Consider the following 72,089-nt stretch of genomic DNA (forward strand, 5'->3'; position numbering starts at 1 on the left):
TTCCCTCTCACCTCTGTTTGGCGCCCTCTAGCTGTTTCTCTTTCCCCTTCTGCCGTCTCCTCCCCCTTGTCTCAGTCTGTGGCAGGTTCTCCCCTGGCATTGGGGTGCTCATCTCCTGTGGCAAATTCGGACAAGCTCGCTGAATGTTGAGCCAGGCTTCGGGGCATGATCTATCAGCATGGCCTGACTTCATGCACAGGTTACAGTTTATTGCCTGGACTCATTCTTTGCTCGGGTGCCCAGTCTCCCCACACAAAGCACATTTCTGTATGTTACATTTCATGGCATAATGCCTGTTGGACCCACATTTATAGCATAGTCTGGGCTGATCCACATAGAAGCAGACACCCCTTGTTTTCCCAATGAAAAAAGAATTTGGGAGGTGTCTCTGAACATTATGCTCTACATGCAGTTTAACTTGGACTTTATATCCCCCAACTCAGAAAACTTCCTCATCAAACAGTCACACCAGGGGGGGATAAACAGTGCACTGGCGCCTGAGCCATATGAGGAAATCCTGCTCATGCACCGTCTCATTCTTCATCATTATAGTCACAACTTTAGTTTCAGGTTTGGAGACAGGTATTACCCTAAACCTCATTCACACCTTGGCCTCTTTCTTCAGATGATAACTGTGGTATTTACAAAAATGGCCTGTAGATGTCACTGTGCTCAGACTTATACTGTGCATACTTCCTGACAGCTTAAAAGTGAAAGCTACTGTTGTGTAATGGCTTCATGAGAGCCTGCTAATAAAGCACTGTTATACTCTACTCATCTTTGTCTACCCAAAACAACAGATTGGCGACAGGATGGCTCCTCTACCTCTGCAGCAGCCTGCACCTTTTCTTCCACACCCTGGTGAGCCTACCATAGCTTTTACTGCTTGGATCCGTATGTTTGAAAATTACATTATTGCTGCTGACCAAGGGGAGATTTCTGTTGCTAGAAAGCGTGCTTTACTTATTCACTGCCTGGGAGCAGAGGGACAGCGTATATTCTATACATTACCATTACCTGATGATACTTATGAAACTGCTCTTACTGCTATAAAGAACCTTTTCATGCCAAGAGTAAATGTGGTTGCTGAAAGATATAACTTAATGGCGAATCCACAGAACAATTTGTAGCAGCTTTGAGAGAGCTGGTTGTTACCTGAGCGTTTTGGAATCTAACAGATGAAATGCTACGAGACCAAATAGTGGAAAAAACAAACTCACCTTGCATTAGAGAGAGACTGCTCCTAGAGCAGGATTTAACCCTTGCAAAGGATACTACAATTGCTAGCCAAATTGAAACAGCAGTAGCAGAGGCATAGGGGCAAATTCACTAAGAATCGAAGTTGCGCCAGGCGCAACTTCGCTGCTCTTCGCCGCACTTCGCCGCACTTTGCCAGGCGAATTTTCGCCAGCGCTCCGCAAATTCACTAAAATGCGAAGTTGCGCACAGGGGTAGCGAAAGGTTGCGGAGTTGCGCTAGCGTTGTTTCGCTATATAAAGCGAAGTTGCGCTAGCGAAGGCTAATTTGCATACGGCGCGAAATTCAAATTTCAATGGAGGAACACGTATCTGCACTACAAATGCCTAGAAAACCTTCAAATCTGCAAATAAAAATTTTATTTTGCCCTACACATGTGCCCACTGTCTAAGTAAGTTGCCATGAGTCAGGAAAAGTAGGGGGGAGAAAGGGGAGCCCCAAAAAATTTTCGATCTTTTTCAGCCTATCAGCCATCATGTAGAAAACACGCCAGCGTTTTTTGGGACTTAGAAAAATTTTTGACTTTTTTTGAAACAATCCCTATCTACTCTATTGCGCTTCGCCAGGTCTGAGGTGGCGAAGGAAGTCTAGCGTAAAAGGTAGCGTTCAGTACACTGCGCAAGTTAGTGAATTTGCGTAGTTTCGTCGCTAGCGAAGATTCGCCTGGCGTAAGGTTGCGAAGTAACACTAGCGAAACTACGCCAGCGTAGTAGCGAAAATGCCAAACGCTAGCGAATTAACGCTAGCGTTCGGCGCTTCGCGCCTTAGTGAATTTGCCCCTAAAACTCTCAGTCAGGGAACTGCTGGGAATGTACAGATTGTGAATTCAGCACTGTGGCCTAATAATGCACAGTCATAGACAAAATACAGTGCTAAGGAAAGGGATTGCGAATCATGTTACATGTCCTGCAAAAGCAGTACGGTGCCGCAACTGCACAAAAGTAGGACATTTTGCTAAGATCTGCCGTAGTTCTGCTAACGATGTTCATGAAGTCACTACTACAAATGTTACAGTATTAAGTGTGGATAAAGCTGGTACATTTATTCCAGACAAGTTTATATGCACAGTGTCAGTACTGCTTCTGCTGACACGGGACACTCTAATAACCTGATGCTTGATACTGGTTCAGCTGTTTCTATACTACCAAAGGACAGGGCCGGGCCAGGCCAGGTGGGCGCTCTAGGCAACCCGGCCTGGCAACCCCCCCCACGCATGTGCTTTCCTGTCCAGGTGCGACAGAGAGGTGAGAGCGAACAGGGAGCAGGGAGGGAGCAGGCCGGCGTGACTACAAGATAAGGGGAGGGAACTGAGAGCAGACAGGGAGCCGGCCGGCGCGACTGACAGGAGAGAGTGAACAGAGAGCAGGGGGGAAACGTCCGGCACGACTCCAAGATGAGGGGAGGGAACAGAGAGGGAGCCGGCTGGCGTGACTGACAGAAGAGGGAGGGAACTAAGAGGAGGGAGGGAGCCGGCCGGTGCAACTCAGAGATGAGGGGAGGGAACAGAAAGGAGGGAGTTGGCCAGCATGACTGACAGAGGAAAGAGCAAACAGAGATCAGGGAGTGAGCCAGCAAGTGCAACTCAAAATGAGGGGAGGGAACAGAAAGCAGGGAGGGAGCCAGCCTGACTGAGAGAGAAGAGAGGGGAGGGGTCACTGAGGGAGGGAACAGCGATGGAGAGGAAGTTCACAGGAGGGAAGGAAGACTGAGGAGTGCGGACTAGGGGTAGGCAAAGGACAATTTATAGAGGCAGCTGCCCAGCGCCCCCCTATCACTGCGCCATAGGCAGCTGCCTCTTCTGCCTACCCCTAGTTCCGGCCCTGCCAAAAGATATTTTCTTGAAATACTTTGCAAAAGATCCGCTTGTTGCACCTGCCCTGAAACTGGTCAGTTACTTAAAGGATCCAATCCCTGTGCTTGGTTGCTTGCCAGTGATGTACAATTTGAATCAAATACTGCAAAATGTGACTACATTGTGAATAAGGGTACTGCTATACTTGGAAGGGATCTCTTTGCTGCATTAAACCTACAATTAATTGATGGTCTTATTACTACAGCATCAGTGCCTGCCACACAGCCAGTGTCTAAAATTTCACCACAAAGCAACACTTCACTGGGCTGTGCAAAGAACTTTGTACACAAAGTTAAGTTGAGACCAGATGTAAAACCAATATAATTTCCTGATTCAGCATGGGAAAAACGTATTGATATTGTCAGTCCTTTTACAAATTTGCTATAACCTTGATAGACTACTACAGTAAATGGCCTGAAATTGCATTTGTTTCTCAAATAACATCAGCTACAGGAATAAAATTTCTGTCTACAGTCTTCAGCAGAGAAGGTAATCCAAAGGAGTTAATATCAGACAACGGACCACAGTTTGTCTCATATGAGTTTGAATCCTTTCTGAGAGAGAGGAATATTGTGCAAAGGAAATCTTCAGTGTATTACCCACAAAGCAAATGGAGAAACCAAGCGATTCAACAGAAGTCTGAAAGAAGCACTACAGACAGCAAATCTTACTGGGAAATCTTGTAAAGTATTTACAACAGAGTTCCTACATAACTGCAGAGCAACGTGCCATGAAACACCCCAATCATCTCCTGCTGAATTATTACATGGTGGACAGATGCGCACTAAGTTACAGGTTGCAGACATCAAACTTCCACAAAATACTTTGCCTACAAAATCATCTACTGCTGACATTGTGAAACGTCAACAAGCCAAATGCAAGGCTTATACTGATAGAAAACGTGGTGCAAGAGAAGTGCACTTTCAGCCTGGATCTTTAGTCAGAATTAAGAAACCAGGAATACTGAAACAAGGACAATCTAAATTTACTACACCACTTGAAGTGAGACGCCAGCGAGGACCATACACATATGAACTGTCTGATGGACGCATATGGAATGCAAGTCGTCTTGCTCCTGTTAGATATGACTTTGGAGAAGCTCCATTTAATGAAGGACATTTTCCTACTCCTGATGTCAGGCCTGAAGAAAGTGAACCTATAAGGCGTACTGAGAGAATCTGCATGGACCCAGGACTATGTGATGTGAATAATGTATATTATTGCTTTAAGATGCATTGTTGTTGTTTATTACATTTGCCCAAATGCTTTCCTACTATGGGGGAATATGTGGTGTTTATACAAATGGCCTGTAGATGTCACTGTGCTCAGACTTATACTGTGCATACTTCCTGATGGCTTAAAAGTGAAAGTTACTGTTGTGTAATGGCTGCATGAGAGCCTGCTTATAAAGCACTGTTATACTCTACTCATCCTCGGCTCCCAAAACATAACAATACCTCCTCCAAAATTCCTCTAACCCTTGGGATAATTTAAAACGGACTTCAAATTCAGTTAGAGCATAAATATCTGGGGTGGGGTGAAATCCAACAACTGTTGGAGAAATCCTCTCTCTCATTCACTCACGTAATTTTAACTACATTTATTCTCTTATCGATCAGATCATTAGAGTCATCATGATGCACTTTCTGCAACCTCTAAGGCCACACTGCTCCCAGGCTCCTTGCTGTCTGTAGCCATCTCCTGGCTGGTCAGAGCACTTTCTGCAACCTCCAGGGCCACACTGCTCCCATGCTCCGCACTGTCTACAGCCATCTTGCAGCCATCAGACTCCACTCTCTCCTCCTGGCTTGCCTCTGTTGTAGCTCCGCAGCTCCCTGCATTCACTCCAACACCAGCCTCCAGTTCGATAGACTCAGAATCACTCTCCTGCCGCTTCTGGAACAGCTTTTACTTTTCTTTTTCTTACCTTTAATGGAGCAGGAAACATTGCCCTTTGCTGTGCGGTCCACGGTCACCACTATATTAGGACCAGTAGCCCTCCTGCTGCCGCCCAAACGGGTCTTTACTGCACGACTTGCAGGCATAAATACATTCTTCCCCATGGAGTGGGGAAAGGCAACAAAGATAAAGAAAACGTGTCCACAACACTAACCCCCAGATCCAGCCGGGCCTGGGAGAAAGTCACAACTCCACAGAGCTCTCCAAACACATCCTCGCAGTAGTGATTAGAAAATGGCCTCTGGGAAGGGGGTGTGGCTGTGGGATAGAAGGTATAGTAGGGAGAGACGGTGCCTATAGTAACAGTAGTGTGGCTGTGGGATAGCAGGTATAGTAGGGAGAAATGGTGCCTATAGTAACAGTGGGATAGTAGTCTCCGGGAAGGGACTGTGAGATAGCAGGTACAGTAGGGAAAGATGGTGCCTATAGTAACAGTATGATAATAGTCTCTGGGAAGGAACTGTGGCTGTGGGATAGCAGGTATAGTAGGGAGAGAGGGTGCCTATAGTAACAGTAGTGTCGCTGTGGGATAGTAGGTATAGTAGGGAGAGATGGAGCCTATAGTAACGGCGATAATAGTCTCTGGGAAGGGAGTGTGGCTGTGGGATAGCAGGTATAGTAGTGAGCGATGGAGCCTATAGTAACAATGGGATAATAGTCTCTGGGAGGGGGGTGTGACTGTGGTATAGCAGGTATAGTAGGGAGAGATGGTGCCTATAGTAACAGTGGGATAATAGTCTCTGGGAAGGGACTGTAAGATAGAAGGTATAGTAGGGAGAGATGGTGCCTATAGTAACAATGGGATAATAGCAAGCATGGAGTTACGGAAAGGCCACCTAGGCTTAGGGCAGCAGGATTTTAGGGGGGCGGCATGCTGCCCAACCACACCCACATTGGTCCAGATGATGAAAATTTGCACAAAAAAAGGGGAGGGGACAGGGGCGACAAACGGCAGTGGGTCTAGGGGCACCCACTATGTAAATCCAGCCCTGAATAATAGTATCTAGGAAGGGAGTGTGGCTGTGGGACAGCAGGTATAGTAGGGAGAGATGGTGCCTGTAGTAACAGTGGGATAATAGTCTCTAGGAAGGGACTGTGGGATAGCAGGTATACTAGGGAGAGATGGTGCCTATGGTAACAGTGGGATAATAGTCTCTGGGAAGGGAGTGTGGCTGCAGGACAGCAGGTATAGTAGTGAGAGATGGTGCCTATAGTAACAGGAGGATAATAGTCTCTGGGAAGGGAGAGTGGCTGTGGGACCCAAGGTATAGTAGGGAGAGATGGTGCCTGTAGTAACAGTGGGATAATAATCTCTGGGAAAGGAGTGCGACTGTGGGATAGCAGGTATATTAGGGAGAGAGAGGGTGCCTATAGTAACAGTGGTGTGGCTGTGGGATAGCAGGTATAGTAGGGAGAGATGGAGCCTATAGTAACAGGGGGATAATAGTCTCTGGGAAGGCAGTGTGGCTGTGGGATAGCAGTTATAGTAGGGAGAGATGGAGCCTATAGTAACAGTGGGATAATAGTCTCTGGGAAGGGAGTGTGACTGTGGGACAGCAGGTATAGTAGGGAGAGATAGTGTCTGTAGTAACAGCAGGATAATAGTCTCTGGGAAGGGACTGTGGGATAGCAGGTATAGTAGGGATAGATGGTGCCCAGTAACAGATGAAAAAGCTTGAAACAGATCCTAGGAATAGTTCTTTGACAACTAAAGTATTTGTCCTAATTTATATAAATAAAACGTCCATGCCATCGGTAAATTTGATTATCCCACAACCCTGCCACCCATAAAAACTTCCCTGCAAGGTCTGCACAATGCATTCTTTCTCAATATAAGCAAGTTTTGGAAGGAATGCTACTACTAAATTGCATGATGAAAGAAAGAGGTCATAACCCAATGGGGGCTGCATACAGTATATCTGCAACAGTGCATGACTGTCTGGGAATATTAACTGACTTGCCTTATAACTGATTCTGTTCAGATGGAGGAGGTCATGAGGATATTAGGGGTGATGTACCACTACTGACCTGGGTCTGCAGAGAAACAATTTTGGAGGCTGTGTTGTGTTACTGGAGTCTGCAGCAGCGTGGTGCTGGTAAATGGCGCGATTGGCACAGGATGGCTAGCCTGGAAAAGGTCCCATGTTGTGTTGCTTCATCAATATCCAAACTGGACAGTCCAAAACCCAGCCATGGGTATATATGTGCTCTGGCTTGATCAGTCCATGTAAAAAAAATAAATGGGGGTGTTAGCTCACACAGCTTTCACTCAAGGAGGGTTCCTGCTTCCAGCAAGACGGCGGGGCCCCCATTGGCTCCCTGTCCTGCTCGGCCCAGTCAGCCCTCCTTTGTAGACAGAGCTAAAAAAAAAAAATCTCAGTCCGGCCCGGGGAAAACAGCTCCGGTATTCAAAAATCTGAATACTGAATAAAAAAGTAGTGGGGTGCCACCCTGCTCAATTCCAGCACTGGGTGTATCACATGATTTGGTGTTGATGATTCATCCTTGTGTAACACCCCTATCTAAAGCAAGAAATATGAACAAGTGCTGCATAGACAGTCTACAGGACTACATATCCCAGCATGCCTCAGAGCTGAGGACCTGGCTGGGGCTTTAATCCACCAATGATAAGAAAGGGCGCAAAATGCTTTGAGGACCACACTGCTGGACTATAAAAAAAGGGAGAGAAGTGTGTGCCTGCAGGCAGAAAAACTGCTGACTGCTGACTGCTGCCTACCTGCTGTACCTGCTCTGCGTGGGAGAGCTGCCAGAGGGGAGAGACATCTGCAGGGATCCTGCCCCAGGGGAAGCTGCTACTGGGAGAAGCTGACCCTGCTATCCCAGTCCTAGACTAGCACCTGTAAAAGAGCTATCAGTGCTAGCCAGAAAGGGAACAGGGGGAAACGGACTGCGGTTGGTGGGAGAGTCCTAGGCTGACATGCTGCAAAGAGGCCCAGGTGATTTCAGCTGCTAGAGAACAGAGCTGCCTGCATCCCATCTGAGGTCTGTTACTAAAGGTGATACAGAGTTTGGAGCACAGACTGTGAGTAACCTACAACACCACACACTATTGGGGAACTGTGTATTATCAAACCATAGGAGCTAATCCATCTGTTGCTGAACTATACACTCTGCCAAGTCATTTCTCACCTGGGAGGAAAGTGTTTCTTCACTAAGTTTATAGAGTTATACTGCTAACCGACAGAGGAAAGGATCAGTGCTATTGGCCAATAAGCTAAACTCAATAAGGGCCCCAACGTGCACAAATCATCTGGGACTGTGACAGGGAAATTAAGTTACAACATTTAGCACATATATTTTCTGCATACTTTGTATTAGCAATTTAAATGGTGTCATTGTTGGTTGGTGTATTGTTATACATATATATCTTGCTTTATTATTTTAAATCATAGTCGGATCCCTGCTGATTATTTGTTACGCTTAATAAAGAAAAGGGATATCACTGTTTATCATTATTGTGGTCCGTTCAATGGGGTGTCACTGAGCGTGCTGGAGTTACCCATATATATATTAGTCTCACTCAAGGGTGTGCTACATTTGGGGGCTCGTCCGGGATTATCTCCACCCACGTCACTGACTCCGCCCCTTTTCACCAGTTGTATAGCATCCTGCCATAAGAAGCGAAGATGGAGCCGCAAGCCGTGCTAGAGTGGTGTCAGGACCGTCAGGCAAACCCCACATATTGCCTAGCTCTGATAATAGCAGAGGCAAACTTAAATTCAAGGCAGATTTACCAGTTAATGGATGAAATGTCACCTTTTGGCCGCTGCCTAATAGTTGATAGGAAAACAGATAACAAGGATGTAAAGACATGCGTTTTGCTGCAAATGGAGGATCCTATAAATCCTGATGATGTCCCATTCATGATGACATTCGGCAGTGAGAAATATCAGTGTAACTTGGTTTTACCTGCTTCACCAGTTTCAGTTATCACATCAGACGGAGATGTTGAACATCCAGCAGCCGGAAACAAAGAAGTTAACAACCCATCCCTCGTAGCAAATCCATGTGGGCCCTCTGCTGCCATCAGGGCAGATATCCTTACTGCACTAGGAAACTTAGTAGAGAAGTGTGTTCGGCCTATACAGCCTCACAGCGGGTTTGGATACAGAAAACTACACTTTTTCTCAGGAAAACAACCCACGCCAGAAGGGGAAGATGACTTTGAAGCCTGGATGGATCAAGCCACCCAAGCCCTGGAAGAATGGGATGTTCCAGAGTCACAGAAGAAACAGAGAATCACCGAGAGTTTGATGGGTCCAGCTGCGGATGTAATTCGGGCCCTGAAGCAGAGCAAAAGGGATTGTTGTGCCACTGATTACTTGCAAGCTTTGCATGATGTGTATGGCCGAACTGAGAATGTGGCTGAGCTCATGTATCAGTTTGAACACACCTACCAAGAGAAAGATGAAAGGATGTCCGATTATATCCCACGGCTAGAGAAGATACTCCACCACATGATATTAAAGAAAGGAATGGATCCCTATATGGCTGACCAGCTAAGAGTAAAGCAAATCTTGAAAGGAGCTCAACCGAATGATCCCATCATGTGGAAACTAAGGATACCAAAGGAAGACCGTGCAGTCCCCACTTACCCCCAACTAATCAAACAAGTACGGGAGGAAGAGGCCCTTATGGAAGCCAAGTTACTGCCTACCAGTAAAAGCATGACTTCAAATAATGTGAAACCAGGAGGGGAAGCCACCCGAATTGTTCAAGCGAGTACTGGAGTTATAGCCCCAGAGCAAAGTGAGATTCACAACCGGTTGGATGCTCTGAGCGAGATGGTTGAAAGGATAGCCAAAATTCAACTGGCTGCATTAGAAAAGGACACTAAGTGCAGGTCAGATATTGTATGCTGTGAGAAGCCTACCTCTAGCCAGGCTCAAGATTTCCATCTTACATATGAGAATACCCCAGCACCTGGGCCCCCTCAACTAAATAGGACAAAAGGAGTACTGGGGTTCTGTCATCGGTGTGGTGAAGATGGCCATTACAAGAGGCAGTGCCGAAATGCTGAGAATGCCCAGAAGGTAGTAGCAAAACTTCTGGCTAAAGAGAGAGGGAAGGCTCAGGGAAACTTCAGAGGGCCCCAGTGAAGGAGCAAACTGGAAGCCCGCCTAAGAGAAGCTCCAATAGATTTAAACAATGGGTAGACAATGGCGAGGAGGCCTCCAAAACCCAAGCAAGACAGGTGCCAACTGAAGGTGCACTATACCATACCAGTATGGAAAAGTTCAAAGGACGATTTCCTCCCCGTACCCAGAAAGGTGTTAGAGAAGCTTGCACATGGTGGGGACCCGAATTGCCTAAAGGGTTGGCCGATCCATCTCCAGTTGTTCCAGTCCAGATTGAAGGAATCTACGGAGATGCTCTATTAGACAGCGGGGCTCAAGTGACTATACTATTTCAGGATTTTTACAAGAAATACCTGAGCTACATCCCTTTGGAAAAAATAGAAAACCTTGAATCATGGGGCTTAGGTGATACAAAGTTCCCTTATGATGGCTATATTAATATCAAGTTGGAATTTCCGCCTTCAGTGACCGGATCTAAAGAGGCTGTTGAAGCATTGGCTTTAGTGTGCCCTAGACCAGGAGGATCTAAGACTTCCATAGTGGTAGGCACCAACACTGATCTGATAAGGCGAATGCTTGCTGGCCTGTTGGACTCAAGACAAAGACTGGATTTTAAGAAAGTTAACATTCACCCCATGCTGCAGTCCGTACTGGTCTCCAGGCACAAACAGAAGCGGGAACCAAAAGAATGTGTGGGAAATGTATGGTTTATACAGAGAAGAGAGCAAGTAATACCCCCTGGGCAAATAAAATGTTTGAATGCTCGGGTAAAGATGCGCTGGGAGGACTCAGTCCCTGACCTCATGATTGAAGGGGAACAAGGTGCTGACTTGCCTCTTGGAGTTGAACTTATTTCAGAAGCTTTGCCGGCGGAATGCTTAAGGCGAAAAAAGGGAAACATAAGAGTAGGCCTCAAGAATACGACCAGTGTACCAGCTATACTACGTCCCCATGCCCTGCTGGGTAGAGTCCATTCAGTTTGCCCTATCACTGACACTGACCTAACTTCAGATGCCTGGGAGTTAAAGCCAGAAGATTTCAAATTTGGTGACTCACCTATCCCAGAAGATTGGAGAAACCGATTGCAGATTCAGCTGCTTAAAAAAAGTCAAGTGTTCTCCAGAAGTGACCTGGATATGGGCTGCTCTAATAGCACTCAACACAGGATTCGTCTCAAGGAAGATAGACCCTTCAGAGAGAGGTCTCGGCGCATAGCTCCAGGTGACCTAGAAGATTTAAGGAAACATCTAGAAGAGCTGAAGACAGCAGGGATCATCAAGGCATCAAGAAGCCCATATGCTTCTCCGATCATGGTGGTGCGTAAAAAGAATGGGTCCATTCGAATGTGTATGGATTACCGAACTCTGAATCGGCGCACCATACAGGACCAATACACTACCCCTCAGATAGAGGAGGTCCTGAATTGTCTTGTAGGAAGCAAGTGGTTTAGTGTATTGGACCTTAGAAGTGGATATTACCAAATACCAATGCATCCAGATGATAAAGAGAAAACTGCTTTTATATGCCCTCTTGGATTCTATGAATTTGAACGGATGCCGCAAGGTATCTGTGGGGCACCCGCCACCTTCCAAAGGCTTATGGAACGTACTGTGGGAGACATGCACCTACTAGAAGTGTTAGTGTACCTGGATGATTTAATTGTATTTGGAAGAACTTTGGAAGAACATGAAGAAAGGTTGATGAAAGTTCTTGATCGGCTCCAGAAGGAAGGCCTGAAGCTATCACTTGATAAATGTCAATTTTGTCAACCTTCCGTGACCTACATAGGACATGTGGTGTCTGCAGCTGGAATTTCTACTGATCCCAGTAAAATAGAGGCTGTGTCCACCTGGCCAGAACCCAGAACCTCCACTGAGTTACGTTCTTTTCTTGGATTCTGTGGATATTACAGACGATTTGTAGAAGGGTTCTTCAGAGTGGCTAAACCTCTCAATCAGCTCCTGCAGATCGACACAGATCAAGAGAGTGAAGACAAACCCAGGTCGATAAGAAAATCAACCACTCCGGGGTGGACCAAGGAATCCATAGAGGACAAGTGGACAGAAGAATGTGACCGAGCATTTAATCAGTTAAAATATTGCCTCACTCATGCCCCAGTTCTGGCTTATGCTGATCCCAGTAAGCCATATACCCTTCACATCGATGCCAGTAGAGACGGCTTAGGAGGTGTGTTATACCAAGAGCATGAAAAATTGTTGAGACCAGTTGCATTTATCAGCAGAAGCTTATCCCCCGCAGAAAAGAATTATCCTGCGCATAAGCTAGAGTTCCTTGCATTAAAATGGGCAGTGGTTGATAAACTCCATGACTACTTGTATGGCACTGAATTTGAGGTCCAAACAGACAACAACCCTCTAACGTATATCTTAACAACGGCTAAACTGGATGCAACAGGGCACAGATGGCTAGCTGCCTTAGCTAATTATACATTTAGCCTACGCTACCGTCCAGGTCGCAGTAACGGAGATGCTGACGGGTTGTCCAGACGACCCCATGAGACCCTGCACCCTGATGATGAATGGGTTGAAATTCCAGCTCCAGGTGTAAAGACTGTGTGTTCAGCAGTGTCCTATGAATGTCGAACAGGTAGCATGGCTGAGAACATAGGCCTCAAGCTGGAGGGAGTTCCGTTACTCTACTGCAATATTACCTCTATTCAGGCTACCTCACTACCACCTCTCTCTAAAGAAGATATAATGAGGGATCAAAGAGATGACCTTCTTTGTAAAGTAGCCATGGAAGCTCTTAAAAAGAGACAAGTAGAAGTACTTAAAGCTGACTCTCATCCCCTTGCTAAACTTTTGATAAAGGAATGGGAAAAACTAACATTGAGAGATGGAATGGTCTATAGAAGGGCTCCCAATAAACAAAACCAAGAGAAATGGCAGTTACTGCTTCCACAAAAACATAGAGAAAGTGTCCTTGTGTCATTACATGATGAACATGGTCATTTGGGCTATGAAAAGACTTTAGGACTAGTAAGAGACCGTTTCTACTGGCCTTGCATGAAGCAAGATGTGGAAGATTACTGCAGGTCCTGTTTGCGGTGTATACAGAGAAAGACTTTACCAACCCGGAATGCCCCTATGGGTCACATTGAAAGTCAAGGGCCCATGGACCTTGTGTGTATTGACTTTTTATCACTTGAACCAGATAAAGGTGGCATCAGCAACATCCTAGTAATCACAGATCATTTCACTAGGTATGCTCAAGCATTTCCAACTAAAGATCAACGGGCTATCACAGTAGCTAAAGTGCTCGTTGAAAAATTCTTTGTTCATTATGGGCTACCACATAGAATACATTCGGATCAAGGCAGAGACTTTGAAAGTAAACTTGTCCATGAACTGTTACTGCTACTGGGAGTGCATAAATCCAGAACAACTCCGTACCACCCACAGGGGGACCCACAGCCTGAAAGGTTTAACAGAACTTTGTTAGATATGCTGGGTACCCTAACTTCAGAACAGAAAACACATTGGAGCCATCATGTGGCCACCCTAGTACATGCATACAATAGCACTAAGCATGATGCCACAGGCTACTCACCTTACTTCTTAATGTTTGGACGTGAAGCTAGACTTCCTATAGATATGGCCTTTGGAGTTACTGCGGATGATACCCCTGTTAAATCACACCAAAGTTATGTGGAGAGACTAAAAAGAAACTTGCAACAGGCCTTTGAGAAGGCTCAAGTAGCATCAGGGAATAGAAATCAGCAGAATAAAGCCCGGTATGACCAGAAAGTGAAATTCCATGATTTACAGCCTGGAGACAGAGTTCTCCTAAGAAATCTGGGGCTACCAGGAAAACACAAACTAGCTGACAGATGGGGATCGCAACCTTATATAATTTGTTCTCAACTTCCAAACATTCCGGTATATCAGATCAGGCCTGAAGGAAAGAATCATCCTATTAAAACATGGCATAGGAACCATCTACTTCCTATTGGCCCAACTGTAAGAGAGCCTAGATCCGTAGATGATACACCTCCCAAAAACACCAGACCCAGAAGGTCAAAGAGAATTCAGAGTCAAACTCCTACTGTACCTAGGGCTGACTGTCGCATCTACTCAAGTGAAAATGAATCTGAAGAAGAGGTATGGGGTTTAAACTATTTCTTCTATGAAACAGACTCAGAGAGACCTGCTTTAAATAGTGAGGATTCCACTACAGAATTAAATGTAAATGCTCCAGAGTTTATTCCAGAAAATCCTGAGTTAATTGAAAATATAGATGATGTACCTTCCCAGGTGTCGGAGGTTGCTCCTGACACATCTATCACAAATGGAAACGAATCTGTACATGAACTGTCAGACAACCTACTGCCTACACTAGAGACTGATACTGATGTTGGCTCCAGAGTTGACTGTGATGAAGAACATACATATAGAGTCAAGAGTGTTTAACACTAGAGAACCCAGAGTAATCAGACCACCTCAAAGGCTTACTTATGATTCTCTGGGCAATAGTACAGAAAAGACTGTGATTGTGGCCCATAGAAATGCCTACGCCCATGTTCCCTCTACTGCACACTCTTCAGGTGACATCCCAACTCAGTGTAGATCTGTGGTGTATTTTCAATGTCCTTACTTGGTAGATATACAAATTTGAGTTATGTTACTTATACATGTATGTACCTGTCATATATTATGCATTGCTAATTATGCTCAGAGGTTGCACTTGAGAGGACTCAAGATTTGTGGTGGGGGGAGAGTGTAACACCCCTATCTAAAGCAAGAAACATGAACAAGTGCTGCATAGACAGTCTACAGGACTACATATCCCAGCATGCCTCAGAGCTGAGGACCTGGCTGGGGCTTTAATCCACCAATGATAAGAAAGGGCGCAAAATGCTTTGAGGACCACACTGCTGGACTATAAAAAAAGGGAGAGAAGTGTGTGCCTGCAGGCAGAAAAACTGCTGACTGCTGACTGCTGCCTACCTGCTGTACCTGCTCTGCGTGGGAGAGCTGCCAGAGGGGAGAGACATCTGCAGGGATCCTGCCCCAGGGGAAGCTGCTACTGGGAGAAGCTGACCCTGCTATCCCAGTCCTAGACTAGCACCTGTAAAAGAGCTATCAGTGCTAGCCAGAAAGGGAACAGGGGGAAACGGACTGCGGTTGGTGGGAGAGTCCTAGGCTGACATGCTGCAAAGAGGCCCAGGTGATTTCAGCTGCTAGAGAACAGAGCTGCCTGCATCCCATCTGAGGTCTGTTACTAAAGGTGATACAGAGTTTGGAGCACAGACTGTGAGTAACCTACAACACCACACACTATTGGGGAACTGTGTATTATCAAACCATAGGAGCTAATCCATCTGTTGCTGAACTATACACTCTGCCAAGTCATTTCTCACCTGGGAGGAAAGTGTTTCTTCACTAAGTTTATAGAGTTATACTGCTAACCGACAGAGGAAAGGATCAGTGCTATTGGCCAATAAGCTAAACTCAATAAGGGCCCCAACGTGCACAAATCATCTGGGACTGTGACAGGGAAATTAAGTTACAACATTTAGCACATATATTTTCTGCATACTTTGTATTAGCAATTTAAATGGTGTCATTGTTGGTTGGTGTATTGTTATACATATATATCTTGCTTTAATATTTTAAATCATAGTCGGATCCCTGCTGATTATTTGTTACGCTTAATAAAGAAAAGGGATATCACTGTTTATCATTATTGTGGTCCGTTCAATGGGGTGTCACTGAGCGTGCTGGAGTTACCCATATATATATTAGTCTCACTCAAGGGTGTGCTACACTTGTGTGTAATTTTTGTCCTGTTTCGCCGATGTATATGCCTCCTGTAGAGCACCTAGTACATGTAATCATGTATACCACATTGGATGAAGCACACGAATAGTAGTCCAGAATCTTTGCACTTAATGTATTTGCAGGTTTCACATCTGTTGCAGGGAAATGTACCTGCTTTAGTTGTTTCAGGAAGAGCACTTCTGACAATCATTTTTCTCAGATTAGGTGGTTGTCTATAAGATGAGAGGTAGTTCCGGGAATATTTCTTTTAGTCTGGTATCTGTATGGAGCATGGGTTGCAGGTCTCTGGCTATTTTTCTAATAATGTTCAGTTGTGGGTTGTAGGTAACTACAATAGGTACCCTGGTGTTTTCTGTTTTTTCTTTGTATTCCAAGAGTGTGTCTCTGGGTATTTGAGTTGCTCTGTGGACTTGATCATTAATAAACTGCGGATGGTATCCCTGATTAACAAAACTGTCCTAGCTATGATATGCATGACGGCCTGTTGGTTTTTGGTATAGAGATTTTTTTAAGTAGATGGTTGTATCCAGGAAGTTGATGTATGAGTAAGAGTGGTTAAGAGTAAGGTTGATAATGGGCTGTATTTGGTTAAATCTTTGGTGGAATGCCAATAGTTCTTTTTCTGATGCTGTCCATATGATAAGTATGTTATCTATATACAGTAAATGGGCCTGGTGTTGCAGGAAGCCTGGAAATTTTCCTCTAACTGGGCCATAAACAGATTGGCATACTGGGGTGCCATTTTTCGCTTTCCATAGCACTTCCCAAAAGTTGAAGGTATATGGCATCCCCTAATGAGTTGTAGTAGTATGTGTGTCAGGGAGCCTATCGGTTCTCAGTGGGAGAAGTCCTGATCAAGGAGGAAGCTTCGGGTAAAAGTCCAAGTTCGCTGTATCAAAAGGGGTCAAGAGTAAACATAGTCAATATGCAGGCAAAAGTTCAATAGGCAGGCAGAATAGAAGCAAAGTCACAGGTTCAGGCAAGGTCAAAAGTCTAGGAAATATATTAATATAAGTTTAGGAACACCCAGGAAAACTCTCAGTAAATCCTATATTTGGGCATTGAACCCGTGACCCCTGAGTCTTATTTTGAATTTTTGCGCCCGATGGATGGCGTCATCTCGCCGGCGACGAGAGATGGGAGCGCCATCTGGCATTCCTGACACTACCCCCTCCCTCAGGGGGGCCTCTGGACCACCATATCGTGGTTTCTTTGGAAACTGCATGTAGAATTCCTGCACCAAATGGGGAGCGTGGACGTCAGTTTGCTTTACCCAGGAACACTCTTCGGGACCGAATCCTTTCCACTGGATCAAGAACTGAAGGGACCCTCTGGAGATTCTTGAGTCCAAAATCTTCTCTTCTTCATATTCCTGTTGACCGTCCATGGCGGAAGAAGAGGGAGGAGATTGTTCTGAAGAGAAGTGGTTAGCTATAGCTGGTTTCAACAAAGAGACATGAAATATATTAGGGATTCGCATCTCAGGAGGGAGTTGAAGTCGGACAGCCACAGGATTAAAAATCTCTTCAGTGCGAAATGGACCAACAAATTTTGGACCCAACTTTGGGGAAGGAACCTTGAGATGAATGTTCCTCGTTGAGAGCCACACTTTGTCTCCAACCTTATATAAAGGAGAAGATTTCCTTCTGTGATTAGCATAGTTCTTGTGGGACGGGGAACTCTAATCCAAATTAAATTTGGTAGCAGACCAAATGGCAGACATGTGGGCTACATGATCATCAGACAAGAGGAAGTCTTGAGGGAAGGCTTGTGGATGCTGCCCATACACAGTCAAGAAGGGCGATCTACCGTGGAGGCATGACAAGCGTTGTTATGAGAGAACTCCGCCCAGGGAAGTAGATTTGCTCATTCATCCTGACAGAGGGATACATGACTTCCAGTGCTTGGTTTACCCTCTCCGCTGCCCCATTGGATTGAGGGTGATAGGCAGAGGAGAATTGGAGAGAGATACCCAGATTCTTAAACGATCGCTAAAACATGGACACAAACTGGGATCCTCTGTCAGATACAATCTCCACTGGCAATCCATAAAGTTGAAAGATATATTGAATGATCAACTGAGAAAGTTCAATGGCAGAGGGAAGTTTACGAAGAGGGATATAATGTGCCATTTTACTGAAGCGGTTAATAACTACCCATATTACCGTGTTCCCCTTGGAAGGTGCTAATTTGATAATAAAGTCCATAGCTAAATGAGTCCAAGGATGGTTAGAGGTTGCAATAGCCTGCTAGGGTGAGAATGACTAGATTTAGAAGAAGCACAAAGTAGGAGGGGGGCAGGCATTAGGTTATCCTCCATTATGAATGAGAGCAAAGACAGGTGCAATACGGGAAGAGAACCCCTTGATAAATTGTCGGTAGTAATTAGTGAACCCAACTAATCTTTATATAGCCTTGGTACTTGTGGGAAGTGGCCAGTCTTGGATTGCCTTGATTTTAGAAGGATCCATCTCGAATCCCTCACTAGAGATACCAGGTACTCATAATGCTCATCTCTGGTGTTGAATGCCGTCTTCCATTCATCGCCCTCTCAGATGCGAATGAGGTTGCAAGCTCCTTGAAGATCCAACTTAGTGAAGATCTTAGCACCTCTGCGTTACATAGTTACATAGTTACATAGTTAAATCTGGTTGAAAAAAGACAAAGTCCATTATATATAACCATACCTATACTAACTATAGATTTTAGTATCACAATAGCCTTTGATATTCTGTCTGTCTGTCCAAAAAATCATCCAAGCCATTCTTAAAGGCATTAACTGAATCAGCCATCACAACATCACCTGGCAGTGCTTTCCACAACCTCACTGACCTGTGAAGAACCCCCTACGTTGCTTCTAGTCTGAAGGGGTGGCCTCTGGTACGGTGATCCTCTTTATGGGTAAAAAGGTCCCCTGCTATTTGTCTATAATGTCCTTTAATGTACTTGTAAAGTGTAATCATGTCCCCTCGCAAGTGCCTTTTTTCCAGAGAAAACAACCCCAACCTTGACAGTCTACCCTCATAATTTAAGTCTTCCACACCTCTCACCAGTTTAGTTGCACATCTCTGCACTCTCTCCAGCTCATTTATATCCCTCTTAAGGACTGGAGTCCAAGACTGCACTGCATACTCCAGATGAGGCCTTACTAGGGACCTATAAAGAGGCATAATTATGTTTTCATTCCTTGAGTTAATGCCCTTTTTTATTCAAGACAGAACTTTATTTGCTTTAGTAGCCACAGATTGACACTGCACAGAATTAGACAACTTGTTATCTACAAAAACCCCTAGATCCTTCTCATTTAAGTAAACTCCCAACACACTGCCATTTAGTGTATAACTTGCATTTATATTATTTTGCCAAAGTGCATAACCTTGCACTTATCAACATTGAACCTCATTTTCCAGTTTGCTGCCCAGTTTTCCAACTTAGACAAATCACTCTGCAAAGTGGCAGCATCCTGCATGGAACCTATAGTTCTGCACAATTTATTATCATCTGCAAACATAGAAACAGTACTTTTAATGCCCACCTCCAGGTCATTAATAAACAAATCAAAAAGCAAGGGATCTAGTACAGAGCCCTATGGTACTCCACTGACAACACTGGTCCAATTAGAAAATGTTCCATTTACCACCACTCTTTGTAGTCTATCTTTTAGCCAGTTGTCTATCCAGGTATATATACTATGTTCCAGGCCAACATTCCTTCATTTAACCAGTAACCTTTTGTGTGCCACTGTATCAAATGCTTTAGCCATTGAGGTCCCTGCTTCTCATAAAAAGAAGTTAAGTTAGTCTGGCAAGATCTATTACCCATAAAACCATGCTGGCATACACTCATAGTATTATGATTTGCTATAAAGTCCAGTATCTAATTCTTTAATAACACTTCAAAAAGCTTTCCTACTACTGACATCAGACTAACTGGCCTATAATTTTGAGGCTAAAAACGGGATCCTTTTTCCAGACCTCAATGAATCCTGAAAAATTTAAGTAAAGAGGTTTGGCAATCACAGAGCTAAGCATGCTAAGTTCCCTGGGATGAATACCATCTGGCCCCAGACCTTTGTTTATCCTAACATGTTCTAGTCTCTTTTGAATTTCCTCATGTGTGAACCATGCATCATTAGTAGTATTACTAGAATTGGGACTATTAAGAAGGAAACCTTGAATAACCGGTTCCTCATTTGTGTAGACAGATGAAAAATATGAATTCAGAATCTGCGCTTTTAATTTGTTTTCATCAACCAGCTGACCCCCCTCTGAAACTAAAGCTTCCCACCCCTTCCTGCTTCATTTTTTTACTATTAACATATTTAAAAAATAGTTTTGGATTCTTTTTACTGCTTGCTGCAATATCCTTTTCCATATCAATTTTAGTTTGCCTTATAGCTTCTTTGCATGATTTATTGGCCTCCTTGTACCTTATAAATGAATCGGCTGTCCCAGTTAACTTGAAAGCCTTAAAAGCACGCTTTTCTTACCCACCTCAACACCAACACTTCTATTGAACCTAAAAGGTTTTGCTTTGCAACGTCGTTCTTTGCTTACAAGGGGAATATACGGACATGTATATTTATTAAGCAGCATTTTAAAGACTTCCCGTTTTTGTTCTGTGTTTAACCCTGTGAAAAGCATTTCCCACTTAATATGTTGCGGAGATGCCCTTATACTGTCAAAGTTTGCATGTCTGAAATTTAGTGTTTTAGTTACTCCCTTATAGATTTGCTTCTGCAACAGAATCTCAAAGTAGGCAATGTTACGATCACTATTTCCTAAATGCTCACCCACTTCTTTCTTGTTCAGGGAGACGCATCTGACCGATCTGCATAGGTTCCTCCGAGGGAGAGACAGAAGGAGGTGTAACAATATTAGGGAGGAGGCGTGGTGCCAGAACAGGCAGGAATCTTTTGCTCTTGGGAATAGGCGTTAGCAACACCACCAGGGGCATCAAAAACAGTACGGAAGGTTTGGATTAAGGCTTTGGCATCGAAGGTCAGAGGAGAATTCTTCTCTCAAAATGGTGTTGCCCATTCTAGTGGTTTTCCCTCCAAAGGGACATCACATACCCCACCGTGGCTCATTCACTGGAGTACTGCAAGGGTTGAAACTCGAACTGGATCAGACACTAAGTAACGAAACCTCTGCAGGCTTGAGGATCCCCATTATAGCGGAGTGGAGAAGGAATGCTGGGCTCATCCGCCGATGAGGCTGCAGAAAAAGGAGCAACTGCAGCGGGAGGATTTCCTGAGACCGAAGAGGAGGATGGCATCCGAGAAAGGACAGTATCAAGGACTTGCCCAATGCGGACCTGCTGCGCTTCATAAGCTTCCATGCGGGACTCCAATCCCTGGGGAGCTCTTCCGATTTAGGCGTTGCTTCCTCAGTGGGGTCCATGGCCAGAATATACTGTCAGGGGGCATATTGGAGAAGTCTGAACCAAGGAGGAAGCTTTGGGTAAAAGTCCAAGTTCGCTGTACCAAAAGGGGTCAAGGGTAAACGTAGTCAATATCCAGGCAAAATTTCAATAGGCAGGCAAAATAGAAGCAAAGTCACAGGTTCAGGCAAGGTCAAAAGTCCAGGAAATAAGTTAATATAAATTTATGAACACCCAGGAAAACTCTCAGTAAATCCTATTTTTGGGTATTGAACACGTGACCTCCGTCTTTTTATTTTGAATTTTCAAGCAGGATGAATGGTGTCATGGCGCCAGCGATGAGATGCCACGCGGCGGCCATGTGGAAGCAGTGCTGACAGAGACAGGAGCGCCATCAGGCGCTCCTGACATAAAGCTGGTACTGTGGGCATATATTTTTTTTTCTAGGAAGTGCTGGTAGCCTGCAATACCATCTTCATGTGGGATGTTGGTATACAGAGACTCCACACTCATGGTAGCTAGGATGGTGCCCTCTGGAAGTAGACCTACAGATGAAGCCACTTGGATTTGTGAGATAAATGCGTCATGACTCATGGTTAATTGAAGAAACTGCGTTATCTAAAGTCATCTTAACTCATTTAATGCATTTAACCTTTCCATTAGCATACCAAAGCACCATTGTGAACAATGGTGAATGCTTTAATTAGATGGGATGTTGTGACGCAGTTTTCTGTGTTAAATGAGATAAATGGGATATCTGTGTTTAGTTATTCTGTGTCAAACAGACAAACCAAAGTGGCTGCATCTGTATATTGGCCAGTTTGTTTAAATGGTCAGTGCTGTCTTGTATGAAGCTGGGTGTTTTTCTTACAATTAGCTTCAGGATGTTTATTACCGATCCAGATATGCCCTCGGTTAATGTTCCAATACCAGAGATGATGGGTCGCCCTGGGTTTCTTTCCTTGTGTACTTTGGGTAACATGTAAAAGGTACCAATTCTGGGGTTCACTGGTATCAAGTCTATTAAGTGTGTCTGTGGGAAGAAAGAGAGCACTGATAACTTGTTTTAATTCGTTTGTATATTAGTATGTATATATGTATTGGGTCCTCTTCCTGCCTTTTATAATATGTGGTGTTAGACAGTTGTCTATTGGCTTCTTTTTACATTAAAGGAACAGTTCAGGGTAAAAATAAAAACTGGGTAACTAAAAATGTAATTTATTTTTCTAATACAGTTAGGCAAAAATGTAATGTATAAAGGCTGGAGTGACTGGATGTGTGACATAATAGCCAGAACACTACTTCCTGTTTTCAGCTCTCTAGTCTGAGTTAGTCAGTGACTATAAGGGGGGCCACATGGGACATAACTGTTCAGTGAGTTTGCAATTGATCCTCAGCATTCAGCTCAGATTCAAAAGCAACAGATATGACCCATGTGGCCTCCCCTCAAGTCACTGATTGGTTACTGCCTGGTACCTATCAGTGGAAACCAAGTAGTGTTCTGGCTATTATGTTACACATCCAGTCACTCCAGTCTTTATACATTACATTTTTGCATAACTAACTATATTAGAAACATTTTTTATTTTGCACAGCCTATTTATTTACCCAGTTTTTATTTTTACACTGAACTGTTCCTTTAAGAAAGGACCTTAATTTAGGGTCAGGTTTCATGTAACACTATGTGACCTCACTGAATCCAGACTCCTGGACTATTGACAACCGACTGCTGAACTCCAATTAACTCAGATTAATCCAAATGGGAAAATTTCACCCATGGTTAGGCTCTGCAGACTCACAAGCTGTTTCACTGCTTTTGACGAAGCTTCCATAGTGATGAAATGGGAGTTATGTAGTAGTTAAACTACAGCTAACTATGTGACTAAGAAACTCCTTATAAAGCCTACACATCATACTGTAGACTGTGTCCCCAGTGTCTGTCGCCATACAGGGCTGATAAAAGTTGCCAAAGCTCAGTTCAGCCCAACATCACACACTTAGGGGCAAATTCACTAACCTTTGAAAATTCACCAGCGACGGCTTTGCTCACAGCGCAACACTTCACCAGGCGTAGATTCACCAGGACAAAGCTAATTCACTAAAATCCGAAGTTGCGTCCAGGGCCCGAATGCTGGCTTAGTTGCACTAGCGTTACAGTGCCAAGCGAAGCGAAGTTACATAGTTACATAGTTAAATTGGGTTGAAAAAAAGTCCATCAAGTTCAACCCCTCAAAATGAAAACCCAGTATCTATACACACACACCTCCCTACTTTTAATTAAATGTTATATACCCATACCTATACTAACTATAGAGCTTAGTATCACAATAGCCTTTGATATTATGCCTGTCCAAAAAACCATCCAAGCCATTCTTAAAGGCATTAAGTTGCGCTATCCTAATTTGCATATGGCGGGAAGTTAAAGTTCAATGGACGTATATGTTGCAGCAAATATTTTACGCTACACAAGCCCGGGAAACCTTAATAAAATAAAATTAAGTTGTTATATTGCCCTACACATGAGCCCAGTGTATAGTTTATGTGCCATATGTTAGGAAATGTAGGGGGAAAGCCGGTTACCCCAAAAAATTTTTACTCTTTTTCAGCCTATCACCTTGACAAAAGGAAAAGACGCTAGTGTTTTTTGGGACTATTTTTTTAGGTAGTCCTATCTACTCTATTGAACTTCGCCTGGTCTGAAGTGGAGAAGGCATCTCTGGCGCAAGAGGTAACGTTCAGTAAAATCCGCATCTTGAATTTGGGGTTATGTCCATTCGCCAGATCGCAAATTGGCCAGACATTAGGGAGTAAAGTACCGCGTTAGTCACTTCGCCCTTTAGTAAATTTGGCCCTCTGTCACATAGTTAGCTGTAGTACCGCAGAACTTCAATTTCATCACTTTGAGACTTTGTCAAAAACAGTGAAACAGTGAAACAGACTGAGCAGAGCCTACCCATAGGTGAATTATTCACCTTTATTTATTGTTAGACAGGAAGAGGGAAACAGGAATATGAATCATAAGACAATGGCAAAGGCATGCCCTTAACAAGCAGGTTACTACAATAAGAATAGGCATATCACCTAAAACTATCATATTTATTATCATATTTATGCAAAACAGGGGACATTAGAGGGCACCCTCTATAACAGGCCAGACAGTATCCTATGCATTAGTTCTTATTGGTTCAGTAAAGTGACTGACAGTATTGTTTCACAGAATTTATCTGTTTTGTGAAACTGAGTTTTCATTTTGTTGATAGAATGAATTCTGTACTATAAAATCTTGCTTTCTGTCACAAACATCTATCTTGTCATTAAAATCTAGCTTGGCATGCACTAGTTAGTTACACCATTATATATTCTGTCCACTTTTTTTTTAATTTTTTTTACAGAATTCATTCTGTAAGTAACTTTACTCGTAACTGCAACAGTTACATGGATGTTATACATTTCTGAGACAGATTGCTTGTTTAAAGTATACAGAATGGAGTTTGCAATATAATGATATCCTTTTGTGTACAAACCAGATACTGTTCTCATTCTTCAATAGACATAGGTCTTTTGTATATATTTTATCTGTGTATATGGTCACAAATAATTATGTATCATGAGAGACATTCATTCTCTGTACTAGGGATAGTTTTTTATACAAAATGTATTTGGGACAAACTGCACCCTATATTCCACAACCTCACTGCTCTCACTGTGAAGAACCACCTATGTTGCTTCAAATGAAAGGTCTTTTCCTCTAGTCTAAAGGGGTGGCCTCTGGTGCGGTGATCCTCTTTATGGGAAAAAAGGTATACTTGTAAAGTATAATCATGTCTCCTCTCCAGCTTCTTTCCTAAATGGGCTGCTGTTAAACACTATAGCTTCTTAACTGGAAGTTCTTACAAATGGCTGAGAAATATAATGCTGCACTGATAATTCTGGAGAAAGAAAAGCATACAAAGCATAAATATGATCATTTTAGGTGATATGGCTATTCTTATTGTAGTAACCTGCTTGTGTGGACATTTTGGTTAAGGGCATGTAGGAGGTTTTGAACGGGACGGTCCCGCTTTTGACAGCTGAACCCGCACCCGCGTTTCTCTTTGATGTGCTGCACTGAACTGACACAAAACTAACTTAATGAAAAGTGCTTCCCTTTTCACTACCTGCTACTTGGTACAAGCCTCTAGACCCCCCCCCCCCCAAAAAAAGAAGAAAGGCAGCCAAACCACTCTGCAATTTGGGACCCGTGCTGCCGTTTCTGCCTCCGGTGCCTCTGACATCATCGTGCAGCTCGTCGGATCACGTGCTATTGCTAGCCAATAATCATCTATGACAACTACAGCAGTATATTACTTCCCTACCCTCATGGCATCGCTAGTTTCCAACACTGTTCTATGATCTTATCTGCAGTGAAAAGTGAAAACAGCACACAGTTCACAGACGCTTGAATAGTAAGAGATTTATTACAGCACAGGCTCTGTTCAGATCCTAGGAGGGAGGGAGACAAGGAGCTGGAGAGCCAAAGGTGTGGTTGCAAGGAGAATCGTGGGGAGCTGCTATAAGAAAGAAGCGCAGGCAGTGGGGGGCCTCAGGAGTGACAGAGGAGAAGCGTGGGGAGTAGAGGAGGTTGGTGAGAGCTGGAGGAGAGAAAGGAGCAGAAGAAGCGGGAAGCTGAAGGAGTGGGAGAAAACAAGAGAGAGATAGTGCAGAGGAGGGGAAGGAGTCAGTGGAGTGGGACAGCACTTTAAAGCAGACAGTGTGGAGAATCGATAGGAAAGAACAGACATTCCAGCATTACAAATAAACTCACACAGAGCAATAACCAATGGAATACTGCTGGTGTAGGAGCTGTGGAGGGGAAAAAGTCACATGATTCTGCACGCTGACCGCATGTAAGGGAAAATCTAACATTGGCATCCTCCCACTTTATGACGTTCAATTGTGACAGCTACAGAAGATACAGTCGGGTTAAAGATCTTCAAAAGGCTTTACTTGGAAATATAAACACAACAGTCTATGAAAAAATGGCAACATGACCTATAGGTAATTTTTCCATGTAGAGTCTTATTTTGAGTACAATTCTGGGTGTCAGTATCACTTTAAAGGGCAATTCACCTTCATTAACAAAACTGTAATGACATAAAAACCATATAAATGTGTTCAAACTTTCATAACCTGACAAATGTTGTAAAATGGATATGCTAATTAGGGGGTGTGGCTACAAAAATGGGTGTGATCAAAAATGTTGCCACGCTACTCACAGCAAGTGTTTTTGTCCCTCTTTCTGTTTCCATAATGTTGGGAGGTATGCTGCCAACTTTAGAGGTCATTTAGGACCACAATAGCCATGTTTTATTAACCACACTCCATAGCCAGGGGGAGATGTGCCTGACACAATTGTGCCTGACAAAATTGCATCCAATGCGACACAACTGCAAAATTATATTTGTGTTTTGACACAAATAAGACCCAGCTGCTCTTTTCTAATTCTGGGTGTTGTAAATTCTGATATGTGGCATTCGTGTGAAATGTGCTCAGCTGTGCTCTCTGCACTAGTGTTGTGTTTCTCCTCCCCCCCTTTGATCTGCTCTGATTGATCTGCTCTCATTCCATAAAGTTAAGCATGGGGCAGGTAAGTGGGATGGCATCATAAGACCCCTGTTATAAATTAATGTAAAGCACTGTGTAGCTTGCGGCTGTTATATAAATACATTATTATCCCTCTAAAATTGCCCCTGCATAAATGACCCCTTTTGTTTACACACAGTATTAACCCTTTCCCTGCCAGCCATTTTGTCCTAGATGCGAACATCTACTGCCAAGCAGTTTTTAGATATTTTGCACTCTTTCACTTTAAGGGCCTTTCCTGGGGTGGTCTTTTAGTTTACTCAGGAAAACAAAATATTGTTTTTTTCAGGACAACCTGAACTTTTAATAATATGCAAGAATTTTGGTGTAATTCTACTTCTGTAAAAAAAATATAGGCTTCTAAGTGTCTAATAAAATGAAAAAAATCATGTTTCACAAAGAACAATCACATATATCAGAAACATAATTTATTTTATGTATGAGAACACAGCCGATTTGGAAAGGTCTATGTCTCCTGAACGCGGCAATACCAAATATATATAGTTTTATGGAGAGTTCTCACTTCTATAGCTCAAAATCTACAAGCAGTACACTACCAAACGGCATACTTCTGATTTCAAGGCCAAACATTTCGCTAACAGTAGGTTTACCCTAGAAAACTACCCATTATTAGAAAGAACAGATTCTGGTGAATCAAAAATGGGTAAATATATCTTTGTACTCCAAACTACCAAGTTGCAATTGTTTCCTAAATTTATAATGTTTTATAGAAATTGGTGAATTTTTTTGAAAATTTACCTCAAAGCTTCCACTCTACAGCATAATATCTCCCACACATCATTAGGTATCAATGTAAAACACCCCAAATATGAAAGTCTGGGGTCCACTGAACAGTTTGATGCCCAATATGTATAGGTTTACCTAAGCATGTGGTATATAGGGGCCCTAAAATGTAGACACCTCATTTGAGCTATCAGTTCTGTAATTCCAGATACTACATAGTTTGGGGGGGGGCAAAGATAGAAAAAAGTACGTTCACCAAGAAAACCATATATTTACGGAAAGTACCCATTCCCCTGAATCCAAATTGGGTATACATGTCTTTCTACTCCAAAGCACTAAGCTGCAAACCCTTCCTAAATTTGGCAATTTTGGTGCCATTTTCTAAAATCACCTCAAAACTTCCAACCTGAAACATCGTATTTCCAACATACTATTATGTATGAATATAAATCACCCCAAATATGAAAGCCTGGGGTCCCCTGAACAGTTTTATGCCCAATATGTATAGATGTACCCAAGCACGTGGCATATAGGGGCCCCAGAACGAAGACCCCCATTTGGTCTGTCATTTCAGATACTGCAAAATCAACACATTTACATAGTTTGGGGGGCCGCAAAGTTAGAAAAAAGTATGTTCACCCCAAAAAAACATATATTTTCGGAAAGTACACATTCCCCTGAATGCAAATGAGTATGCATGTCTTTCTACACCAAAGTACCAAGCCGCAAACAATTCCCAAATTTGGTGATTTTGGTGACATTTCCAAAAATCACTTAAAAATTTCTACCCTGCAGCATCGTATTACCCACATACTTTTAGGTATGAAGAGAAATCACCCCAAATATGAAAACCTAGGGTTCTCTGAACAGTTTGATGCCCAATATGTATAGGTGTACCCAAGCACGTGGCATATAGGGGCCCCAAAAGGAAGACCCCCATATGGTCTGTTATTTCAGGTACTGCAAAATCAACACATTTACATTGTTTTGGGAGGCGGCAAAGGTATAAAAAAGTAAGTTCACCCCAGAAAACCATATATTTTCGGAAGGTACACATTCCCCCGAATCCAAATTGGGTAAGCATGTTTTTATAGTCCAAAGCACCAGCTGCAAAACGTTCCTAAATTTTGTGATTTTGGTGACATTTCCAAAAATCACCTCAAAGCTTCCACCCTGCCGCATTGTATGTCCCACATACTATTGAGTATCAAGAGAAATCACCCCAAATATGAAAACCTAGGGTCCTCTGAACAGTTTGATGCCCAATATGTATAGGTGTACCCAAGCACGTGGCATATAGGGGCCCCAAAGGAAGACCCCCATATGGTCTCATTTCAGGTACTGCAAAATCAACACATTTACATAGTTGGGGGGGGCAAAAGTAGAAAAAAGTAAGTTCATCCCAGATATCTTCTGAAAGTACACATTCCCACAAATCTAAATTGGGTATGCATGTCTTTGTACTCCAAAGTACCAAGCCGTAAATCATTCCTAAATTTGGTGATTTTGGTGACATTTCCAAAAATCACCTAAAAATTTCCACCCTGCAGCATCGTATTTGCCACATACTTTTAGGTATCAAGATAAATCACCCCAAATATGAAAGCTTAGGGTCCTCTGAACAGTTTGATGCCCAATATGTATAGGTGTACCCAAGCATGTGGCATATAGGGGCCCCAAAACGAAGACCCCCATTTGGTCTGTCATTTCAGATACTGCAAAATCAAGACATTTACATAGTTTTGGGGGGCAGCAAAGTTAGAAAGAAGTACATTCACCCCAAAAAAACATTTTCACAAAGTACACTTTCCCCTGAATGCAAATTGAGTATGCATGTCTTTCTACACCAAAGTACCAAGCCGCAAACCATTCCTAAATTTGATGATTTTGGTGACATTTCCAAAAATCACCTCAAAATTTCTACCCTGCAGCATCGTATTACCTACATACTTTTAGTTATCAATACAAAACACCCCAAATATGAAAGCCTAGGGTCCTCTGAACAGTGTGATGCCCAATATGTATAGGTGTACCCAAGCAAGTGGCAAATAGGGGCCATAAAAGGAAGATCCCCATATGGTCTGTCATTTCAGGTACTGCAAAATCAACACATTTTTTAAAAGATTTTATTTTCAAGCTTGATACATCCATGAAAAAAACCCAGTATTAAACAGTTAAAATTTACACCAGTCTATCGTGTCCCTGCATATTCATCACTGCAGCAATACCTACTTAGACTGAAACAGGAAAAGATGGTACAAGCATTTTTAACCTTTTTAACAGAGGATAGCAGGTGTAATAGAGGGAAGGGTAACAGAAGGAAAAGAGGGGGGGTAGGCCGAGGGCGATGCAACATAAGTGACTCAATATATATATTTGTAGCACATTAACCATTGTCCTGCACAGAGGCTGTGTCAAGTTCATCCAACCATGGGCCCCAGATCTTTCCAAACCGGTCCGGGCAACCCCTACTTAGGTATATCAATTTGTTTAGGGGAAGAGCTGCATTCACTAGAGATTTTCAACTTTTTAAGGAGGGAGCTCTGGGTAACTTCCAAACTAGGGTAATCGCCTTCCTTGCGTAAAAGTACAGCAACCTCAATAAAATACGTTGGTATTTGTCAAATGTAATGTTTTCAACCAAACCTAGAAGGCATGCCTCTGGTGTCCTCACACTGGGTATATTAAGAGTTTGTGTGACGTAGTTAACTACCTTGTCCCAAAATTTGATCAACTGCGGGCATGTCCAAAAGGTGTGGAGATAAGTGCCCGGATCTATCCCACATTTAAAGCATATATTATCAGCTTTAAGGCCCATGGAGTGCAGCCTTGCCGGAGTAAGGTAGGTTCTATGTATCATACGGTATTGTATTAGGATATCATTGCTACCTATTACTGAAGGCAGATAGGAATGCATAATATCATCCCAGTCATCCAGATCTAAGTGTGGTATGTCTTGCATCCATTTGGTATGGCATTGTGCATAGGGGTTCCCCCTTTGTTTATTAAGAGTGTTATAAATGCGAGACACTAGCTTCCCCTGATTTGGTGACCTTAGAGTTTCCTCAAGCAAGGAGAGGGATAACTTGAGGGCGGTGGGAAATTGGCAAAGTGCTGAATGTCTTATTTGAAAATATCTGTACCACATGTTTCTTGGAAGATTAAACTCAGTTGCCAGGTCCTCATAAGATTTAAACCCCTGGTTGTCATAAAGCTGGCCAATGTATTTGATATTATATCTTGCCCAGAGTGCTGGGTCCGGTATTGTCAGAAAGTGTCTTAGTTTAGGATTGCACCATATAGGTGTGTAGGGGGAGACGTGTTTTGTCGTACCTAAGGGCTGTTTCCCAAATTGAAGGTAGCATCTTTAAAGTTGAGGGGGGACAGCCCCTATGGGTAGTTCCCCGGAGTATAGTATTGGTGAGTGACTCAACCAACCTGGCTGCTTCTGCCAAGATCTCAGCTGATGGGTTAAGGCTCCATGCTACATACACTAGTTGAGCCTCCAGATAATACAACAGAAAATGCGGGCAAGCCAGACCTCCAAGTGTTTTAGGGGCTGTCAGTGTTTTGAGACTTATACGAGCTTGTTTGTTGCCCCATATAAACGTGCACACAAGCGAGTCAAGTTTGGTAAAACGATTGAGGGGCAAGGGAACTGGGGAATTATGGAAAAGATACAATAACTTGGGAAGAACCACCATTTTTAAGAGATTGATGCTTCCTTATAGATTAAGTGGGAGTCCCGACCAGTTGGTAAGGTTCACGGTCAGTTGCTGGACTACCGGGTCAATGTTAAGTTCCTTAAACTTGTACGGGTTTGGAGAAACCCAAATTCCCAAATATTTAAATGTCTCTACCAATTTCAAGTCTGCAGACATAGAGTGCAGGGAGGGCTGCTGTCCATTAATAGTCATGTAAGTAAATTTCTGCCAGTTGACCTGCAGCCCTGAAAATTCTCCAAACTGGTCAACTATCCTGAGGAGGGCCCCAAGCAATTGTTTAGCATCTGCTAGAAACACCAAGGCATCGTCTGCATATAGGGATATCCGCTCCTCCCCCCCACCAAAGCGCATACCAGAGATGTGTGAGCTTGCACGTATCAAGGTTGCCAAAGGTTCTATAGCCAGCGCAAACAAATGTGGCGAGAGCGGGCACCCCTGCCTAGTACCTCTACCTAAGCTAAAAGGGCTGGAGACTAGCTTATTAGTTCGAATTCTATCTGAAGGATTATCATATAACAGTTTAACCCAGTTTATAAATCTAGGACCAAAGCCCATGGCTGTCAACATGCCCCACAAAAAGTTCCACTCAACAGAATCAAATGCTTTCTTTATATCGAGGGAGACTATTACCCATGGGTAGCCACCAAGTTGGGCCAAGTCAATATTGGTGAACAGCCTACGTATGTTGACATCAGTTGCCCGGCCTGGCATAAAACCAGACTGATCAGGATGCACTACAGAAGAGATTATTTTGGTGAGACGGTTGGCTAACACTTTTGCCAAAATCTTAACGTCATTACAGAGGAGTGAGATAGGCCTATAGGCTGCACTAGGCTGCACAGTCCAGCGGGTCGCCACCTTTTTTGGGTATCAGTGCTATAAGTGCTTCCCTAAGGGACGGGGGCAGCATACCGACCTCCAGTGCAGATTCATATAAGCAAAGTAGTCTAGGGGCTATACTATCTATATTGAGCTTGTACCACTCTATCAGGATGCCGTCCAACCCTGGCGTCTTACCCGGAGGGAAGGATGAGATAGCATCCATAATTTCGGTAACTGATAATGGCACCTCCAGTGAGAGGCTTTCATGTGGAGTCAGGGTTTCCAAGGGAATGTTACTCAGAAAGTCACTTAGGGTTTGGTGCGTCATAGTAGTTGTGGATTGGTAGAGGTTATGGTAGTAGTGTACGAAGGCGTTGTTAATGCCTCTAGAGGTATCCCGCAGATCACCCAATGCAGACTGTATCTGCGTGATTGGGGTGGGAGCGGTGGTTTCCCTAAGCAGAAAGGCCAGCAGCTTGCCCCCTTTATATCCTTTTTCAAAAAGGAGGTGATTAGTGTATAATAACTTTTTTTCCGTTTTGTCCACTAAGTAGACCACCTGTAGATGGCCGTTTGGAGAACGTTCTCTAGCAAATTCCCCTTCTGTCAACAGTATGTCCTCCTCAAGCTCCTCTGATTTATGATTAAGCCGCTTCCTGTGACTAGATATAGCCATTATACAAGAGCCTCTCAGATACGCCTTAGAGGCTTCCCACACCGTTAGTGTAGAGGCTGAGCCTTCGGTTTAGAAACCAATATTCCCCCATTTCTTTGATGAGGTGGTCATGTACCTCTGGGACCTGTAACCACTTGGGGTGGAGTCTCTACTGCATTTGGTTCAGTTTCCCCTGAGGTCGTAGGGTAAGGGATAGGGGGGCGTGATCTGATATGCCACTTGGAAGATAAGCGGTGTTGGCTACATCTGCCAATAGGGGCCTAGAAATTAAAGCAAGACTTATTCTAGATGCTGCAGAGTGGGAGGCCGAGTAGCATGAGTACACTTTCTGAGTGGGAAATTTGTGTCTCCATGGGTCTATGAAGTTATATGTATCACACCAATTGGTTAGTGGGCTAATGGTTATATCTGTTGAGTTATGCCTATCCAATGTATGAGACAGGACCAGGTTGAAGTAGCCCATTAGTATCAGCGGTGCTGGGTCCCAGCTGCTGATTTTAGCCAGTATTAAAGAGAGAACCTCTATATTAGCTGGTGGAGGGAGGTAGACATTGGCAATAATGTAAGGTTTGGAACCCCATAAGCACCTCATGAGAATATATCTGCCCTGTGGGTCAGTACATATGTGCTGAATCAAAATATTAGCGGATTTACCAATGAGGATGGCCACCCAGCGGGAGTATGTAGAGTAGGAGGCATGAAGCACCCTTGCCACCCATGCTTTTTTCAATGCCAGGACCCTACTGCCCACAAGGTTTGTCTCTTGTAGTTAGACCAGATCTGGAGAGTGTTTTTTAAGATACTGAAAGACAAGTCCCCTTTTAATTTTAGAATTTAAACCCCTGGTATTCCAGGAAATAAGCTTAAGGTGAGCCATGAGCGCTGTTGAATATCAAGCTATTCCCGCAGGGTAGCACAAACCTCCCACAGACATACATATCTCCGCAAACGTGGGCTCCCTTCATCTGGGGTTTCTCACAGTTCAAAGTGTTCCAAAATGTGCTACATACGGATCTCTGCGGCCTTGGGGAGAGGGGAGTAGGGGGAGCAAAGTATAGTGTGAAGAAGAGAGGAAACAATAGCATTAACATCTCAACATAGTTAAGCTTTCCCAAACCCACCCTGCCCGACCACCCAACTTGGCGGGCTTCTTCCCAAAACTGTGGCTGAGCATGGAGTGTGCTCCACCTGAAGTTACACATGAAAACAGTAATAATAAACTTAAAGAGTGTCACTGGCATTACCATCAGGAAAGAAAATATATGTAAAGTTCACAGGAACAATAATTTACCGCTCGATCCTCACATCTGGAGATATTTCAGCCGCATCTTACTTTGTCTTTGCTGTAAACCAACAGGGGTGCGTCAGCGCTGAAGAGAGGACATCATAGACCCCAACGTGGGTGTGGGATCACAGGGGGAAACAGGTTGTACAAAAATTATGAAGTTCCCATTGAACAAAGTCTGACCCATACGCAAAATGTCTTTACGATCTTCAACGGTTAGGGCTCACCCGAGGGGACTGGTGAGGACGTCGGTCCAGCCATGCTCCTGCTTCCTCCGAGGAGGTGAAGAAGTGAACCTGCGAGCCGTCGGTTACTCTCAATTTTGCTGGATACAACATTGAGTATTTCAGCTGTACCTCTCTCATCCGACGCTTGACTCCCACAAAAAGGTGTTGCGTTTCTTTTGCAGACTTGAGGAGTAGTCTTGGTATATGGCTATCTTGCTGCCCTCATGAGTAAGGTCTCGCTTGTCTCTTGCCATGGCCAATATGGCATCCCGGTCTCTATAGTTCAACTGTATAACTGTGTAACAGGAAAGGCCTGGGGGGTGCCCCAGGAATTGGGGGTCTATCTGGGACCCGATGTGCCCGTTCCACCACAAAGAAGGCAGACAATGTAGTGGAGCCCAGATTTGCCTTAATCCAACTTTCAATAAAGGCTACAGGGTTGTTGCCCTCTGCTTTTTCAGGCAGACCAAGTATTCTCAGGTTGTTACGTCATTGGCGATTTTCGTAGTCATCTAAGAGATCAGCTTGGGTATGTAGCTGTTGAGTGAGCTGTTGTATTTGATTTGGGATTGGGTCACACCTGTCCTCGAGCCCTGAGATGCGTCCCTCCATGGTATTCACTCTCTCTCTGACAGTCTGGAGATCAGCTCTGAGCAAAGAGACATCAACCTTCAATTCTTCGATTTGCGTAGATAGAGCTATTTTTGATTCTGCTTTTTGGCAAATTGCTCTAAGGTTCTCTGTTTGGGGCCGTGTTTGCCCATTTTTGCGAATATATCCAGATAATGAAAACCCACGGATGTGCGTATTTTATTTAATGGAGTGTAATGCACTGGACACCTGTATTGTTATAGTCTCATGCTGTCACATCCATATTTTCGCCTGTTGGCATGACAGTAGAATAATCGGGGCAATATGAAGCAGGCAGCTATCAGCAACTTGCAGGCGATATATAGAGTCCCAAAATCAATGCAGACACCGAAGCACTAATATTTGATACAGCATATGTGTGTCTGGGCATTTAAGGACTCACTAATTTGAGGGGTGAGTCGTGCAGTATGTGGTGCTTACGTATATATCCAGGTTAACACCAGGGAGCTGGAAGTGGCAGTCAAGTGCTTGCCTTCAGTGGTACTCCGGGGGGGGGGACCAGTGTGTGACCCAAAATATGTCCTCTCGCAACCTGCACAGTATGTGTGCTTTATGTTTGACTGGTTGAGCTGCAAACAGATATGATGATCTCGTGGCAGTGGGCACCTTAGTCTGTAGTGGTATTGTATTGAAAGATAGGCTGGGGCGCCCCTGGGGACCTAGAGTCAAGAAAATCAACGCATTTACTTAGTTTTGGGGGGGCAAAGGTAGAAAAAAGTGCATTCAACCCAGAAAACCATATATTTTTGGAAAGTACACATTCCCGCGAATCCAATTTGGGTATGCATGCCTTTGGACTCCAAAGTACCAAGTCGCAAGCCTTTCCTAAATTTGGCGATAAAATTGCCTAAAAATATTGCAATTGCCCGCATTTATCTCACCCAATTTCTTACATACAATTGTAAAACACCATAAATACTGATGCCAAGGGTCTAATGAACAGTTTGATGCCCAATATGCATTGATATACGAAGGCAGCTGGCATGTGCGGACCTCAAATGAAAATAGTGCATATGATTTTTCTCCGCTGCCGATTCGCCTTCTGTGAACGTAGACCCTTGACTTCATATTATGTGCCTCAAGACCCTCTTAACAGCAAAGACCCCCCAAAACCATATATTTTTGGAAAGTACACATTCTGCCGAATCCAACAAAGATAAAGACGTCTTTCTACACCAAACTACCAAACTGCAAAGCTTTTCTAAACATAGAGGTTTTTACAACATTTCTGAAAATCGCCTAAAATTTTGCAGTTTGCAGCATTTATCGCACACAATGTTTTACGTACAAAGAAAAATCACCCTAAATATGGACGTCAGAGGTCTACTGAATAGTTTGATGCCCAATATGCATAGATTTATCAAAGTATGTGGCGTGTACGGACCCCAAATTAAAAACATGCATATGAATTTTCACGCTAGCCAACTAAGCTGCAGAAAAGAGAGCCCCAACTGTGTGTTATGTGCCGTAAGACCCCCAAACTGTAAAAAGACCCCCAAAAAAATATATATTTTTAGAAAGCAAATACTCTGGCTAATCAAACTAAGTAAAATAAATCTTTCTATACCAAAGCACCAAACAGCAAAACTATACTAAAGATACATAAGGAACAATAATGCAGGGATAAAATTGCAATAAACCACAAAAATAGCGTAAATCAATGAAATAACAAAATAATTTATCCAACAGCATAATTAGTGGCCGAAATCATCCAATAGTCACGCTGTCAAAATAACATGTTTTTAGGTAAAACAAACGGTACAATGAACAAGTAAAAAAAAAAAAAAAAACACCCGTTTGTGAGTTTTTATTATACATATTTGTGCACTTCTAAAAGTTGTTTGCAAATACATGTAAATTAGTGTAAATAAGTGTACAAAAGGGACCAAGTGTGCTAAAATAAAAAAATAAAATATACCAATCTTTACTAAAATGTGTGTAAAGCTGGCCATAGACGCAAAGATCAGATCGTCCAAATCTCTTACGGACCGTACGTGGAGTGCTCAGAAATTTGTCGTGCCACGTCGATCGGTCGATCGGACAGGTTAGAAAATTTCTGCCGGCTGCCACATATTATGGCACAAACCCCTTTTCCCCCAAATATGATACTACATAACTTAACTATATAGCTGGTTATGAAATGCTGAAACATACTTGAAACTCAACACAAATTTGAACAATGAAAATGTTTATTTCTCATACCCCCAGTTTTGTTTCATAAATATATTCACATATTTCAAATATTGATAGCATTGTGAAGATATTAGGAAAAAAAGCTGGGTGCTGCGTCCAGCAAAGACTGTGGGCCGTGGACCCAAACGCTGCAGGCTCTGTATGAGCAACTGGGACAAATATTATACCAATATTTTGCTCTACATAATAATCAAAGTATTTTGAAAAAACAAAACTTTTTCAACACATTTCTGAACACATTTAAAGAATAAAGAAAAAAAAATATTCTGTGTCATTCTCCATTTCTTCAATCAGACCAGTGATTTGTTCTTGAAGTAATAGTATGGCTTCCTTCACACACTGTAAGCTCTCAATGCAGCTCCTTAGTTTGGTCTGGTAATGGATTTTTTTACACATTTTTTTATCAGGTGTACAAACTGCCACTTCTACATCTACAATAAAAGATAAAAATAATTAATTATTGAAATTAGTTATAGAATAAAAAACACTTACTACACTGCACTACACTGTGTACAAACCTGAAATTCGCAGGGTGTCTTGCGAGGAGCTTTGGGGCTCTTCTTTTACCTGTGCTACTTCAGCCACTTCTGCTGGGGCTTCTGCTGTGCTTTCTATGTCTATGGCAGAATCCTCACTTGGTTGTCTTCAGTTTCTTTTGGCAAGAAGTCTTGCTTTCTTGATTTGTTCTAAATAAAAAAACCGAATGATAAGCAGAAAGGAAAACGTAGCTGCGTTATAATGAACGAACGTGCGCCGCATGAAACTTCATTCACACCGTAACAAGGACATAATTGAAAACTACCACACCTTTTGCTAAACTTTTACTTACTTTTCTTTATTATTCTGTGGATAATAATGAGTTGTTCTCTCTCCCTCAGTTTCAGGTCTGACCCATCGCTTTCTGAGTTGGTCTTTAGTTCGGAGCACTCCAAATCTACTGTTCAGACCTTCAACAACTTTGGTGAGTATGCGATCTTTTCTGGTATTCGCATGCTGATATACAGCTTTTCTGCCATCCTAATCATGTTTCTCCAGGATCTGCACCATGTAGACCATTTCAGCACGGGTCATAGCTGTAGCCCTTCTGTCTTGCTCCATGGCCACGAGATTGCAAACTGGCGCCAGCAACCGATGTCACGTCACCGACGATATATTCCAGAAGTGGTAACATTCGTGCCCAAACACGACCGATCGATCGGCACACGAACGTTCTCTCTCGTAAACGCACTTTCAAAATACAGGTTAGTATGTTTGTAATTCATCAGAATTCATTTGTAAGCTGTAAAATAGTTTGTAAAGCTGTAAAATAGTTTGTGAAGCTTAAAATAGTTTGTTTGCACAATGGTTTGCACATACTTTCACAGGCACTGGGACTGTGGGACCGAACGGTCGGCGTCCTGCCGAACATTTATGCAGCGGTAACTGGCATGGCGTCTTTTGCTTTTTTCAATACCACTTTCTAATTTCAATTTTTATTAATTTGTTTGTTTACTTTTTTTTAGATGGCTGCTGAAAAGTTTATGCATCCTGACTTTTTGAGAGAATTCATTGATCTTTATAAATCTGCAAGAGAATAAATCCTGCTGCAAATGTTGACTATGTAAAAAATAAAATCATAAGAACTGTTTTTAGAAAAGAATTTAACAAAGTGAAGTCATCCAAAAAGTCTGGTGCCTCTGCAGATGATATATATACCCCAAGACTATGGTACTATGACCTCCTCTACTTTTACGGTGCACTAAGCTCAATCACTGTAATGGGTACAGCACTTGAACCAACGCAGGAAAATGTGCATTCATGTGAAGAAATTCCTTCAGCACAAGACCAAGTATCACAGGTAAATATGCAAAAACACATTGGAAGGTTACATGTTTGTTCATTTCTCATTTTCATAGATCCTTTATAACCATACTACATTTCATTCCTACAGACTGTAAAAATGTTCAGCAACCACAGGCGGAACAGCAAGCACAAGCATCACAACCAGCACAGAGCACAGCACCAAAAGCAAAAAAAAGAAAACCACAGCAGGATGATGCAAAAAGTAAATTTTTAAGTGAAGCATCAGCCATACTTGCAAAGGCTGATGATGAACTTGATGCATTTGGCTTTACCATAGCTGCAAAATTACGGAGGATGCATGAAGAACAAAGGCTGCACTGTGAATTATTAATTACGGATTTACTCCAATAAAGGCCTACAAAATAAACTTTCAGAGTGTACCATAATATCCAGCAATACCCCACCCATGTTACCACATTCATACTGGAACCACTATCCACAATACCCTCCTCAGGCAAACCCTTCATTCCCTCAGCCATGTTCCTCTACCCCCTCACCAGCTGCTAGACATCTTTCTTTTTCCAGCCCTTCCCCGGTACCTAATGACCTTCATTACCTAGAATCATCTGAAGATAATAATAGGTATACACCTTTGTAAGCTTTTGGAGATAGCTGCACTTTTGTTTTGGAGATTTTTTTTCCTGATTGAACCTGTTTGCTTATTTTTATAGTACTTATTTATTGTTCAAAAAAAAAAAAATACTAAACAATTTTAAATGGTTTACATTTATATATACACGTGAAATATTGTGCTGCACTTTTAGTTTTGGACAGTTTGTTTCATGAATGCACTTGTTTGCTTGTTTTTTGTATTATATTTATATAGTAATTTAAATAGGTTTATTGTACTTATTGCTCTTTTATACAAAAAAATACAATAAATGTTCAACAAAAAATTTATTATTTATTTTGTACAAAGTTTTATGCAATGCCTGTAATTGCAACTACAATTGCAATTATTGCTATACAATAATAATTGCAAAAGGTGAAAGGTAAAAATTTAAACCATACGGTATTGCCAGTCTACTTTGCCAACCCCATTAAAATAATGTACATAATTTTCTCTGTTGGTATTAGTATCAGCTGATGTGTTTCTTGCTTGTGATCCTTGCAGCTGTAGAAGCATGTTGCTTTCATTCCGCCATTTAGCTGGTACAATGGTCCCCGTCTGAACATCCTCATGATCCACCATGCTGACAGGGGCATAGGAACTGTGGTTGTTCTTGTGCAGAAAATTATGCAGAACACAACAAGAAAGAACTATAATGTCTATTTTTTCAGAGTATAAATTTATGGAGGTGTGAAAGATGCAAAAACGATTTGCATGTTTTCCGAAAGCATTTTCTTTTGGGTGTTAACATCTTTTGTGGGAAAGGTTTCAAAAGATTTTCATGAAGTCCAAAGGCCTCATCAGCAACAAAAGCAAAATTTAGTCCTTCCTTGGTCTCCTGGTTTGTTGGCAAATGTAACTCTTTGCTCTTTAGTTTCCGATTAAATGCAGTTTGTTCAATAACTTCGCCATCGGATAGTCTCCCATTCTTTCCAATGTCTACCATTATAAATTCATAGTTTGCATTGACAATTGCAAGTAGTACAATACTAAAATATCCTTTGTAATTGTAAAAATATGATCCCGAATTTGGTGGTGGGTTTATGCGGACGTGTTTCCCATCTATCGCACCGCCACAGTTTGGGAAGTTCCAATAATCATAGAACTGTTGAGCAATTGCTTGCCACTCTTCTGAAGTCTCAGGAAACTGTGGAAAAACAAAAAATATATTGGTAAACCAGTACCTGATAAACTTTCCATTATACATTCATGGACAGTGTTCACACTGGGATTTAATATCAATATAATAAAGTGATATATATAGCTTAATGCTTATTTCAAATATCTATATTACCTTTAAATACTCTCTTGAGGGCTGTGACAATGGCATTGCATGACTCTGGAATAATATTCCCTAAATATTGAGCCGAAATTCCAGTAGAGAATTTGAGATCTTCAAGTGACCTTCTGTAACGATTGCCGCCCGGAGCAGGCCCAGGAGCTCCGGGCGGCGCGTCCATCCTTGCCGGCGTCGCTCCCAAAATGGCGGCGCCCATGGCCGCCACGTGGGTAGTGGCGCCGGGCGATGACGTCAGCGCGCCGACGTTGGCGCAGAGCGTCAATGACGTCGGAATGGCGCCAAATTTGAAAATAAAAACGCCAACTAGACGCCAGAATGGCGCCCAAGTATAGGATTACTTTCCCTAAGCATATCCTGGGTTCCCTGTGTGCCTTATTGCCTTATCCTGTTCCTGCCTTGTATCCTGACCCCTTGCCTGGACTTTGGACTTCGTTGTATTCTGCCTGCCTGTGAACTCTTGCCTGGATCCTGACTATTCTTCGTTTAACCCTTTGGACACCGCGACCTTGTTCCCTCAAGAGGGCTTCCTCCTTGATCCTGACAACCTCCCTGGAGGGAGCTCCTGGCTCCCTGACATTATACTTGGGCCATGGATCCTACTGAGGAAGCTACGCCTGATGTCGGACGAGCGCTCCGCGGATTGGCATCCCGCATGCAGGAATATGAAGCCCAGCAGTACCACATTGGACAGGCACTCGATACCCTTCTCTCCCGAGTGCCACCAGCGCCTCCTGCTTCCCAAGCGGCTGCAAATCCTCCCATGGCGGACGTCTCGTCTAGCACAGGTTTCTCGTCTGGTGAGCCTCGTATTCCGCCTCCTCCTCGCTTCAGTGGGGACCCACAGGCCTGCAGAGGTTTCGCTACACAGTGCCAGATCCAGTTCGAGTTTCAACCCTCGCACTTCCCCAATGAACGTTCCAAGGTGGGGTATGTGATGTCTCGTTTGGTGGGCAAACCGCTTGAGTGGGCAACATCTCTTTGGGAGAAGAATTCTCCACTGACTTTTGATGCCAAGGCTTTTCTTCAAGCATTTCGTACTGTGTTTGATGCCCCGGGTCGGGTCACTAATGCCCCTTCTCGTCTTCTGCAACTCCGACAGGGTAACCGCAGTGTCAGTGACTATGCTATTGACTTTAGAACTTTGATGGCTGAAACTTCCTGGAATGACGATGCCTATAAGGCCGTATTCTATCAAGGTCTGTCTATTCGCATTAAAGATGATCTTGTCTCCAGGGAGTTCCCTGATCTGCTGGAAGATCTGATTGCACTATCCATTAAGGTGGACACTCGTCTTAGAGAGCATCAAGTAGAGAGGGAGCGTTGTAAACGATTTCAACCCGTGTTGGCACCTCGCTTCCAGAGACCTCTCTTGCAAACTCCAGCTGCTCAAGCCTCTCCTTCTCCTCCGGAGGAACCGATGCAAGTTGGAAGGGCTCGTCTCTCTGAACAAGAAAGACTCCGTAGACGAATGGCTGGCTTATGTCTGTATTGTGGCGGACAGTCTCATTTTGCGAACTCTTGTCCGGTGAAGCCCACGAGTTCTGTTCCCCGAGGTATTTCCAGGGTAACTCATGTAGGGGGCACTACTCCGAAGTCTCAAAAGAACTCTCACAGGTTTCTCCTTCCATTACAGATTCGCCTAGCCACTAAGACTATTGTCGGCTCCGCTTTCATTGACTTTGAAGCTGCTGGGAACTTCATGGACGCTCAATTCACCAAACACATGGAAGTTCCCTTATTCCCATTGTCTACTCCTCTCCGTGTCACTGCCATTGACGACAGACCCCTGGAGGCTGAATTTATCTCCATGACGACTGGGGAATTGCCTGTGCAGGTTGGGACGCTGCATAAAGAAAGACTTTCGTTCCTAATTATTTCCTGCCCATCCGTTCCAGTTGTGTTGGGTCTCCCTTGGCTGCGCCTGCATAATCCTTCCATTGATTGGTCCGCAGGACAGATCTCCCGTTGGAGCCCATTTTGCCAGCAGCACTGTCTTCCTGCTGAACCCCTCCAGAGGGTGAATATCTCTTTGTCTGATCTGAAGACTCTACCCCCCTTTTACAAGGAATTCGCTGATGTGTTCTGTAAGAAGTCTGCAGAATTCCTTCCTCCACATCGACAATACGATTGTCCTGTCGATCTCCTGCCTGGAACCATGCCCCCTAGAGGTCGTACTTATCCTCTCTCTCCAGCGGAGACCACTGCCATGAAGCAGTATATCCAAGAAAATCTCCAGCGGGGGTTTATTCGCCCTTCTACTTCTCCTGCCGGGGCTGGATTCTTCTTCGTGGAAAAGAAGGATGGAGGCCTACGTCCTTGCATTGACTACCGGGGTCTTAATAAGATTACGGTTAAGAACCGGTATCCCTTGCCCTTGATTGCCGAACTCTTTGACCAACTGAAGGGGGCTAAAATCTTCACTAAGTTGGATCTCCGTGGGGCGTATAACCTTATCCGCATCCGGGAAGGTGATGAATGGAAGACAGCATTCAACACTCGGGATGGGCACTATGAGTACCTCGTAATGCCCTTTGGTCTCTGCAATGCCCCCGCTGTCTTTCAAGAATTCGTGAACGACATTTTCCGGGATCTCTTGGGAAAGTTTGTGGTCGTGTACCTTGACGACATCCTGATTTTCTCCAAGGACCTTTCAAGCCATCGTTCCCAGGTGAAGGAAGTCCTCTCTCGTTTGAGGAAGAACTCTCTCTTTGCCAAACTGGAGAAATGTGTGTTTGAAGTGTCCAAGATCCCTTTTCTGGGTTATATCATCTCCCCAGAGGGTTTCGAGATGGATCCTGGGAAAGTGTCTGCAATCCAAGAGTGGCCCCTACCACTGAGCACTAAGGCAATCCAGAGATTCATTGGTTTTGCCAATTACTACCGGCAGTTCATAAAGGGATTCTCTTCTCGTATTGCTCCTATCCTGGCCCTCATCCGAAAAGGGGGTAAACCCAGCTCATGGCCCCCGCCCGCTATAGAAGCTTTTCAGTCCTTGAAGGATGCCTTCACTTCTGCTTCGGTTCTCCGCCATCCTGATCCAGAGTTACCTTTCTTCATCGAGGTGGATGCTTCTGAAGTTGGAGCCGGAGCTATCCTGTCCCAAAGACATCCCTCTGATGGGAAGCTGCATCCATGTGGGTATTTCTCTAAGAAGTTCTCTCCTGCGGAGCAAAATTATGATGTAGGAAATCGAGAACTCCTGGCGGTTAAGCTTGCCCTAGAAGAGTGGCGTCACCTCCTTGAAGGTTCCTTGATCCCAGTCACGATCTACACAGATCATAAGAATCTTGAATTCATCCAATCTCTCAAGAGGCTGAATCCCAGACAAGCAAGGTGGTCTCTCTTCTTCTCTCGTTTTAACTTCGTCTTGACTTTTCGCCCTGGCTCCAAGAATCGGAAGGCCGATGCTCTGTCTCGAAGTTTCACTCCGGTGGATCGTACTCCTGAAAGACTAGAGCCTATTATTCCTCCTGTCAAGATCATCGCCTCTTTGTACCCTCAATTTGCTGATCAAATCCTGGCTAGTCAATCTTCTGCATCCTGAGGGACATCCTGGTCCTGCTAGGACTCTTGAACTTTTACGACGTCTAGTCTGGTGGCCGACAATTTGTAAAGATGTCAAAGACTTTGTTGCTGCCTGTACCGTTTGTGCCACTTCCAAGTCTAGCCATTCTCGCCCTAGCGGGTTACTACAGCCGTTGCCTGTTCCCTCTCGTCCTTGGACGCATTTGGCAATGGACTTTATTGTTGAACTTCCTCCCTCCAGTGGGTTGTCATTGACCGCTTCAGTAAGATGGCCCACTTCATCCCTCTGCATTCCATCTGCAGTGGAGTTGTCACAGTTGTTCATCCAGTTCATTTTTCGCCTGCATGGCTTCCCGGCCGAGATTGTTTCTGACAGAGGGTCCCAATTCACTGCAAAATTCTGGCGTTCCCTGTGCAAAGATCTGGGTATTAATCTTCAGTTCTCCTCAGCTTATCATCCCCAGACGAATGGAGTGGCTGAGCGAGTGAACCAAGCCTTGGAACAGTTCTTGAGAAACCACGTTTCCCTTTGTCAAGATGATTGGTCTGATCTCCTCCCGTGGGCGGAATTTGCTCATAACAATGCCTGCCACACTTCCACTGGAAGGTCCCCATTTATGTCGGTGTATGGTCAACATCCTCAAGCCTTCTCACAAGACTTTGTGTTGTCCGATGTTCCAGCCGCTGATGACCATGCAGCCCACATGTCTGCTATTTGGGCGGCAACCAAGTCCAACCTGGAGAAGAGTGCTCTGGTTCATAAGACGTTTGCAGATCGTAGACGTAGACCCTCTCCTCCCTACAAGGTCGGTGATAAAGTCTGGTTGTCTTCCAGGAACATTCGGTTGAAGGTACCATCTCCTAAGTTGGGTCCGAGGTTCGTGGGTCCTTTTTCCATCCTGGAGGTGATCAATCCCGTGGCTGTCAGACTTCAGCTTCCCCCTGAGATGCGAATTCCCAACGTGTTTCATGTCTCCTTGTTGAAACCCGCCACCTCCAACCGCTTTTCCGTTGTCCAGCCTCCTCCTCCTACCATCTCTGTGGATGGCCAACAGGAATATGAGGTGGAAAAGATCCTTGACTCCAGGATCTCCAGGGGCTCTCTTCAGTACCTCATCAAGTGGAAGGGCTTTGGCCCTGAAGAATGCTCCTGGGAAGGATGCTCTGATGTCCATACTCCTCGTCTGGTGAGGGAGTTCCATTCCAAATTTCCCCAGAAGCCAAGTCCTGGTGGTCCGGAGGCCCCCCATGAGGGGGGGGGGTACTGTAACGATTGCCGCCCGGAGCAGGCCCAGGAGCTCCGGGCGGCGCGTCCATCCTTGCCGGCGTCGCTCCCAAAATGGCGGCGCCCATGGCCGCCACGTGGGTAGCGGCACCGGGCGATGACGTCAGCGCGCCGACGTTGGCGCAGAGCGTCAATGACGTCGGAATGGCGCCAAATTTGAAAATAAAAACGCCAACTAGACGCCAGAATGGCGCCCAAGTATAGGATTACTTTCCCTAAGCATATCCTGGGTTCCCTGTGTGCCTTATTGCCTTATCCTGTTCCTGCCTTGTATCCTGACCCCTTGCCTGGACTTTGGACTTCGTTGTATTCTGCCTGCCTGTGAACTCTTGCCTGGATCCTGACTATTCTTCGTTTAACCCTTTGGACACCGCGACCTTGTTCCCTCAAGAGGGCTTCCTCCTTGATCCTGACAACCTCCCTGGAGGGAGCTCCTGGCTCCCTGACACCTTCCAGTAGCCAAAAACCTCTGAGTCGCAATAAGCCTTTGTTCTGGTGAGTTAGATTTTCTCATAACAGTATCTTGCTTCTGAATTAGTGGACTGACCAGCTGAAGCAGGGATCTGAAGCATGTTTCAGACATCCTCAGATAATTTTTAAAATCATCAGGGTTGTGAGCTTGCAACAACCATAAAAGTCCCATATGAGTCTCATGCTTTAAAAGCCACTGCTTACTTCAGCATGAACGGTTTTTCTTTTTCTTCTTTTCTGGGAGTGCTGTTGCCAAAACGATTGCCAGTGCTGCTCTTTTTTTGGCATTCATAAATCCTGGACTCATTTTGAATCTCAGAACAAAAACAAAACTGGTTTGAAATATTGAAGATTCCTGCACATGATCGGTCGGGGTGTGGTCGTTTGAATGACTAGCGCGTTCGTTCATTTGAATACCTAGTTTCCGTTTAGAAAATATGTAATTTCCGTGATTGTCATTTCTGTAAGCGTCAGTTACATACGTCACTACTGTTGACGGACAATTTATGTCTGACAATTAATGACCAGAACATTGTACGATTTGTCAGTTCTCCAACTAAAACCCAACAATGAAAATCTTTAGGTTAGTTGTAGGTCGGTGCATTTGTATGAACGATCGTCATCGGAACGATCGTCGTACGGCACCCAAGATCTTTGCGTCTATGGCCAGCTTAAGTGTATAAATGTACTGTAAGTATGTGTAAGTGCAGGTAAGTGTGTAAAAAAAACGTGCACTTACCGTTTTTGAAGCAGGAGGATTGCAGGAACCAAAGGAGGACTCCAAGGCAGCGTGTCAGCAGAGTAAATGCGCAGCAGGAAGTTAGTGGGCGGGTGTGCGACGTGGAGGAGGTAAGCAAGCAGCAGCAGCGCTTACATTGCGCTTCTGCTACTTTGAAGTCGGATCTGCGACAGATCCGACTTGACAGCCCCCCAGCAATGTTGCCCAGGGGGCTGTCTTCCCTCCTGACTGGCAAAAGCCGCCGATGCAGAGAGAAGGGCTCAGCTGCAGGAGAACGTACAGGGTACGTTCTTGGCAGCCTGAGCCCTGAACCACCAGCACATACACCGTACGTGCTTGGCGGTTAAAGGAAAATACAAATACAGCTCAAAGTATTGGCCAGTATGTTAAGATCTGCTTACCATATGCTCTTCTCCAACTGAGTTTCCTTGTGAAATTATTCAGAAATCGATTTCAAAATTATTGCCAATATACTGTTGTGAACAGGGGAGGAAGGGGGTGAAAAGGCTGCATGTTTTGTCTGACTGAGGTCTGTAATCAGTATTGCATTTATTCATGGTTCATAGTTAGTTAGTTACATAGTTACATAGTTAAATTGGGTTGAAAAAAGACAAAGTCCATCAAGTTCAACCCCTCCAAATGAAAACCCAGCATCCATACATACACCCCTCCCTACTTTTAATTAAATTCTATATACCCATACCTATACTAACTATAGAGCTTAGTATCACAATAGCCTTTGATATTATGTCTGTCCAAAAAATCATCCAAGCCATTCTTAAAGGCAATAACTGAATCAGCCATCACAACATCAACCGGCAGTGCATTCCACAACCTCACTGTCCTGACTGTGAAGAACCCCCTACGTTGCTTCAAATGAAAGTTCTTTTCTTCTAGTCTTAAGGGGTGGCCTCTGGTACGGTGAAGGAACGTTTCGGGGAGTAAAACCCCTTTGTCAAGCTTGACAAAGGGGTTTTACTCCCCGAAACGTTGCATCGCATTCCGCATTGAAATAAGTTTTTGTAGATTTCTCATAGTCCTGTGTGCCGTTGGAATTCCTTTGCTGTACTCTGTTGTGGGGCTGCCGAACCTCTGCCAGTGAGCACCAGGCATATTGCTGTTATCTGTTGGGTGTGCGGGATCCTGCTTTGTTCCTAACTCTGGTACGGTGATCCACTTTATGGGTAAAAAGGTCCCCTGCCATTTGTCTATAATGTCCTCTAATGTACTTGTAAAGTGTAATCATGTCCCCTCGCAAGCGCCTTTTTTCCAGAGAAAACAACCCCAACCTTGACAGTCTATCCTCATAATTTAAGTCTTCCGTCCCTCTAACCAATTTAGTTGCACGTCTCTGCACTCTCTCCAGCTCATTTATATCCCTCTTAAGGACTGGAGTCCAAAACTGCACTGCATACTCCAGATGAGGCCTTACCATGGACCTATAAAGAGGCATAATTATGTTTTCATCCCTTGAGTTAATGCCCTTTTTTATGCAAGACAGAACTTTATTTGCTTTAGTAGCCACAGAATGACACTGCCCAGAATTAGACAATGTGTTATCTACAAAGACCCCTAGATCCTTCTCATTTAAGGAAACTCCCAACACACTGCCATTTAGTGTATAACTTGCATTTATATTATTTTTGCCAAAGTGCATAACCTTGCATTTATCAACATTGAACCTCATTTTCCAGTTTGCTGCCCAGTTTTCCAGTTTAGACAAATCACTCTGCAAAGTGGCAGCATCCTGCATGGAACCTATAGCTCTGCACAATTTAGTATCATCTGCAAAAATAGAAACAGTACTTTCAATGCCCACCTCCAGGTCATTAATAAAAAAGTTGAAAAACAAGGGACCTAGTACAGAGCCCTGCGGTACTCCACTAACAACACTGGTCCAATTAGAAAATGTTCCATTTTCCACCAATCTTTGTAGTCTATCTTTTAGCCAGTTCTCTATCCAGGTACAAATACTATGTTCCAGGCCAACATTCCTTAATTTAACCAGTAACCTTTTGTGTGGCACTGTATCAAATGCTTTAGCAAAGTCTAAGTAAATAACATCCACTGCCATCCCAGAATCGAGGTCTCTACTTACATTCTCATAAAAAGAAATTAAGTTAGTCTGGCAAGATCTATTAGGCATAAAACCATGCTGGCACAAACTCATAGTATTATCATTTGCTATGAAGTCCAGTATCTTATCCTTTATTAACCCTTCGAAAAGCTTTCCTACCACTGAAGTCAGACTAACTGGCCTATAGTTTTGAGGCTGAGAACGGGATCCTTTTTTGAATAGAGGCACCACATTAGCAATTCACCAGTCTCTCTGCACTATGCCAGATCTCAATGAATCCTGAAAAATTAAGTAAAGAGGTTTCGCAATCACAGAGCTAAGCTCGCTAATTACCCTGGGATGAATACCATCTGGCCCTGGACCTTTGTTAATCTTAACATGGTCTAGTCTCTTTTGAATTTCTTCATGTGTGAACCATGCATCATTAGTTGTATTACTAGAACTTGGGACTGTTAAGAAGGAAACCTTCACTTACTGGTTCCTCATTTGTGTAGACAGATGAAAAATATGAGTTCAGAATCTGCGCTTTTATTTTGTTTTCATCAACCAGCTGATCCCCCTCTGATAGTAAGGGTCCCACCCCTTCCTGCTTCATTTTTTTTACTATTAACATATTTAAAAAATAATTTTGGATTTTTTTTACTGCTTGCTGCAAAATCCTTTTCCATAGCAATTTTAGCTTGCCTTATAGCTTCTTTGCATGATTTATTGGCCTCCTTGTACCTTATAAATGTTTCGGCTGTACCAGCTAACTTGAAAGCCTTAAAAGCACGTCTTTTCTTACCCACCTCAACACCAACGCCTCTATTGAACCAAAAAGGTTTTGCTTTGCAACGACGTTCCTTGCTTACAAGTGGAATATACTGACAAGTATATTTATTAAGCAGCATTTTAAAGACTTCCCATTTTTGTTCTGTGTTTAACCCTGTGAAAAGCATTTCCCACTTAATATGTTGCAGAGATGCCCTTATACTGTCAAAGTTTGCACGTCTGAAATTTAGGGTTTTAACCAACAATTTTTCAAGCACAGGGAAGTCAGTGGGGAAGTGACATAGAGACCTAAAACATGGTGCCCGCTAAGTTATTGAAATGTAGATAAGTTTGGAATGTGCAATAGAATATGGAGAAGCCGCACACCACACACTCCCAAAGGTTCTTATCCTGGTGCCCAGTGATAGAGGAATCGGCAGCCTCACAACAAGGGTAAGAAGAATTTCACCGGCACACAGGAATTGTAGTAGCAGGGCAAGCCCTTGCAATTTTATTATGCAGTAGTGCAACGTTTCGGGGACACGCCCCTTTGTCAAGATGCTTGACAAAGGGGCGTGACCCCGAAACGTTGCACTACTGCATAATAAAATTGCAAGGGCTTGCCCTGCTACTACAATTCCTGTGTGCCGGTGAAATTCTTCTTAAGTTTGGAATGTGAGCAGAGGTTTTAAAAGGCACAGAGAGAAAATCTAACCCAGCGTTTCAGGACAGGGGGTAATTGCCAACATTTTGGGATAGTTTTATAATTTTGCCTTTCCTTCTCCTTTAAAGGGATACTGTCATGGGAAAAATAAAATTTTTCAAAACGAATCAGTTAATAGTGCTGCTCCAGCAGAATTCTGCACTGAAATCCAATTCTCAAAAGAGCAAACAGATTTTTTTATATTCAGTTTTGAAATCTGACATGGGGCTAGACATATTGTCAATTTCCCAGCTGCCCCAAGTCATGTGACTTGTGCTCTAATAAACTTCAATCACTCTTTACTGCTGTACAAGTTAGAGTGGTATCACCCCCTCCCCCCCCCCAGCAGCCAAACAAAAGAACAATGGGAAGGTAACCAGATAGCAGCTCCCTAACACAAGATAACAGCTGCCTGGTAGATCTAGGAACAACACTCAATAGTAAAAACCCATGTCTCACTGAGAGACATTCAGTTGCATTGAAAAGGAATAACAGCAGCCTGCCAGAAAACATTTCTCTCCTAAAGTGCAGGCACAAGTCACATGACCGGGGCAGCTGGGAAATTGGCAAAATGTCTAGCCCCATGTCAGATTTCAAAATTGAATATAAAAAAATCTGTTTGCTCTTTTGCGAAATGGATTTCAGTGCAGAATTCTGCTGGAGTAGCACTATTAACGGATGCGTTTTGAGAAAAACATGTTTTCTGATGACAGGATCCCTTTAAGGAGTGACTGAATTGTATTGCTACACCAATACAATGTAGTAGTTAAACTACTGCGAACTAGAAGACTACTCATAAGACCCACACATCATCATACTATACAGAATGTGTGTGCACATGATCAGTCCAACATCTCTGGCTAAACTATTATGTAGTAGTTGAATTATAGCTAAGTGCATTAAGAGACTGCTAAAAGCTAACTAGTACAAGATTACAGCTAGGAGGAAGCATTGGAGCCTATTATATAGTAGATGAATTATAGCTAAGTGCATTAAAGCAGCAGTAACGTCAAAAAATAAAAGTGTTTTAAAGTAATGAAAATATAATGCAGTGTTGCCCTGCACTAGTAAAACTGCTGTGTTTGCTTAAGAAACACTACTATAGTTTATATAAATAGGCTGCTGTGTAGCAATGGGGACAGCCATTCAAAGGAGAAAAGGCTCAGGTTACACAGCAGATATCTGTTATCCATTTGTTAACCTGTGCCATATAGCCGTTTTTCAATTTCCGCCATTGCTTCAGAGCAGCTTGTTTATATGAACTAAAGTAATGTTTCTGAAGCAAAAAGATCAGTTTTACCAGTGCAGGGCAACAGTACATGATATTTTCATTACTTTAAAACACTTACATTTTTTAGTGTTACTGTTCCTTTATGAGACTGCTAACAATCGTATACAAAGCTTATTACTGACTAAGTTTGTCAGACATTAGTGAGGGGGTATTTAATGTTGGGTTAGGTTGCAAGATAATAAGTGTGATCAACTGCTTGGCTAACGATGGGTTAAATAATTCTGCTGTGTTAGTTTAGGTAAAGCAGTCAGACAAACACAGTAACTTCTGGTACATTTATTAAAACATGGCAGGTAGGGTTGCACCGATTCTGACTTTTTCAGCAGGATTCAGCCAAATCCTTCTCCCCGGCCGAACCAAATCCGAATTTGCATATGCAAATTAGGGACAGGGAGGGATATTGCTTGACTTTTTGTCACAAAACAAGGAAGTAAAACATGTTTCCCCTTCCCATCCCTAATTTGCATATGCAAATTAGGATTCGGATTTGGTTCGGTATTCGGCCAAACCTTTCGCGAAGGATTCGGGGGTTCGGCCGAATCCAAAATAGTGGATTCGGTGCATCTCGAATGGCAGGTAACACATCCCTTCTCCACACTTGCTCTCAGCTTAGACAGGAAGAGGGAAACAGAAATATAAATAAGACAATGGCAAAACAGCAGTCATGCCCTTAACCAAAATACACACACAAGCAAGTTACTACAATAAGAATAGCCAGTGTTAGTGTGTGTGTGGATGGATGCTGGGCTTCATTTGGAGGGGTTGATCTTGATGGGCTTTGGTCTTTTTTCAACCCCATTTAACTATGTAACTATGTAAGTTCAATACTGACATGCTACATGTATAGTGCAAATATTTGTACGCAACGGTCACAATATTTTATACACATAACCTAGCATTCCCTAGAATTCCATTGTAAAATTACTTGCTGCAACTCGGCTGTAATTCACCAATGTGGATGCAATTAGGGTCCTGAGCAGGGTCGGACTGGAGGGCCCATGGCCCACCGGGGCTGCTGTTGCAGGGGCCCCCTCCACCGCCCCCTCTCTGCTGCCGCTGGACCCCCCCGCGTGCGCCGCACTGTGTTGGCCTGGTGCTCCAGGAAAATAAAGCTCAGGGTGCAGATCTGGGCCGGCAGGGCCGACAAGATCCTGGGCCCCACCAGGGTTTTTTCTAGGTGTCTTGTCAGCCCAGTCCGACCCTGGCAGAATCTCACAACCTGAAGCCTTAAGAGGAAGTTTTACATCAACTTCATTTTCACCCCTAGTCGCTCCATGTGGCTTACCATCATTGGCTACCATGTTACCTTTTTCCACATCACACATTTGTTGCCATTTTCATTGGAACATTCTAGACTGTTCCCACGCACTTCCCAACTTTTACCAAGCTCAACACAACCCTCTGTCTCGAGTTCACTATCAGTGGTCTGGGAATCCCCACCTGTATCACGTTGCTCACCCAACACTTTACTTTTAAAGTACAGGTTAAATGCCTGCCACAGCTTGGCACTTGCAGCAGCCAACCTTTCAATGGGGCAATTGTCAGCTGTATGACCTGGGAGAAAACAATAGGCGCACTTTACTGTTTCCATTTTGCACACACTCATGCAAGTTATACATGGGGCAGGGCTTAGAGTTCACTTCCCCATTAAGATACCCCCATCTGAATTACCGACACATTTTCAATTCAAATTACTGTGTTGCAGACACTCTCCCTCTGCTTTCACACATTCCCCACTGTAAATTACCTCATTCATCTTCTCTAGAGGAACATTCACATTGGGGTCACCCCTACTCTTTTTACTATGGGTGTTACCTCACACCCCACAGTCACACTCTCAGAATTCACACCTGAACTTTTTTTTAGCAAAATTACACATTACATTTTGCCTATAATAAACATTAACTGATTTTACTGCCCCATTTGCAATACTTTGTCATTTTCCAATAAGTCCCGGAATAAGGGAAAGTATGTTCCCCGAACAGATAAACTATCACAGTCACTTGCACTCACAGCTGAGTGGACAACTTTGCCATTTACTTTAATGGACTTTTCCACCATCCCAGTGCACTCTAACTGCGCACTTAACACTTTAGTTGCAGTGTTTATCAAGACCTTGCCTTTAAAGAGTCTCAGTCTTCTATCCCACCATCCTGCTGTTCCTTTATCACACCCCTTTTAGAATAGTCTTACCATTCCTGTTGGGCATCAAACTCTTGGGAGCTGCTCGGGATAAACTCTGACCAAATATGCCAGACTGGACTGCAGGGTTGCTCATTGTCTATTACCTGGCCTTTGCAGCCATAGCCCATCAGCAGCCTGATTGGTGGTTTGGATTCAGCCAATCAGGGCTGATTCTGCCTTATTTAAGGTCAGCCCTCCTCACCCTCCTTGTCTGAGCATTGGCTACCTATACTAGCACTGTGGCATTACCCCCAGCTAAAGGGTCCTCATCTAGCCTCCTTTCCTTGTCCTGGCTTACCATGCCTTGTTCTGATCTTGTCTTGCCTTAACCGTATTCTGCCTTGTCCTTACCTGACCTTGACCTACCTTGCCTTCCCAGTTCTGCTCCAGACCTGCTTTAAACCTTGCTATGCCTGTTCCTACTCCGGTTCCAGTCCTGCTTTGACATTAATCTCGCCGTGCTTTAACCTTGCCTTGAACTTGCCCTGCCTCGTCTTCCTTGCTTTTCTGAATCTTGCTCTGCTCCTGGCTCCAATCCTGACCTTGCCTTGACCTTACCTTGCCCTATCTTTCCTTCTCCAGTCTGAATCTCATCTGCCAAGCCTGATCCTTATCTTTTCCTTTCCTGCTATCCAGTCCTCCTGCTACCCAGTCCTTCTGCTATGCAGTCCCCCTCTCCCGATCTTTGCCCACACAGTCCTTGACCTATCCTTCCAGTCTGCTCCCAATCTATGCCCACACCGTCCTGTCCTATCCTTCCAATTAGGTCCTGCTCCCGATTAGGGATGGGTGAATTTGATTCGTTTCATTTAGCCTAAAGTTTGCCACCCGCGAAATGTCGCCGACGCCCAATAAAGTCTATGGGCGTCAAAACAATTTTGTCATTTATTTTGTTGCACGACGCCATACAAGTCTATGGGTGTCAATTCAACAGCGAAACAAGGCGAAAAAATTCGCCCATCCCTACTCACGATCTATGTTGGCACCGTCCTTCTTTTTGTCTTGTCTGCTCCTGTCTCCTGATCTGTTTAGTCTTCTCCTGTCTCCTGTTCGGATTCTATGCTCTCATCACCCTTTTCCTGGCCGTGACCCGTTAGACACATACAGCACCTGCCTCAAGGACTGACCCTTTCCTTATCAACTTCCACAGCACCCCCTACCTAATCCTTGACAGTATAATAACGAGGATAAGAGGCATCCCTGTCTGGGTTCCCCTGTGTTATGTTATATTGTTTGAGACAAATGTATCCCATTTTAAGGATGCTTAAATGTTATGTTATAATGCTAGTATCTCTTGAATACAAATTTTCTCCAATATTAAATTTCTGCAGAATGTAGTAAATATAGCAATATGAACGTCTAAAGATAATATAGCTGAATTTCAGAGCATTCAAAGTATTGAAAGTATGAACCTGTTGAGAAGGATTTAGGTTTTTTTGTAAATAACAAGTTGTCTAATTCCAGGCAATGTCATTCTGTGGCTACTAAAGCAAATAAGGTATTGTCTCACATAAAAAAGGGCATTAACTCAAAGAATGAAAACATAAATTTGCATCTTTATAGGTCCCTGGTAAGGTCTCATCTGGAGCATTCAATGCAGTTTTTTGCTCCAGTCCTTAAGATATCAATGGAGAAAGTGCAGAGACATGCAACTAAACTGCTTAAGGGTATGGAGGATTTAAATGATGAGGTTAGATTGTAACAGTTGTGGTTGGTTTCTTTGGAGAAATGTTTGCCCGAAAAGCATGAAATAGTTGGATTTTCAGGCTAATTCCAGCACAGACCATAGAAACATCCAAAAGTATAGGGACCTCTCCCATTGATTTATATGCAACCTTAGTAGGTCTGAAATGGCTTATTTTTGGATTTGGATTTTTGAAGCCTCAGGGTATAATAAATTCGGATTTTACAGTAAAAAAAAACGTATTTCAAGTTTTTAGCTTTTGGACTTTAATTAATAACCCCCTAAATGTAAGCCATGAAATAAATATGCATAACAAAGAGGGATAACCTCGCTCTTTACCCAAAAACTCACTTCCCAGAGAGGTGGAGGTGTAAATTACTTCAAAAAATTACAATCAAAAAATTGATGATACATTAAAAGTGCTAGTGCTATATAACATGCAACCTCAGGCTGCCAGTGATTCAATAAATTAATTGCAGTTGTTTTAAAAGTGCTAGTGCTAATAAAAAATTAGTCAAAAGATTAAAGCTCCCAAACCATCATTTAAAGGAAAACTATACCCCCAAAATGAACACTTAAGCAACAGATAGTTCATATAATAAGTGGCATATTAAAGAATCTTACCAAACTGGAATATATATTTAAGTAAATATTGCCCTTTTACATCTCTTGCCTTGAGCCACCATTTTGTGATGGTCTCTGTGCTGCCTCAGAGATCACCTGACCAGAAATTCTACAACTCTAACTGTAACAGGAAGAAGTGTGGAAGCAAAAGACACAACTCTGTCTGTTAATTGGCTCATGTGACCTAACATGTATGGTTTGTTGGTATGTTTGTGAGTACAGTGAATCCTACGATCCCAGGGGGCGGCCCTTATTTTTTAAAATGGAAATTTTCTATTTATGATTACCCAATGGCACATACTACTAGAAAAGTATATTATTATGATAATGGTTTATTTACATGAAGCAGGATTTTACATATGAGCTGTTTTATGCAATATCTTTTTATAGAGACCTACATTGTTGGGGGGGTATAGTTTTCCTTTAAGAAATGTAAGAAGGAAAAGGAAAATAATAAGAAGTGGAGAGGTCCCAATAAACTTCTAAAGAAATATTTCTAGGCACTGGAACTCAGGCCCGGACTGACCATGTGCCCATACGGGCAATTGCCCGAGGGGCCGCTCTGTTTCTTACTAAGTGGGCCGCTCTACTGTCCGGGAGTCAACTGCCCGTGCAAGTCCCCTTCCCTGCCCTTTTCCCTGACTGTGTGGAGCAGTAAAACAGACCTCTCTGCAGCCGCGCTGTCTCCTGTTGTATTTCTCCTAATAATCCGCTCTCTGCTGGCAAGTCTGCAGGCTGCAGACAGCAGACATGACAGTGGATTGCAGAGTGAGCATCAATTAGAAATGGTCTGCTGTTTGCAGCCTGCCAGCAGAGAGCTGATTATTAGGAGAAGTACAGGAGACAGCACGGCTGAGAAAGGTATGTTTCACCTCCCTTTTTTAGCATTTGTTTTGTTCAGGGAGTAGTGCTGCTCTGTGTTCTGCCCAGGGGGAAAGTAGCTGGTGTGTGTATAGCTAAAGTCCAGATAACAAGGGAAATTATGTTTATTGATACCTGTGTGTCGGTATTCAGTAGAATTTGGGGATCACGTTTTTCCCATCTTGTAGCAAAAACAAATATCTTGGATATGTACATGAAGCCCTCCTGGCTTCTGCATAGACCCTAATTAAAGACCCTATAATCTAATTGATCCCTGGTAAAAAAAAGTGTAAGTGAAACATGGGGGGGGGTATTTGTAATGTTTAAATGTATTTAAACATTCTAACATAGTGTTGGGCCAGACCAAAGCCCATGAGAACCAGACTGGACATAGGTATATAAATGATTGTTTAGTGTCGGGTAGTGATTGCAAAAGGGGGTGTCGTGCAACTGACCAGGCGCCAAAGAAAAGGTAGATTTTCTGCAGATTGGGGCAGACCAAGTGCTTCAGTTAGGGATATTACAGATTTACCGGCAGCTACATTGCCAGTAAATTTGTATTACCGGCCTTGGCGGGTGTTTTACCGACTAGGCCGGTAAAATACCGGCCAGGTGGCAACCATAAATCTGGATGGGGTAGCACTCACAATAAACCCACACCAGGCCAGTAAACAAAAAGTAGACTTTACTACAACAAACCTTATGTGTTCTGTGCTACGATACTCATAATCATAGCTTACAATTAAATGCCTTTTAGAGCAAAATGTGTAACTTTGACTCATTGATAAATACATTTCTGAAAATCCCATAGGAAAGTGTAGAAGAGTAGAAAGTGGGTGAGTTGTTTTTTCACTAGCATATTAGTGAAAAAGTAGTAGCAATGTACCCCATACTGTAATGGTAAACTATTGAATCCTTATCAATATGGCAAATCAACAAAATGGTTAATAAGGACACATTAGATTTGTGTGGTGCCAGTAAAAAATATGTTACTGTACTATAATGTAATAATAATAGTTTGTTAATGACTGTAATATTTTACATTAAGTACCGTTAAGCGAGAAAGGCAGCTCTTTATGCACATAATTGTTGCAGTTTTACCCCAATATATGTGTGAATGAGTACCAAACCATTGTGTGTTTACATGTGGGCTGCATTTTTTTTGCCCGGGCTGCTTTTTACTCCCAGTCCGGCCCTGCTGGAACTCCACTGGGGACTGTGGTCTCGGAAATTATTTTTCTAACTGCTGAGGAGAGCTAAGCTTCCATAAAAAAACACAAATCCTTCAGTGCCATAGAATATATAGAGAATTAAGAGTTTTTAAATGTGGTAGGGAGAAAAAGAGAAAATGTGTATATATTCAGTATCCACTACTGAAACATCTAGATTAAAATTTGATCCGATCCAAATTCAAGTAATCTAAAAACAATTGAACAGAGGCTCTGCCAACGCGTTACGCTGATGCTGTGTCAAGGCAAAAATGGGCAACAATAACTGTCGCATGGTTCTTAAGGCTTCTGTGTTTGTGGGATCTCATGAGAGTTGCGCATCACTGGCTATGTCAGAGCATATCATCATGCATCGTAACTGTGCCGCTGGTGAGCATCAGAGATCTCGTATTGCTGATTGATTCGTTGTGTCATTTTGGAGGGTCCTCCCTAGCACGTAATCTATGCTAACCAAAGCATTAGACACAAGCGGATCTCCAGGGAAAGGGGAGGGAAAATATTCCTACGAGACAAGGAACAAGTAATGCAAATTACACCCACACACATTGATATACTAAGTAAAGGCTTTTCTTTCTCTCCTACCTTCCAACTAGATGTTTTTGACACAATTAAGGATTTAAACCTGTTCGCTAGAAAGCTACATTTTAAAAGAAAAACATTTCTGCAAAGATAAATACACAACTAACAATTTTCCCACACCTGTGGAAATTCAAGCCTTAAAAGATTTAGAGGAATTACTGTTAGAAAATGAAAATGAGAAAACAGATTCTGAAATACAAAAGGAATCCTGGCTCAATAATTTAAAGGTGAAATCACACTTGACTCCGCCCTCCTCCATATGGCCAAATATAGGAATTTTCCTATTTTTTTCCCTAAATGGTTATAGGGGATATATTACAAATTCAACCCAGGATATATGAGAACAATATTTATACCAAAGAAAGACAGGCAATTAAGGATATGCAGAAATGGTCTCTGTTCGTGCTTCTGCCTGTAGCAGACGCCATTGGCTTCGGGAGGAGCCCTCAGCTACTCAGATGCCGCCAGGTCTTAAAGAGGTGCAAGGCGAGGGGTTCTAGACAAGCAGAGGGGAACAACTGTAAACTAGAGTCTTTGGGCAGAAGGTCACAGTACAAGGCGTAAGGCAAAATCGTAGTCAGATCAGGCTGGGTCGAGGCAGGCAGAGAATAAGCGTAGTCAGGCATGCAAGGGATTTAGCAGAAGGGGTAGTCGGTATACAGGCGAGAGTCAGAATAGTTAAAAGCCAGGCAGAGGTCACAACAGGAATCAAACAGGTTCAAAACAGAATAGCTTAAAGCTCAGAAGCACCAGGAACAAACTCCTATCACGGGCAAGGTCCTGTGGCTTTAATAAGCCTTTTATACTTTTCAGATTTGACGCCATTGCGCGCTGGCGTCATCATGCGCCTTTAAATAGCGAGGAGGCACACACGTCCTTAGGGATCAAAGATGACGCCTGAAATGGAGCAGCGTGGCGGGGGCCACTGGACCCCCAGGTCTCTCAGGAAACTTTAGGTGGAACTGTCTCCTGAGACGGTCAGCCCTGATGTCACTTACTGGAACCCAAGAGTTCTCCTCAGGGCTATAGCCCATCCATTTAACTAAACACTGGAGCTTACCTCGCACGAGGCGAGAATCGAGGAGCTATTGGACCTCAAATTCAGACTGACCTTCAACCAATACTGGGGGAGGAACAGACAGTTGACGGAACTGTGAAGCTGGCTTTAAAAGAGACTCATGGAAAGAATTAGAGATTTTGAAATTGACTGGTAATTTGAGACGAACAGAAGATGGATTAATTATTTCAATAATGGGATATGGACCAATAAACCTGGGTCCCAACTTGAGAGAGGGGACCTTAAGCTTGATGTTTTTTGTAGACAACCAAACATGATCTATCATCATATCTGATGATAACTATGAATCAGATACGGTGGCTGGCTCTCTTCCTTTGGTTTCTTCACAGCAATCCAGAGAGATGCGTGCCATTGATGTCTTTACACGTGATGAACCTAACAAAAAGAAGGATCCAAAAAATGACATGCGGTACAGACCACCGTATGTTCCATACAGGATGGGAAAACCGTACCACCAGAGACCTGTAGACGAGACTTCAGGCAAGGAGGACGATCCAAGAACATCACAAAAGTATACTCTTCGGGAGAGACAAAAGAACAAACGATATTGAATTTATCAAAAAGGACTTTAACTGAAACGGAAGAAAGACTTTTACAGAGGATTATCTTTCTGTCCCACACAGACATTTGATTTGTTTAACACTCTTATAGATGTGAATAGGTTTACAAGAAAATTATTACTAAAAAAACATTTTGCATTATCTCCCTCTCACTCTCTAGATTCTGATTTAGATATAGATGAAACACCTCCTTTCACTGATTTAAATAGTTTTCAGGAAATCTGTAGCATTAAAAGCTTAACTAAACTACAACAAGAAAACGATCCAATGGCAGGTAGAGTAGGTGTTAACCCAGACACGGATGTTAGAAAATTTAGGCCTAAATCTGATTTCTTTCCAGTCAATTTAAGAGATGATACTGTAAAAACATTTCAAAAACAGGCAGAGAGAGACCTGACTAAACTTAAATTTAAAACAAACACCTGTGTAACAAAAATAGAAAATATAATCTAACCTATACTGAAAAAATGGCTTTGGATAAATTACAAAATCACAATGAAATTGTCATTCGTTCAGCAGATAAAGGTGGAGTGATAGTTGTTATGAATAGGATAGACTATGTGAATGAAGCCTTACGCCAACTGAGAGATGAATCTACCTATACTCACCTATGTAATAATCCCACTAAAAAATTTCAAAATTAACTTTTCCAATTAATTGATCAGGCGAAAGATAGATCCCTTATTACGACAACAACTGCAAACTACCTGAAAGTACAGTCACCTATTTGTCCCATCTTTTATCATTTACCCAAAATTCACAAGAATGAATGTCCCCCACCAGGACGACCGATAAATAGCAGGGATGGGTTCTTTAGGAGAACCACTCTCAGAATTTGTGGATTTTTTCCTCCAGCCATTGGTCACTAGACTTCCTGGATATTTAAAAGACAGTTCTTATTTAATTACTGAGCTGCAAAATTGTCATTGGGAGACTTCCTACATGTGGGTTACAATTGATGTTTCATCACTGTACTCTTGTATCCCACATGCTTTAGGTTTGAAAGCTAAAACAATAAAAACAATATAGCTTACAAAATGCAGCCCAATAAAAAATGTCAGTCTCTTAGATTATTTCTTGCCGACCCCTTCACAGTCTCTCAACTGTATATGAATCCAAAATCGAATATATATAAACCCCCAAAGAGGGAATACGTATAAGAAGCGATCAGCGCCTGTGGCAACAGAAATAAAAAACAAACATAGCGCAATACGTTTACAATGTAAAATATCACCCCGTGCATGCACTGGATGTTAAGTGGATGTGTTTTCCCCTTCTCCTTCGGGTGACTGTTAATGAGTAAAAGTGGCAATACAGGTGAACAGAGGGATGGAAGAGTGCTTTTCCTGTGAAAATGGGATATATTCCAGGGATGCAGATGCCTCCACCTTCTATATAAAATGCCTACTTACAAACCACTGCCGTGGTATGGTGCGTTTAACATGAAGCTCTCTCAGGTTTCTCCTCCAGCGTTCACAACTCCTTCCAAGTTCCCAAAGCAGGAATACAAACCGATAATAGTGTAACACCGTTTATTTAAAACATAATTAAAAGCAATTAAAATTCACACTCAGACCCCAGAAAAACTGTTTTTTGGACTCAATGCGCAAAAACCCGTAAGGGAAATGTGAGTGTGAATTTTAATTGCTTTTAATTATGTTTTAAATAAACGGAGTTACACTATTATCGGTTTGTATTCCTGCTTTGGGAACTTGGAAGGAGTTGTGAACGCTGGAGGAGAAACCTGAGAGAGCTTCATGTTAAACGCACCATACCACGGCAGTGGTTTGTAAGTAGGCATTTTATATAGAAGGTGGAGGCATCTGCTTCCCTGGAATATATCCCATTTTCACAGGAAAAGCACTCTTCCATCCCTCTGTTCACCTGTATTGCCACTTTTACTCATTAACAGTCACCCGAAGGAGAAGGGGAAAACACATCCACTTAACATCCAGTGCATGCACGGGGTGATATTTTACATTGTAAACGTATTGCGCTATGTTTGTTTTTTATTTCTGTTGCCACAGGCGCTGATCGCTTCTTATACGTATTCCCTCTTTGGGGGTTTATATATATTCGATTTTAGGTTTGAAAGCTATTGCCTACCATTTAGATAAATATAGCACTTACTCTTACTTTGAAAGAGTTTTTACTAACTGCTATACATTATCTGTTGACACATAATTTCTTCCTATTTGAGAAAGAATTTTATTTACAGAGATGTGGCACAGCGATGGGGGCAAAATTTGCCCCCTCCTTTGCCAACCTCTATATGGGGTGGTGGGAGGAGCAATTTGTCTTAAACTATGATAATCCATTTAAACATAACATTTATTACTATGCACGATTTATCGATGATATTATACTGATTTGGAATGCCGGGGAGAATAACTTTAATGATTTCTTCAAATATCTAAACAATAATGAGCTAAAACTTAAATTTACATGTTGTAAGAACGATATCTCGATCTCCTATCTTGACGTAATTCTCAAAGTCCATGGACAAACTATAACCACTTCTCTATATAGAAAAGAATGCACTGGTAACACTATTTTAAGAGCAACATCAGCTCATCCCCCTCATCTTATTCGGAATATTCCAACAGGGCAATTCTTAAGGTTAAGACGGTTATGTTCAGACCAGGAAGATTTCGTTATGAAATCTTGTGACCTGAGAGACCGGCTACTAGCCCGGGGCTATAAGATGCCTATTTTATTGAAAGCATTTAAAAGAGCATTGTTCACTCAACGTGATACTTTATTCAATAAATATAAAATGAATATGGAAAGAACAGTTATAAATCAATCGAATACAATGGACATTACCACATGCATCCTTACTTATAGCTCCCAATATCAGGAAGTGGTTAATGTCATCAAGAAAAATTCGGCTATATTGAAAACTGACCCGATACTTGATGACATAATGCAAAGAGGCTATAGGTTTGTTTCTAGAAGACCAAGAACCCTAAAAAATGCGCTAGCTCCTAGTAGAATTAGCAATGCACAGAAATCCACATGGTTGGAACATAAGGGTTCATTTAAATGTGGTGCAAACAGATGTATAACATGCAATTATATTACCATCAATAACACATTTACCTCTTACATCACGGGTAAAAAATATGATATAAATCAATACATCAATTGTAATACTCGTTATGTCATTTATTTAATTGCATGTAAAAAATGTGGCATCCAATATGTTGGCCAAACAAGCAGGTCTTTAAAAGAACGGGCTAGAGAACACATTAACAACATCAAAAACAAAATTGACACAAGGGTAGCCACTCATTTTTTACATTGCTGTAATGGCAGTTTGGATCACTTCTCGATTCAAGGAATCCAAAGATTAATACCTGACCAGAGAGGGGGGGACCCTATTAGAAAATTGCTTTATTTAGAGACCAAGTGGATTTTTGTCTTGGCTACGAGGTCTCCGATGGGCCTAAATAGTGAATATGATGTATCTTGTTACTTCTGATCATTTTATTGTCTCTGTTGCTCATTAACTAGATTGTACTGTTAGCTTAGAGATATCTTTTATTTGTCTCCCGGAGTTTTCCAGTATTTATTTTAAATAATTCCTCCACTTCTTTTCAGTTTATGTGGCATTCTAAGGTGGTTTTCTACCATTTTCAACTGTTTTCTTATTAGATGCTTGATTAATAAGCTCCCTTTAGTACAATTTTGATACATGTATTTATATTTATATTTATTGCTTATATATAATATTGCACAGATACAGGGCTTATCAAATGCACTTGTTTTTATGTATTTATAAACACTATAGATTGAAGCTTTTCTTGGGTGCACCAATATGTCACTCCATATAGAAAAGGGTGTACAAATATGGTTACTGATGACCTTTTCCTTTTGACCCCTGGTTTGACCTTTATTCAATTTAACTAAGTTGGAGTCTCATTTGATGCACCTGGGTAGAGTTTCGTGGGATTGGGTGGACTGGTAACTGGGGTGTTGATTTGATTGGACGTTTGAATATTTGAGGCATGGCTCTAGGAGTTTAGCCTATGTTTAAGTGTTTGGAACACAAAACGCGTCAGGCTGTTTGACACAATAAACTTCTTCACATTTGAACATCTGCCTGGTGGAAGTTTTTGCCCTTGAGTGCCTGCTCCAATTTGAGATTTCAACAATCAAACAGAGTCTCTTACCCTGTATTTGGGTGCCTCTCTATGAGATCTATCGGCTGCTTTTTTCTGAGCGGATTTAGCTGCAGAAAGAGAGTCGTGCACCCAAGACCAAATTTTCTCATACTGTTTGACAGAAGAGTTAACAGAGGGTACGGGAGACAAAGAACCAGAAAAGGAGAATGCGTTGGGATGTAAACCATTGATAATAAAGAAAGGAGATTCCCCAGTGGAGGAAAGAGTAGCATTATTGTAGGCAAATTCCACCCAGGGTAACAGTTCAGCCCATGAGGATTGGTTGTCAGATATATAACACCTCAGATACTGTTCAAGGGATTGATAAACCCTTTCAGTTTGACCATTGGTTTGAGGGTGATAAGCGGTAGAGAATGACAACTCAATCCCAACCAAAGAGCAGAAGGCCAAAACTTTGAAACAAACTGAACCCCTCTGTCAGAAACAATATTGACCGGAAACCCATGTAACTTAAAGATGTGAGAAATTTACAAATCAGCCAAGGTTTTGGCAGAAGGGAGGTGTGGAAGGGGAATAAAATGACCCATTTTGCTAAACCTATCCACCACCACCCAAATCACAGTTTTACCCTGAGAAGGGGGTAAATCAACTATAAAATCCATCGAAATATGGGACCAAGGTTTGTCAGGAATGGGTAATGGCCTTAACAACCCCTGTGACAAATTCCTGGAGGATTTAGACCTCTGACAAACAGGACAGAAATTAACAAAAACTTTAGCATCTTGCTTATAGGAAGGCCACCACACATTGCGGGACAAAAGAGACACTGGGGCTCATTTATTAACGCAGCGCAGCGCTAAAAAGAGCGCAGTGGCCAGACATTTGCCCAGCGCATGCGAGTATTTAATAATGTAGCGCACGATACCTTAACAGTGCGATTTGTGCGCTAATGTAGACACAAGACAGGTGCGACGTGTGAAACTGCGTATCAGCTGTCGCAGTGCTTATAATAAATTGTGCGCACAGGAAGATACCGCAAAGGTAAGGATTAGTTGTGCTCATGTATGAATGCGCTGCTTTAATTAGTTGCGTCACATATTGCGCATATTGCGTTCACTTAGACGCATCTGCATTTGTTTCTGTGCTAATATTTGTTTGGTTGCAAAGGTGTTTAGCCTACCTGATACCCTTAAAGGAACCTTGGTCAATATAAACATGTTGGGTGGAAGGCGTGGTTAATATGCACTTTACAAGGGTTGCTCATCTTGAATATACTAGCGCAGCTGGGCAGGAATGCGCATTTTGAAGAGCGTTACTATTACGCCACGAAGAGGCAGGCGTAAAAATTGTGGTGCTGTTGCCCGGGTGCAGTTTTGCACATATACAGACGCAAATCTGCGACGGCCGCAGTGCAAGCGCATTGTAGCCACGCCCACAGCCACGCCCCTAACAACCACGGCATCGTTTGCAACATAAATGCCCAATCTTTTGCGCAATGCGCATAAACAAAACCATCGCAAAAGCTCTGTGTTATGCGCAATATCACGCAAATATATTAGCGATCACGCTTGTGATGGCGCAGACAACCTTTTGCGTCCACTTATGCGCTGCGCTGCTTTAATAAATGAGCCCCATTGTCTTAGAGATACCAGGATGTCCCACCATTTTGGAATTGTGGATCTCACCCAAAACCTGTTCCCTAAGATCTTCGGAAACAAATAGTCTCCCAGAGGGAGTTTCTACTGGGGCCAAGATTGAGCATGAGATAACAGGGAGGTATGATCTGATCCCAAAGTTGCCACAATTAATTCACTTGGAATGATGGGAGTGCACGCACTAGATTCAGAGGGGTTGGATTCAAAACTTCTAGAGAGTGCATCCGCCTTAGTGTTTTTAGAACCAGGCCTAAAAGTAAGGGAGAAATTAAACCTGGTAAAAAACAATGTCCATCTAGCCTGCCTAGGATTCAGCCGCTTGGCAGACTCTATATACAGAAGATTTTTATGGTCAGTAAAGACCGTTATCAAATGCTTAGCGCCCTCCAACAGATGCCGCCATTCCTTTAAAGGCCCATTTGATAGCCAACAACTCTCTATTTCCGATGTCATAATTAGCCTCAGCAGGCGAAAAATCTTTAGAGAAGAATGCACAGGGGTGCACTTTGTTGGTTATCGGATGCCTTTGAGAAAGGACTGCCCCTGCCCCAACCTCTGAGGCATCGACCTCAACAATGAAAGGGAGTGCAGTGTCAGGGTGCCGAAGAATAGGGGCAGAACTGAACTCCTTCTTGAGGAATTCAAAAGCTTGGATAGCTTCGGGGGACCATATGCTTTGATCAGCAACTTTCTTTGTCAAATTGGTTACAGGAGCCACTATCAGGGAGAAGTTTTTAATGAATTGACAATAGTAATTGGCGAAACCTAAGAACCTTTGGGTTGCACGTAAAAAAAACAGCTTTTACTTTTCCTGGATCCATCTCTAGACCCTTGCTGGAAATATTGAAAATCAAAAATTGAACAACCTCAAAGGTACATTTTTCATGTTTCGCATTAAGATTATTTTCTCTTAATTTACGTAAGACTTCCAGAACATGTCTTTGATGTTCACTCAGGTTCGAGGAAAAGATTAGGTTAGAGGTTATAAGCACCTCTAAGATCAAGCTTGGAATAGATCTTGGCATCTTTAACCTGGGCGAATAATTTAGAGATCAGAGGTAGGGGATAGCCATTCTTTATGGTGATCTTATTAAGACCCCTGTAATCTATACAAGGGTGAAGACCACCATCTTTTTTCCCAAAAAAAAGAAGCCCACCCCTGCAGGGGAACTAGAAGGTCTATTGAAACCTCTCTCAAGGTTTTCCTTGATATACTCCATTGCCTGGGCTTCCGGCAAAGAAAGAGGGTAAATTCTACCACGAGGGGCAGTAGACCAGGGATTAGATCAATTGAGCAGTCATACTGCCTGTGTGGGGGTAAAGTTTCTGTGGCTGTCTTGGAAAACACATCAGCATATTCTGCATATGCTGCAGGTAAACCCTCTTAAGAGGTAGTTGCCACCATGGAAGGAATACAGGTACCACCACACTTTAAACTCCATTGAATAATCCCCCCAGATACCCAATCAATAAATGGATTATAAATCTGGAGCAAAGGTAACGCCAAAATAAGAGGAGAAGAAACACCCTAAATAATGTAAAGGGCTAACTCCTCACTGTGAAGATTATTAAGACACATGGATAGGATTACAGTTTTCGTAGAAACCAAACCTGACCCCAAGGGTCTTTTGTCCACCGCAAATATTCTCATGGGAAGATTTAGAGGGGTTAGAGGAACGCAAAATCTGGCTGCGAAGGAAGCATCCAAAAAATTCCCCTCCTCCCCCAAGTCCACAAAAGCGGACACCTTGACAGAACCCGTAGGCTAGCTTAGTTTAACCAATATAAAAATCTTAGAGGAAGACTGGGGAGAGGAAACTTCTTTACCCAAATGGAGCTCCCCTTCTCCATTTAGGCTTGGAAGTTTCCCGGCCTCTTAGGACATTGATTTAGGAAATGACCCTTCTCCCCACAGTATATGCATTAACCTTGGGACTGCCTGCGAGCCTTTTCCTCAGGAGTTAGATGGGATATGCCCAATTGCATGGGTTCCTCCTGAGGTAGAGGCACAGAGGGATTATGGAACTAACATTGGTTATCACATTAGAAAAGTTTGACTTAGTATTGGTAAACCCAGAATGAAAAGAAGAACCCCTCTCACCCCTTCTCTCCCTCTGTCTTCTATCTACCTGGATGGCAAGAGACATGAGATCATCCAGGTTGGAAGATAGAGGATAGTTAACTAGGCTATCTTTAACAGCATCAGAAAGCCCAATACGGAACTGGTTATGAAGAGCCATGTCATCCACCCAGTTTCAACTGCCCACCGGCGGAACTCAGTGCAATACACCTCCGCATCCCGTTTTCCCTGGCGTAATTTACGAATCACGGAATCGGCAGAAGATGCACAATCCGGGTCATCGTAGAGTATCGCCATGGTGTTAAAGAAAGAATCAAGGGAAAAGCGGGCAGGATCAGTGGAGGGTAATCTGAGAGACCAAATTTGAGGGTCACCCTGAAGCAGGGTCATAATAAACCTTACTTTTTCCTCACCTGATGAGAATGAATGAGGAAAGAAACTAAGGTATAATTTGCAGGCCTCCTTAAACACAAAAAATGTGGTTCTGTCCCCGGTGAATTTTTCGGGGGAACACGATTTTGGGTTCATGGGTTTTAGAGGTGTTACCCATAACGGCAAAAGAACCCACAGGAGGAGTGGCAACTGGAATAAGTAACTGCTGCGGAGACTCCAGTCGGCGAGTCAGATTGTGGAAGCCTTGCATGAGATAGTCTTGCTTCCGCTCGTGATCCTCCAAGTGCTGTAACAAGGTGGTAAGGAGCGCTTCCGTAGTGGAGGGAGCAGCAGGAGTAACCTTCGTCATCTATGGCCCGTGATAATGTAACGGTTGGCACCCTAAATCTAGAACCAATGCCAAGCACTCTGGTCTCGGCTCGTGCTTCTGCCTGTAGCAGCCGCCTTTGGCTTCAGGAGCCCTCAGCTACTCAGATGCCGCCAGGTCTTAAAATGAGAGGTGCAAGGCGAGGGTTTCTAGACAAGCAGAGGGGCACAACTGTAAACTAGAGTCTTTGGGCAGAAGGTCACAGTACAAGGCGCAAGGCAAAATCGTAGTCAGATCAGGCTGGGTCGAGGCAGGCAGAGAATAAGCATAGTCAGGCAGGCAAGGGTCAAACCGGGAGATCAATCAGAAGGGATTTAGCAGAAGGGGTAGTTGGTATACAGGCGAGGGTCAGAATCCAGAGGTCAGAATAGTCAAAAGCCAGGCATGGGTCACAACAGGAATCAAACAGGTTCAAAAAAGAATATCTTAAAGCTCAGAAGCACCAGGAACAAACTCCTATCATGGGCAAGGTCCTGTGGCTTTAATAAGCCTTTTATACTTTTCAAATTTGGCGCCATTGCGTGCTGGCGTCGTGCACCTTTAAATATCGAGGAGGTGCGCGTGCCTTTAGGGATCAAAGATGGCACCTGAGAAGGAGCGGCGTGGCAGCGTCCCGGCTGCACGACTGGACCACCAGGGTTGAATTACTACACCCACAGTATAAGGACAATATTATCAATAAGAAAGAAAAACAGTTCCTAAATGTAGATCATCCAAGAAAAATCCAGACAAACCACCAGGTAGACCCATCATCTCTGAGAATGGGAATTTGACTGAAAAAGCTAGCCAGTACATTGATATGAGAATCAAACCCATGTTAGAAAAATTAGCTTCATATGCTAGGGATACCATGGATGTCCTAAACAAAATCAATGACATCCAAGTAGGGGGTGATATATTGTTAATAACACTCGAGGTTGAATCCCTCTACACCTCCATTGACTACAAACTGGGATTAGAAGCTCTTCAATATTTCCTCAATTTATATCTGGGAGAGTTTGATGAAACCAATCATTCTTTACTCAAATTGATGAGATGTATTTTGTATTTCAACTACTTTACATTCCAAGGGAAATTCTATTTACAAACCCAGGGGACAGCGATTGGTACATCATGTGCTCCATCTTATGACAATCTATTTCTCGGATTCTGGGATGAAACAATTGTGAATGGAAGGACCCTACAACCTTACACAAACAAAATTATTAAATGGATTCGCTATATTGACGATATCCTGATACTTGGGACAAGCACTAACATTGAAGCCTTAGAATTTGTAGATAAATTAAATGACAATAGTCTCAATATAAAGTTGACAGTTAATATCTCCGAAACAACAGTCTCATTCCTGGATCGGTCAATCACAAATTATAATAGGGGGAAACTTAGAACCACCATCTATAGAAAAGCAACAGCCACTAATTCTCTCCTATGTTATTCCAGTTATCATCCACAGGCAGTTGAGAAATCGCTTCCAACTGGCGATTTTTTTTTTTTCAAAATTGTTTTTATTGAAAGTCCAGCACATCTAAACAAAGGATTTCACTTTTGTAAAGATACAGTTATGTTATTAGAAATTGTACATAAGTGCATAACTAATAAAATATTGTTTTGCATATAAAGAGGTCTTAAGTGTTTGTTTTTAAGCATACATATTACATGAATATATGCAAAAGAAAAACACAGTTGAAATCTAGAAATTGTTATGATGGGGTGGCGGTGTTCACACTTCCTTAATTACCACCATGCCTATATAGGATAGGTACTGGAGATTCATTTTCTATTTTTGAGAACATTAATAACAAAATAAACAAGATAATTGAACTAGAGTCAAACATGCCCATTATTTTTCTTATGAGATGTATGTCATCCTTAATCATTCATGTTGGTGGACTCTGGGAGGCAGCTGTTGTCTTCGTCAGATTGAAGTCGTTGTGGCTAAGATTAATGGATTAGTGCAGGGGTAGGCAACCCGCGGCTCCGGAGCCTCATGAGGCTCTATATCCTGCTTGCTGCGGCTCGGTCTTGCGGCTTTGCCTGTCATGTCATCTATACAGCCCTCCCACCTGCTGGCAGCTTCTTGAGTGTGAGACCGCGGTTGGCTTACCGTGACCGCACACTCAGGAAGCTGCCAGCAGGTGCGAGGGCTGTATAGTAGGGATGCACCAAATCCACTAGTTTGGATTCGGCCGAACCCCCGAATCCTTTGCCGAATACCGAACCGAATCCCAAAGTGCATATGCAAATTAGGGGTGGGAAAGGGAAAACATTTTTTACTTCCTTGTTTTTTGACAAAAAGTCACGCAATTTCCCTCCCCGTCCCTAATTTGCATATGCAAATTAGGATTCGGTTCAGCCTTGCAGAAGGATTTGGCCAAGCCAAAATCCTAGCCGAATCCTGGATTTGGTGCAAGACCGAGCCGCAGCAAGATGATTCATCATGGGCATTACTGCAGTCACACACTCAAGACAAGAGAGGTAAGATCAGCATGGAGCTTCAGAAACAGAAGTCACTTTAAATAGATGAGGACACTAGCATTTAATAGGGCTATTCAGTGTTTCAAAGTAGGCCTGCACATACACACTGCACTTCTGTTTGTTGTATTCTAATAACCTTTTAATTAATGAATTTATATATAAATGGCATGTAATTAACTAAGCAGTTGATATCCGCAGCAGTAACACAACTTAAATGAAATGAGCATTGGCACTTTAACTGATTTTTCATTGTACTTTAATTACAAACAATTAATTATATAAATGAGGACACACAATCAATT

General features: G+C 42.9%; 1 protein-coding gene and 1 long non-coding RNA gene across 2 annotated transcripts; both read left to right on the forward strand.

Annotated features, from left to right (window-relative positions):
* Window positions 1–8,715: 8,715 nt before the first annotated feature.
* LOC121398831 (paraneoplastic antigen Ma1 homolog) lies at window positions 8,716–10,188 on the forward strand. The gene has a single exon (XM_041578193.1). It carries the CDS (start codon window positions 8,716–8,718, stop codon window positions 10,186–10,188), a length of 1,473 nt encoding a protein of 490 aa, XP_041434127.1.
* Window positions 10,189–25,788: 15,600 nt separating this feature from the next.
* Window positions 25,789–39,000, forward strand: LOC121399349. The gene is made up of 4 exons (XR_005964941.1): window positions 25,789–26,387; window positions 38,174–38,256; window positions 38,331–38,536; window positions 38,798–39,000. It is a non-coding gene; the product is annotated as an uncharacterized LOC121399349 (long non-coding RNA).
* Window positions 39,001–72,089: the final 33,089 nt, after the last annotated feature.

Source organism: Xenopus laevis, chromosome 1S, assembly GCF_017654675.1.
Source record: "Xenopus laevis strain J_2021 chromosome 1S, Xenopus_laevis_v10.1, whole genome shotgun sequence".
Lineage (NCBI taxonomy): Eukaryota > Metazoa > Chordata > Amphibia > Anura > Pipidae > Xenopus > Xenopus laevis.

What these genes read in the sequence shown, in the direction of transcription:
- LOC121398831 (XM_041578193.1), top strand. Translation starts at nt 8,716, where the DNA reads ATGGAGCCGCAAGCCGTGCTAGAGTGGTGTCAGGACCGTCAGGCAAAC.